We start from the raw sequence: 60,948 nt of genomic DNA, 5'->3' as shown, positions 1-60,948 counted from the left end.
CGACTGTGCAACTGAACAACAATGAGTTGGCAGTCAAGGCCACTAAGAGAGTATCTTATGTGGCCATGTTGCATCTGTGAGCTCATACCCGGCTCAATTGTTTAGAATGATTCAGTATCTGACTACTCTGCCACAAGGTAGATCAAATACTAGGGAATTGGATACAGGCTGAGAGGCTTTTGCAAGCTTTTTCACAGACAAAGTCTTGTTGCTCTGCCATGACCTCCCTGCCACAGTAGAGATAGTAAATAGGGGAGGGATGGTGGCTCAGTGGTAGAGCATCTGCTTGATAAGCAGAAGGTCCCAGGTTCAATCCCTGGCGTCTCCAAAAAAGGGTCCAGGCAAATAGGTGTGAAAAACCTCAGCTTGAGACCCTGGAGAGCCGCTGCCAGTCTGAGTAGACAATACTGACTTTGATGGACCAAGGGTCTGATTCAGTATAAGGCAGCTTCATATGTTCATATGTCCAAATGAACTCAAGGCTCCATTCACATCTTCTGGTCAGGTTCTGGATCGATTCACAACTCAGCCTGGAGGAAGTTGACAGAATACTCTCATCTCAACCTTACACCCAGCCACTTGCAGCCTTGACCCATGCCCATCGTAGCTAATTAAAGCTGGCTGTGATGGGTTACGAGCAGGTGTGGAATTCTAGGAGGAGTTCCTTTGCATATTAGGCCACACCCCCTTGATGTAGCCAATTCTCCAAGAGCTTACAATACTCTTTTTTGTAAGCTCTTGGAGGATTGGCTACATCGGGGTGTGTGACCTAATATGCAGATGAACTCCTCCTAGAATTCCATCCCTGGTTACGAGATCTCCTAAGGAGATTGTCAACAAGTCCCTCTTTGAAGGGACTTTCCCTGGGGCACTTATTTATTTATTTAATCATATTCATATCCCACCCTCTCCTAATGGATTTAGGGTGGCTAACAATTAAAAACAACATATAATTTTAAAACAAAATATACAGTAAAAGGCCATAATATAAAAAAATTTCAGTCAACAGAAAACCCAAGATGTGCATCGACATTACTAGTTGTTGTTTTGGCGTTACATTCATTGTTGTTACTAGATGTTATCTAGCGCTCTACAGATTCGTATACTGGTGTTGGTCAGGCTGTCAGTGCTGTGGAAGGAAGCAGTGGTCTGCCCACTCTTGAAAAAAACATCTTTGGATCCAACTGAATTGGCAAACTACTGGTTGGTATCCAACTTGCCTTTTTTGGGTAAGATAATTGCGAGAATGGTGGCAATTCAGCTGCTGAGCTTTCTGGATGACGCTTTCATATTAGATCCATTCCCTGGCTTTCTCCCAGGCAATGGGACAGAGATGGCACTAGTCACCCTCACAAATGAACTCCAAAGGTACCTGGATCAGGGCTAGTCAGCAGTACTGTTATTGTTAGGCCTTTCGGTGGCATTCAACATGGTCACCCGTCAGTTACTGACCCACTTCCTAGCTGATTCTGGGATTCAGGAATCTGCCTTGCACTGGCTTTCCTCTTTTCTTCAATATCAGGGACAAAGGGAGGTGTTAGGGGAGTACTGTCCAAAAGACACCCACTGGTATGCAGAGTACCACAAGGGGCTGTTCTCTCTCCAATGTTGTTTAATATCTACGTGTGCCTCCTTGCACAGATTGCCCGGAGGTATGGGCTAGGTTGTCACCAGTATGCGGATGACACCCAGCTCTATCTGTTGTTGGGCAGCCAGTCTGGCTCTGAACTGGAAGATCTGGACCTGGCGCTACAAGCCATAGTGGGGTGGCTCAGGTTGAGCCAAATGAAATTGAATCCAATAAAGATGGAGGTACTGTATCTAAGTCATGGCAGCCCAGGGTCAAGGATCTCACTCCCAACCTTTGATGGTGCCAGAGCCAGAGCTTTCAAGTTTGGGAGTGCTCTTGGATGCCTCCTTAACAGCGGAGGCCCAGGTAGCAGCCACTGCCAAGTCAGCTTTTTTACCACCTCTGGCAGATCAGGCAGTTGGTTCTCTTCCTCAAACGCAGCAATTTGGCAGCAGTGATCCATGCAGTGGTCTCCTCGAGACTGGATTACTGCAATGTTCTCTACATGGGGCTGCACTTGACCCAGAAGCTGCAACTGTGGCAGCCAGGCTGTTATTGGGATCTGTCTTCGAGGGAACCCATTCAGCCCGTGCTGAAGGCACTGTACTGGCTGCCTATAGCATACTGGGTTCACTTCAAGGTGCTTGTTCTTACTTATAAAGCCTTATATGGCTTGGGGCCAGCATACCTATGGGATTGCCTTTCCCCACATGTTCCCCAGAGAGTATTATGGTCAGGATCTCAAAAACTTCCCAGCCCCAAAGATGCCAGACCGGCTATGATGAGGGCTAGGGCCTTTTCAGTTGCAGCACTGGTGCTGGTGTAGGGTTGCCAAGTCCAATTCAAGAAATATCTGGGGACTTTGGGGGTGGAGCCAGGAGACATTGGGGATGGAGCCAGGAACAAGGGTGTGACAAGCATAATTGAACTCCAAGGGAGTTCTGGCCATCACATTTAAAGGGACAGCACACCTTTTTAAATGTCTTTCTTCCATAGGAAATAATGAAGGATAGGGGTACCTTCTTTTGGGGCTCATAGAATTGGACCCCCTGGTCCAATCGTTTTGAAACTTGGTGGGTACTTTGGGGAGAGGCACTAAATACTATACTGAAAATTTGGTGCCTCTAACTAAAAAGAAAACAGCTCCCGCAGAGCCCCCAAAACCTCCAGATCAATTCCCCTTTATACCCTATGAGAATTGATCTCCACATAGGGAATAATGAAGTGCTCAGCAGATGTTTCCCTCCTCTCCCCACCCCGTTTCTGGCAACTTTGAAGCGAGGGATTGGCCTCTCTACTCACGAGATGCTGCCAACTTCTCCAAAGTAACACAGACACACGATCCCAAGAGGAAGCCTTTCCAAGCGGAGACTGAAGCCTCCGCAGGGGGAAAGTCACATGATCCTCTGGGGGCGGGGCTTCCCCCCGCCGGCCAGCTGACTGGGGGCAGGAAGGATCCTGGGAAAGTGGAAGAACCCCCGCTGGGACCTGCGGATTGGCAAGCCTATGCTGGTGGAATGAGCTCCCTGAAGACATCAGAGCCTTTTGGGATCTTTTTCAATTTTGCAGGGCTTACAAGACAGCTCTTCCACCAGGCCTCCAACTAAGACACCACACACAACTGTGCTTGGTGCACTGTGCACTGTGCACCAGGGAGCCTACACTTTGGATTTCCATCTAGTATTGATTGGATCTCCTATCTGTATATGGCGATCATGGACTGCTGCATTTCGCCATCACACGTATAGCATTTTATGATGTTTTTACTGTTTTAAATTGTTTTATGGTGAACTATGTCAGTTCAGCTCTTGTAAGTTGCCCTAAGCCCACCTTGGCAGGGAGGGCAGGGTATAAATTGAACAAATAAAATAAAATAAATAAAAGTAAAATAAATTTAAAATTATATACACAGTAGATTTTTTGACTTGTTAATGCTCTCTTTATAATGTCCCCCCACCTTTTCTGCTCTTTGCAGCTTCTAGTATAAATGTGTCTGCCTAATGGACAGGGCTTTTGGGGGGCAGAAGCGTACAGGTGCAGAGCTCCATCTGGGCTGGCCAGGGATCCAAATGGCATGGTGGGGAAAGTGTAGGGAGGCATCTTTAAGCACCTCCCCAATGACTTCAGTCTTCTCCAGCATGCCCACAACTACCCTGCAAAAGATGAGCAACTACCCTGTAAAAGATCCAGACTAAATAATAGTTTAACCTTGAAACTCCCTGGAAAGTCATAAGTAAATGAAAGGATGGTATAAATTTGAAATGAACAATAAAGTGATTTGCAAACCAACAAAAAAAAAATAGAAGTCATTGTAAAGAAGTTTTTATTAAAAGGTAATGGCTAGCCTCTGAAAGAATTTTGGGTGCCATTTGTCTAAACAGTTGCATTCCTGTTAATTGCTTTTCTTAGAGCTCTGTGTACCTCTTTGTTCCTCAGTGTATAGATTAATGGGTTAAGCATGGTGGTGATGAATGTATAGAAGAGGGAGATCATTTTGCCTCGGTCACGGGAGTAGTTGGATGGGGACGGGAGATAACTGAAAATGGCAGTGCCATAGAACAGTGAAACCACAATGAGGTGCGAGGCACAGGTGTTGAAAGCCTTGCGCCTGCCTTCAGCTGAGCGGATCCTCACCACTGCAACTGTAATGTAACCATAAGAGACTATGATGAGGCTCAGTGGAACAAGAAGTAAGACTACAACAGCAAAAGAGAGCACGGCTTCATTCACGGAAGTATCAACACAGGCCATTTTGATAAAAACTGGTACTTCACAGAAAAAATGATCCACCTTGTTCTGTCCACATAATGGGAGCTTAAGAGTCATCACTGTTTGCACCAGTGAGTTGCCAAAGCCGCTCACCCAGGAAACAGCAGCCATTTTAAAACAAAGGGACTGGCTCATAATGACAGTGTAGCGCAGAGGTTGACAGATTGCTGCATAACGGTCATAAGCCATGAATGCTAACAGAATACACTCTGTAGAGCCCAAAGCTAGAGAGATGTACAGCTGTCCCAAACAGGCAGCATAGGTGATGGTCTTCCTTGTTCTCCAAAAATTCACCAGCATCTGCGGTCCAAGGCTGGTGGTGAAACAGAGGTCAAGGAAGGAGAGGTTCCCAAGGAAGAAATACATAGGAGTGTGGAGGTTTGGATCTATCCAAGATAGAACAATGATGGTTGTGTTGCCTAGGAGGGCCATTGTGTAGCAAATCAGGACAAATGCAAAAAGAAACATCTCCAAGTGTGGGCGGTCAGCCACTCCCAACAAGATGAATTCTCCTGGATAGCTTAAGTTGAGGTGTTCCCATATGGCCTCACTGTACTTCATCTGTAGAAACCAGGAATCAAATAGTGAATACCAGACAAGGAAATGGAAGTTGGTGAGAACAGAAACAGTATTAGCAGACTGCTGTGATTTGTATAAGGGACTCTCAAGACCAAATTGGAATTTAGCAGTTCTCCAGAATCCAGGTTTAAGGTCTAGCTAATAAAGTTGTGAAGTCTGTCCTTCACTAGTTTCAATCTGACTTGAACTATATGTGATCTATAGAGGGAGCAAGAGTCTCACTTTTTACACTTCCAAAGATATTAGGGATTACACCACCGCCGCCCTCATACACACACACACTCTTAAGGAAAACTAATCATCTAATGCCAGCATTTTCTTCATTGAATCTCACTAGTTTAATCCAGAGATGATGGCAACATCAGTTCCAGAATGGTTTGGTGTTGGTGCATTGGGTCCAATTAATTTAGGTTAAGAGAAGGGTATTTGAAGATACCACCATGATTCATGAACGACATTTAAAAGAAGACAACACTAAATGGGTTGGATCAGTGTTTTCATAGGGGCCAAAACTTCCATCCAAAGAGCACAATTTTCTTGCCTCTAAATTCCTGGATCAGTTCAACATACCCTGAGTTTCTGTTCCCAGAGTTGGGGGAACAGAATTCCAAAGGGCATTTTCAGCTGCTATGGTGCGGGGTGGGCAAGTTAAGAAAATAGTGTCCAGTAGGTTAAAACCTTTGAACCCATGCTCTGACCTGGATAGCCCAGGCTAGCCTGATTGCGTCTGATCTCAGAAGCTAAGTAGGGTCAGCCTTAGCTAGCATTTGGAAGGGATACCAGAGTCATGACACAGAGCAGGAAATGGCAAACCACTTCTGATATGTTTCTTACCTTTAAATTAAAAAAAAGTCTAGCTCGCCACCTAGTGTTGCATAACACTAAAAGAGTTAGAATTTCTAGCTACCAGACAATCTTTTGATCTCCTTTGTATGGTACACACAATGCCATACAACAACTATCAATTACTAGGAATAAGGCCCATTGTGGAGAAAAATACAACAGGCTTTAAAAAGAGGCTCTGGGCGAGTGCCCCCCCCCACTCTTGCTGTCTTCCCACCCACCCAAGTGAAGGCATTCATTCCCTTCCCACCACGACAACAATAGGAGCTTATCTTCAAACCCTACCCTTTCCAGGCTCCACCCCTCAAATATCCAGGAATTTCCCAACCTGAAGTTATCAGCCATTAAATCACATTGATTGTCATCATTTTCCTGTCCCCCTTTTGATCTGCACAACAACCCTGTGAGGTAGGTTAGGCTGATAGTCTGACTGATCAGAAAACATCCAGCCAGCTTCCACAACAAGAACCTGGGTCTGGCAGACCCTGCTCTAAAGCACTAACTCCTATGCAATGGTAAACCACCCCGAAGGCAATGGTAAACCACCTTGAAGGCAATGGTAAACCACCCCGTAAAAAGTCTGCCATGAAAATGTTGTGAAAGCAAAGTCACCCCAGAGTCGAAAACGACTGGTGCTTGCACAGGGGACTACCTTTACCTTTTTTTTTTTCTTACGGACTGTTTTCATCTGCATTTGGATAGTAGATCTAATTTAATCTCCCTTTTCAAAAGGGTTGAGACTCAAGCAAGGCAGGCCAAAACTAAATCTAATCAACTATATCAAAAATCTTCTCAAAAGTATTAAATAGTTCCAGTCTGAAACTTATTACAGTTCACAAGTGTCTGTTCTCTCTCTCCATCATTTTTCATTCTGAAAATTCCAAGGGTTCTGTGTAAATTTCCCCCTCTTAACCCTCACTTACCTCAGATCCCTTTTCATCTTTCAAACTCCTTCCTCCTTTCATCTTCATACAGCTTGTTCTTAGAATCAATTTTTTTTACATACCTTCCTGTGACATCTTTTTTTCCAGAATAGAAGACAACCAGAAATAAAGTGTTCAAGGAGTTGGCACATCTACATCTCAAGAGTAAATATGAGCCTTATGTCACCTTGAAGACCTGCAAGTTTTGATTCTCACAAAAGGTTTCCTGATATAGATTGGAGCCTATTTCAGCAGATACATGTAGTGGGCAGTGTTCCCTACACCTGAGTGGCCACTCATTAATGCAGAAAGCCCTGCTCATGAGCAATCTGGAGCTGTGCTGGGTCTTGCACTGCCCATTGCCCATTTTAAGATTACTCAATAATACAAGAGGAGTTAGCAGTGCTAGTCTATCACTGCAAAATGGCAAAGAGTCAAACAGAACCTTCAAGACTAACACATTTTATTGTAGCATACTGCAGCATACAATGAAAAGAGCTGTGTTTCTTGAAAGCTTATGCTGCAATAAAATTTGTTAGACTTAAAGGTGCTACTGGACTCTTTACTATTTAATAATACAAGGGGACCATGGTGTCAAACACTGAATACACAAAACACACTGTGCATCTCAATCATATACAACTAACAAACCTCTATTCCTGGATATATACCCTCTCAGCAAAATCATCTCAAAATTCTATATCATGTCTAATAAATACTCTTACATTTATACATACAATTGCACTTTTCCAAAAATTCATTTAAAAAATCATGGGCACAAAAGGATTAAACAAAATTCAGTTTCAGCTTTGAAAGTCTATTTAAACACTTCTGTAGTGACAAATATATAATTCAACTGAGAAATCCTATACAGTTTACAAGGTATTAAAGCAGTTATATTTGGCTCAGGATGTGAACTGCTTCATCAGTAGAGGGGGAAATAAGAGAGAACATGGGTAGTGAGTTCTCATTCAGCTATATGAGGTTATGAAGAAAAACACTTTTTAAAACAGAAGGGCCAAACTGCCATGAAATGCAGGAAAGGCAATTTAAGAGGTGATTAGGTAAAATTCTAATCTGAGAAAGAAGAGTACAGAGATCCAAACTTGTAGTAACTGGGATGACACTATTTTCCTATTTAGCAAACCAAATTAACATCTATAATGATTTACCTTGCAAAGAAAGTCTGAAGAGTTTTACCTGTTTTTAGTTTAGAAAAAAGAAATACAATTGATGACCTAACTACATGTTACGTGTAAATGCACATAATAGAAACCGAAAAAAACATTTTCCCCCTCTTCTTTACACACACAGACACACACAAAGTCAGAATCAGAAGGGGATTATCAAAGACGGTTCTTTGATCCAAATCTCCCAGTGTGGTCCCAAAACCAAGATTATGAGGACTAGAAAGCCCAGAAATAAATACAAAAAGAATTCAGTCTCATCTCTGTCAACTCCAAGCAATTTGGCCTGGGAAATATGCATTGAATGTTACATCTCTGCTTTCTTGATTCATTTCCTATATTTTTCTATAGTTTTTAATATTTCCCCACCTTCTCTGAATGCTTCTGCCTCCCCATCCTCACCTTTGGCTTGCTCAGAAGCAGACACCACTCTTGATTCCTCCAGATCCTTTTTCATGTGCTGTTGAAAAGTAACTTTGAGGAATCTATGCTGGAGAGAGAGAGGTCCATGAGTACACACACAATTTATTCTCTTGCCTACAGGAGACCTGAGTCTTTCTTCAGAGAGTAGGTGGCTTATCTCATGGCCAGTGTTCCTTGGATCACCTCTGGATGGACCTCTGTAAGACTAATACTTAATTTGTTGGGAATGGAGTGAGAACTGGAGATTTGGGTGGAGTTGTGAATGGAAGTGAGAGATGCTTTCTAGGAGGCAGACATACAGAAAGCAAGAGCCAAATGAAGAGAAGCAGACAGTTAAGGAAGACACTCAGACCTTGAGAGATAGAGGGAAAGGGGGAAGAGGAGGAATGGAAAATGGGGGAAAGAAAGGCTGACTGGAGGACACCATGGGAGAAAAGCAGGAGTGAATCTGGTGTGCAGGTGCAGCTCAGCCTTAGGCATCTTTACTTGGCAATGAATTTCATTGCATTCAATAGTAGGTCTGCAGCCTTAGACAGACCCAGAACAGAAGTGAACTATGTTAATTAGATGATGACCTGGATAGCCCAGGCTATCCCAATCTTGTTAGATTTTGAAAGGTAAGCAGGATTGGCCCTGGCAAGTATTTGGATGGGAGTCCCTAAGCAGGATCCCTATGCAAGGTCCCTACGCAGAACCAGGCAATGGTAATCCACCTCTGAACATCTCTTGCCTGCAAACCCTATGTGTGTGTCGTAGGTCAGCTGTGATTTGATGGCAAAAATAGCAATCCTCACAAGCTTGACGCAAGTATATAGAGAAAGGCAAAAACAGAAACAAAAAATTCTAAGCCAGGCCAGCCCTCACTGTTGGGCACTCTAGGCAAGACTAACTTCTGGTGACCCCACCCTCCCTGCACTGATAACATCACTGAGTCACATGGGGGCACCGAATTCAGTGCCCCAGAAGGCCAACACCCTAGACAATCACTTAGTTTGCCTAGTGGCAAGGCTGGCCCTGGTTCTAAGGCACAGTTATGATTAGGGAAAAGTAAAACAAGTAAGGCAGCTGAGGGTTGGGGTTGTGGATAGGAAAAAGAGGAAGAATATGGACATAGAACAGCAGAATATGAGAGAGCTACAGAGGCCTTTTCCACACAGTCTCCTACTCCATATCAGGTCAGGATTGTGCGCCGGATTTAGTGAAGAGTTCCGCACATTTTGGTCGTTTTCGCACTCACCTTAATCAGCAGCGACGACCCTCTTCACCGCGCAGGATCTGCGCGGATTTCGCACTAATTGCCGCGGAGCACCCAGAAGAGCCGGAAAGTCCCGGCGCTTTTGCGGCGCAAATGGAAACTGTTTTTTGGCAGTTTCCGTTTGCGCCGCAAAAGCGCTGGGAATTTCCGGCTCTTCTGGGTGCTCCGCGGCAATTAGTGCGAAATCCGCGCAGATCCTGCGCGGTGAAGAGGGTCGTCACTGCTGATTAAGGTGAGTGCGAAAACGACCTTTGCTTCTGATCAAATTTTTGCTCCTTCTTTTCTGCCTCTAACATGGATTTTCTGGACACCTGATTTTTGCGGTGTCACTTTGTTTGCTCCTTTTTTAAAACCGCGACTATGTGTGCGGAAATCACACATTTGGGGAAAGATTGCCCACCCCTTGGCAGATATTCACGCCCACCATTCTCCCTCCTAATGACGCATATGGTGACACTGCAAATGCTTTTCTAGCTACCACCCGCAATGGCGCCTCGGGCCTCTTTTTTAAAAAACCTGCATACCGTTTGCATTACAAACATTAGCCGCCCTGAGCCCGCCTTGGTGGGGTAGGGCGGGATATAAATCAAGTAAAATGAAAATGAAAAAAATGCAACATAATTTCAGGCCGTTTCTGAAGTATCATTCCTATCAAATGCCATGTTATTAAGAAATTGCTTGCTGCTGAGCCACAATAGTGTCTCACGATTTTTTTTTAAAGACTACAAACGTTTTGTGTTGCAACATAATTTCAGGCCATTGCCCGCCCTTTCTGCAGTATCATTCCGATATATGCTATTTTGAAATCAATTCCTGCTCATAATTGAGCAGGGGAGGGCTGAACAGGAGGAAGTGATACAATGCCTGGACGGGTTGGTGGAGCTCGAGCAGCAGAAAATCAGCATGATGAGGGAAGAGGCAGAGAATGACAGGCAAGACAGGAATGTGATGAATGAGACACTTCAGCAGAATGTTGCTGTGATGAAGGCAGCTGTGGATGGCATGTTGCAGCTGAAGGATGTTTTCTCAGGTATGGTGGACTCAATAGTGCCCCGTCAAGCTCCAAAGCTGCCTTCAATTGCAGCTGGAAATGCAACTGTCCCAGCAAAGGGAAAACGTTGCAAGAAGCAGCAAAACCTCTTTGGAGAGTGCGCAAGGAAGTAATCATCACAGAGATTGTTGAAGACAGAGATATTGCCGTTATTTCAAAAAATGTGTCTACTGCTCCAAGCACCCTCCAACATCTGTTTGTGAGCATGCTTGAGAAAAAAGTTAAATAAAATATGGCGTTCCCTGAGCTTGGTTTCTTCAGAATCCCCTCCCCCCAAAATTCAAGCAGTGGTGGCTAAATACTGATGACCAATCAGAATGCAGACAGAGATCGAAGCACCTATCGGTTATGCTATAACGTAACCACACATGCAAGCAAAAAAAAAAAAAAGGGGTGGAGTCAGATGCCTGGAAAAGGGGGAAAGGAACAAAATTTGAGACGGATTAGTCAATGCGGAACCATTTGCTCTGGACAACACTCCAAAGTTGAGGCAGTAGTGCGGAAACAAAATTTGATCGGGGGAAAATAAACCTGCGGCACACAAGAAGCAAACAGACCAGTGCAGAAAAGGCCATAGTGAGTAACTTCTTTGCTTCCCACCCTGTTCTGCCTGATTACTTCAGCCCAGGGTCTTGGCTATTCTGCCTCTGGATTGCCTCACAGGCAATCTTTGCATGTGTCCAGAAAAATCTCCTGGAAGCTTGGCCAGTTTGGTGTAGTTGTTAAGTGTGTGGACCCTAATCTGGAAGAAAGGGTTTGATTCCCTACTCCTTCACATGCACCTTCTGGTATGACCTTGGGTCAGTCACAATTCTGTCAGAGCTATTCTCTCAAGAGCAGTTCAAAGTGAGCTCTCTCAGCCCCATGTACCTTACAGGGTGTCTGTTGTGAGGAAGGAAAGGGAAAGGAGATTGTAGGCTGCTCTGAGACTCTGAATGAAGGGCAGGCTATAAATCCAATTTCTTCTTCTTCTTCTTTTCTTCTTCTTTCAGAGCACCTTGCAGCAGGCAGGAGACTTCTTTTATCAATGCCATACAGAGGGCTTGCTCGTATCCTGTCTCCAGAGGCAACAGGAAGTTGAAAACAAGTTCTCCAGAAAATGGTCAGTTGTCGAGAAAAATACTTCAGATGCTATGATCAACAAAAAACAGAAGAGACCCTCTCACTACTGCAGGAGTATACTGCATACTCACTAAGCACTAGTTTTCACTCCATTGAGAAGAGATAAAACTGGCTCAAAGCATCAACACTTTTTTGCAACAACACAGCTCCAGGAAGCTTCAGCTGATCATAGGAATGCTACAAAGTTCCTCTCCATTGAAACACATAGACAAAGTTGCAAGAAAAACATGGACTAGATTTTCTGTTCACATCTGCTCTGCCCAGAAGCCTGAAAAGAAAATCCATTCCACATTTTCTTTGCAGCTTTGTTTTCAGCTTTAGCCTCTGCAAAGAGAAGGCAGAAGGAGCTGGGAACATTGTTGGCAGCCTCAGAGCTTCACAGGGTGAGGACAGGAGGGGGAAGAAGAGAGCCCTGTGGGCCTGATTGAAGTCCTGGGTGGGCTGGTTTAGCCTGCAGGCTGCACGTTTGATTCCCCTGCTATAGCGGTTAAGGATCTTAAAACCTTCTGTGACACAATTTATGAATGAAAAAAGCCTCTTTCTGTAAGAAAATCCTGGAGGCATCCACATGATTATATTTATGTCCCTTGAAGACATATATATCCATGCATTCAATTTCTTCGTAAGAATGCCTGAATTCACTATAGTGGGACACAATTGTCGTGTCCTGCACACCGGACTTAACACATGCTTTATGTTCTAAATAGCAGGCTCTAAGGCTGTGCATACTGGATCCTATGTAATATTTGACACAAGGACAGTGGACAATGTAAATAATTCTTTTGGACTCGGATGTGCTGAAATGTGAGAACCTCCAAGTGTAACCATTGATTATGATTCTGTTCAATTCCATTGTTTTTTCACATATAGAACACTGTGACGGCGATGAAAGGTTCGGGGACGTGGGTTCGAATCCCACCGCTGCCACCAATTATGACAGTTTGCCTTGTTCGCTTCTATAGGCAGCATATGGCGACCCCAGCCCCTATTTCAGCCTCGGTTCTTCCTTTTGAATTTTACCTCATGACTACTGAACACAAGGGGTGGGTATAATATGGGTTTCTCAATACTAGTCTCTTCGGGGGTTTTGTTTTGTTTTCAGATGGATGGAGAACTCAATATGTAGGGGACCACAGCAGCTTTGATGGTTATTCCCAATATACAGGCACCAGAGAACTTAAAAGTAAACCACAGACTTTTATTTACACACAGTCTCCAACTGGGGAATGGGAAGTATTTACATGGGCTATATTGTATCTCAGATAAATAACAGTTGCTAAATAGTTCAGGCTTTATAGTACAAATTTTACTTAGGTCTCTCAGGGTTCACAGTTCATATATACTTCACTCTCCAACACTATTTTAGGTTGACCTCTTGGGCTTAATGTGTCTGGTCTTTTGAGCCGACTGGTGTCTCTACTCCCAGCCCTTCTGATTCCTCTAGACCCACATCTTTCCCTCATCAACCTCGTTAGTTCTTAAGAGAAGTGTATATGTTTCTGTGACCTCTCATGTCTTTCACTGTGACTCTCCTTTTGTCACACTCAGCCCCTTGGCTGTCTCTATAGAGCTAGCAGTGAGCTTCACTTCACTCGAAGTCTCTCCTCAGCTCCTGTCTCAGCTCCTTCTCCTCAGCTCTCCGCTGATAATTTCCTGTCGCTTCAACTCTCTGCTGAAAAACCAACTGCTCTCTTCAACTGTCTCCCTCTGACAGTTATTCACTGATGACTCCCCAGCCGTTAACTGTCAATCACTCCTCCTGAGAGTTCCGGGCACTCCGCCCCCCACCCTCAGATCATCTGACTCAGGCTCTATGAGTCCTTAGTTTTTCTATTAACCCTTCCATTACTGTCACAAACACCTTTTACACTTGAAATGGCCTATTGACAAGCCCGATGGATCTTGCCTAGTGCTGTAAACCTTATTAACATATCTCCCGAGGTCCTACATCATTTCCATCCTATAACTGGCATGCTAGAACATCTGGGTAAATTAGCAATGAGTCAATAACATGCCAATGTTTCTGTATAATGGCCTGAATACACTTAGCCCTAACAGAGTATTTAAACGCACATGCACGTACATTCTCATGTCTGCGCTTCTGTTCACTCTGCTCCTGTAACAACTTGCATCTGGACAACTCACTACCTTTTACAATTGCACTCTCAACCACTTCAGTTGGATACCCCCTGCACCTCAGATGTTCCTTTAACCATATGCTTGTGTTGATGTAATCATTCTCCCTGGTGCACCAGGGAGATGTCCAGACACAGATGTCCAGCTCCTGTGAGCTCCTGCTGAATTCAAGATCTGCATATTAGATCCATTCTGCTCTGGCTTTTTCCCAAGCCATGGGATGGCACTAGTTGCCCTCATGGATGAACTCTGAAGGCACCTGGATTGAGGCAGGTTGGCAGTACTGTTGTTGTTAGACCTGTCCGTGGCTATCAACATGGTTGCCCATCATTTACTGATCCACTACCTTGCCGACGCTGGAATTCAGGGGTCTGCCTTTCACTGACTTTCCACTTTCCTTCAAGGTCAGGGACAAAGGGTGACACTAGAGGAGCAGCTGTCCCAGAGGCACCCACTGGTGTGAAGAGTACCACAAGGGGCTGTTCTCTCCTCAAGGTTATTTAACATCTACATGTGCCCCCTTGCCCAGATTGCCCAAAGGTATGGGCTAGGTTGTTACCACTATGCAGATGACACAAGCTCTATCTGTTGTTGGGTGGTCAGTCTGGCTCTGAACTGGAAGATCTGCACCTGGCGGTGCAAGCCATAGTAGGGTGGCTCAGGCTGAGCCAACTGAAATTGAATCTGATGAAGATGGAGGTACTGTATCTAAGTTGCAGAGGCCCAGGGTCAAGGATCTCACTCCTGAGCTTTGATGGGGTGCCACTGGTGCCATAGATTAGGAGTTTGGGAGTGCTCGTGGATGCCTCCTTAATAACGAAGGCCCAAGTAGCAGCCACTGCCAAGTCAGCTTTTTACCACCTTCTGCTGATCAGGCAGTTTGTTCTCCTTGAATGCAGCAATATGGCAACAGTGATCCATGCATTGGTCACCTCGAGACTGGATTACTGTAATGCTGTCTATACTGGGCTGCACTTGACCCAAATCTGGAAGCTGCGTCTGGTGCAGAATGTTGCAGCCAGGCTGTTATTGGGTTTCTCCTCAAAGGAGCACATTCAGCCTGTGCTGAAGGCACTGTACTGGCTGCCTATAGCATACCAGATTCACTTCAAGGTGCTGGTTCTTGCCTATAAAGCTTTATATGGCCAGGGGCCTACATACCTATGGGACTGCCTTTCCTCACATGTTCCCCAGAGAGTACTATGGTCAGGATATCAAAATCTCTGTGTACTCCCCAGCCCCAAAGTTGCCAGACTGGCTATGTCTAGGGCTAGGGCCTTTTCGGTTGCAGCCCGGCACTGGTGGAATGGCCTCCCTGAAGACATCAGAGCCCAATGGGATCTTTTACAATTTGGCAGGGCTTACAAGACTGAATTCTTCCACAAGGTCTTCAACTAAGACGCTGCACACACCAATCTAACAATAGCTGCCTGTGCTTGGTGCACTATATAATACTCCGGTTTTATTTTGCCACCAAAAATCAGGTTTCTCTTCTGGTTTGAATTTATTTATTTATTTTGATGCAGATAGAGACAGAATTTGCATATTATTTAATAGCTGGTTTAATCAACTGAATGATGATGACCTATGTTTGGAAAGAAATGGAAGGGTAACCATGAGGATTTTCCTGGGGGTTTAAGCAGTATTTGTTACCTTTGACCATTACAACCCTCTCAGCTAATGGCTAGTGTGGCAAAAAAAACCCCAGTGCAGTCTTGCAAGCTGATACCATTAGGAAGGGGATGTGCAACTACCCTGTAAAAGATCCAGACTAAATAATAGCTTAATCTTGAAACTCCTTGGAAAATCATTAGTAAATGAAAGGATGGTATAAATGTGAAATGAAGAGTAAAGTGATTTGCAAACCAACAAAAAAAATTATAGAACTGATTGTTGGCAAGTTTTTATTAAAAGGCTAGAGGTTAGCCCCTAAAATAATTTTGGGTGTCATTTGTCTACATTGTTGCATTCCTGTTAATTGCTTTTCTTAGAGCTCTGTGTACCTCTTTGTTCCTCAGTGTATAGATTAATGGGTTAAGCATGGTGGTGACATACGTATAGAAGAGGGAGATCATCTTGCCTCGGTCACGGGAGTAGTTGGACGGGGATTGGAGATAACTGAAAATGGCAGTGCCATAGAAGAGTGAAACCACAATGAGGTGCGAGGCACAGGTGTTGAAAGCCTTGCGCCTGCCTTCAGCTGAGCGGATCCTCACCACTGCAACTGTAATGTAACCATAAGAGACTATGATGAGGCTCAGTGGAACTAGGAGGAAGACTACACTGGCAGAAAAAAGCACAGCTTCATTCACTGAAGTATCCACACAGGCCAGTTTGAGAAAAGCTGGTACTTCACAGAAAAAATGATCCACCTTGTTCTGTCCACACAATGGGAGTTTAAGAGTCATCACTGATTGCACCAGTGAGTTGCCAAAGCCGCTCACCCATGAAACAGCAGCCATTTTAAAACACAGGGACTGGCTCATAATGACTGTGTAGTGCAGAGGTTGACAGACAGCTGCATACCGGTCATAAGCCATGAATGCTAACAGAATACACTCTGTAGAGCCCAAAGCTAGAGAGATGTACAGCTGTCCCACACAGGCAGCATAGGTGATGGTCTTCCTTATTCTCCAAAAATTCACCAGCATCTGCGGTCCAAGGCTGGTGGTGAAACAGAGGTCAAGGAAGGAGAGGTTTGCAAGGAAGAAATACATAGGAGTGTGGAGGTTTGGATCTATCCAAGATAGAACAATGATAGTTGTGTTGCCTAGGAGGGTCATCGTGTAGCAGATCAGGACGAGTGCAAAAAGCAACATCTCCAAGTGTGGACGGTCAGCCACTCCCAACAAGATGAATTCTCCTTGGTGACTTAGATTAAGGTGTTCCCATAAGGCCTCACTGTATTTCATCTATAAAAACCAGGAAACAAATAGTGAATACCAGGCAAGGAAATGGAAGTTCGTGAGAACAGCTGAGAACAGAAAGAGCATTAGCTTAGCTGAATTGCTGTGATTTGTGTAAGAGACTCTCATGACCAAATTAGAATTTAGTACGTTAGGCTTTCCAATCCCCAGGTCCCAGTGAGGGATCCCCTGATTTTACAGGCTTCCCCCCTCCCCACAGCCACCATGTACCTCTAGATCTCTGGCAAGACCTGCAAACAGTTTTAAAATGTGTGTGTGTGTGCCTTTAAATTGGAGCAAGAAGCAGGAAGTACTTCATGGGGAAGGGTCAGCAACAGCAGACCCTCCATTTGTTTTGCTTTCATTTCAGAGCAAGTGAGTGTGTGTGTAAAAGAGAGCAGCGTAGCCCCTGTACTTTCCAGACCTCGTTTTGCAGGCACCAGAGACAGTTAAATGTGTGTGTGAGTGAGAGAGAAAGCGGGGGGAAAGGAGGGAAGGGAACTCTATTATTCCCTATGGAGACTTATTCTCATAGGAAATAATGGAGAATAGATCTGGGGCTCTGGAGTGGGGCTGTTGTTATTTGAGGTAGAGGAACCACCTTTGCAGCATAGCATCCAGTGCCTCTCCCCCAAATACCCCCCAAGTTTCAAAAAGATTGGACCAGGGGATTCAATTCTATGAGCCCCAAAAGAAGGTGCCCCTATCCTTCATTATTTCCTATGAAAGGAAGGCGTTTAAAAAAGTGTGCAATCCCTTTTATATGTGATGGCCAGAACTCCCTTGAAGTTCAGTTATGCTTGTCACACCCTTGCTCCTGGCTCCACCCCCAAAGTCTCCTGGCCCCACCCCCAAAGTCCCCAGATATTTCTTTAATTGGACTTGGCAGCCCTATAGAACATCCAGGACTTTTTTTTGTAGAAAAAGCCCAGCAGGAACTCATTTTCATATTTGGCCATACCCCCTGATGGCACCATTGTTTCACACAAAGGTTTTTTTGTAGAAAATCCCCAGCAGGAATTCATCTGCATATTAGGCCACATCCCATGACACCAAGCCAGTCAGAACTGCGGTCATGTGTGCGCCTGCTCAAAAAAGCCCTGAGTACGTCTCCAAAATCCAGGTTTAAGTTCTAGATCATTACTATAATGTTAGTAGCTCATGAAGTAGAATTTTTGTTCACATGACTTCACCAGTGAGTATTGCTTGGCAGCACCAGCAAAGAGTCTGTGGGTGCTGTGACACCCACAGAGACCACATTGCGACCTTTTCTCCTGTAGCTACCACACTGTCTAGGAGAATTTATTTCTGCAGTCTGCAGATCAGCTGTAAGTCTGGAGGATTTCCAGGCTCCATGTGGAGTTTGGCAGTCCTAGAGCAGAACTCTAGTAAAATGGATTACCCCAGAAGGTGATTTCTATAAGGACCAAACTTTTCCTACGGTGATTATTTTGTTGCCTTAGGATGCAAAGTTTTCATCCCAGCCCCATTGCCTCACTTTGTTTTATTGTCATCTGTGCTTTTAAACTGAATTGTTTTGTCCTGTGTTTTATTACCCTCACTGGTTAGCTGAATAGTCTTTCTCATACCTGACATCTGCTCAGCCCCACTGCATTATCCTCTTTTACAGGAATCTTTACTGTTAGATTTGACTAAGGATGTCAGCCTCTAAGAGAGACCTGGGGACTCCACAAAATTATAGCTCAACTCCACACTACAGAGATCAGTTCCCCTGGAGAAAACAGATGCTTTGGAGTGTGGACTCTATGGTATTGTATCCCACTGAAGTCCCTGTCCTCCCCAGGCTCCACCCCCAAACCGCCAGGAGTTTCCCAACCTGGATCTGGCAGTCCTGCCCCTCCATACCCTGCTGGTGGCCAGAAGAGACCTGGCAACCCTAGATTCAGCTGTTTTTGTCATACATTGCAAGTCTCTTCCTGAATGACTGACTAGTTCTTATCACATTTGTAATCCTTTTGAGTTTTTGTATTTGTAAGCTTTTGAGTCTCAGTAAAAAAGGTGAATTATAAATGAAGCTCCTGATTCCTTTGTAGCTTCTGTAGGAGCTGGTGCCTCTCCTATCATCTTTTCAGTCGCCCCAATGTTTGCGCTACTTGATATATAGCCTTTTTCAGTTTACCAAAATGAAGACCCAGAAGTCTACAGCGGCTTTGAGATGTCTGATCCAGGCATTAACCTTACAAGATGAAACACTGGTAACCTTTCCAAGTCACTGAATGTGACCCCAAATGTGAGAAGACCCCATGAGTGAGTGATAGATACAGTACAACACAGGAGTCACTGACATGCTCTATGGCATGCAAATAAGCTAGCAAGTATATAGAAATGAACCAGTAATGATTTAAAACCCATGCACTAAAAACTCACAATGAAACACCTATTGGTGCTAAGAGAAATCATGAATGAGAACCACTGACTGAGAATCTAAGGTCTTTCAATGTCAGTACATTCATGTAAAAGTGGGTGTGCTTTGCTATAATACAAATTTCACTCACAGCTGCTATAAGCCTCTGTTGGGGAAAATGATATGCAGCCCCTCCATATTCAACTGTGAGGAAAGTACAGGGTTGAGGATTTGTATTTTAAACAAAACCAGCACTTCCTCCCATGCCAATTCACCACTGCTTCCCCCCACTCTAAGTGGGAATTCTAAATGGATACAGAATATGTAAGGTTTTTTCCCTCCTAACCTTCTTGAATTTTGGGAAGGAGGCTCTCTTGAGTGAGGTCAGAAATCCTTGAGAATTTTATACTATTCAGTAGGCAGAGATACTAACACCAAGTAATATGTTTCTCTATGAAATCTAAGGGGACAAATACATTTGAATTGATTTTCAAATAAATTAGTTTTACTGCTGAGATTATGAACCTGTGACACCGCCTCATACATTGAGTCAGACCCTTGGCTGATCTACATCAGTGGTGCCTACTCTGACTGACAGTAAATCTCAAGAGAAATAAATCAGCACAGAGAAATGTCCACTTGAGATCTTTTCAGCAGAAGAGATGTCAAGGATTGAGCCTGGGATTTTCTACATGGGATGCAGGGGCTTTACCCTGCGCCATAGCTTCTAACTTAAGTTTTTAAAGCAACATATGGCACCATTCTACATGTAATTTTTAATAGCACAAATTAACTGCACTGTTCAACAAAGGGCTGCAGTCTGGTCTAAAGAAGAATCAAGAGCCTTTTGCATGAAAAGAGAACACACTTACATTACATGATTTATGACAATTCACCTTTTTACATGACCTGTGAGAAAATAATCCAAGACAGAGTAAGGAGAAGCTTGTGCTGCTGTTGTTACAACTGCTTTAATTTGATTGTGGATAGCAGATCTAATTTAATCCACTTAAAGTTTAGACTGCCCTTTTCAAAAAGGTAGAGACCAACGCAAGACAGGCCAAAATTAAATCTAATCATTATACCAAAAATTTCTCAAAAGTATTAAATAATGCCAGTCTGAGGCATATTACAGTTCACAAGTGTATGTTTTTTCTCTCCATCATTTTCCACATTGAAAATTTTCCCCTCTTGACCTTAACTCACCCTCAGACCCCCTTTCCTCCTCTCTCAAATGCCTTCCTTCTTTCATCTTCACAGCCTGTTCTTAGAATCAATTTTTTAAATCTTTTACATACCTTTCTGTGGCCCTATCTTTTTTCCACCTTATGTTCCTTCCCTTGTCACACTTCAAACACCTTAAATGTGGCTGAAGAAGAATACTGAGATAGCAGGTGGATCAGATACCTGGTGGAACAGAAAATTCAGTTGGAGAGAGAGATTAGTTCCAAGTGGAGGTTTTGTTCTAGTTTGGCATCCAAACTGCAGAAGGTTATTTCTGGAGTATCCACACAACATTTTCAAATAATTATCTGCTTTCTGAGGTTTCCCCTGCTTTACTGCAAACTTTCCTAAATGTGGTTTGATATGAACTTTTTGAAAAGACTGTAGTCAGAGTGCCCTTGCATGCCATGCAGATGGGAAAGACAGACATTTTTTGTTCTGACACCGACATCAATACCATTTTCCTTGCCTCAGTCCCCTGTGGTTGCAGTTCCCCTCATGCTTCCAGAGTGCTTTCAGGCCTTTTTTATTTTTTTAAAAAAAATTAGCAATCACTGAAGGATATTGTTGGATAGTTTTCAAAAAGGAGGGAAGAGGGTAGTGAAATCTGCCAAGAATCTGGAAACCAGTGCAACTTCAAATATCCATATGCCACTTGGGTTTAGGGGAGAGCAAACAGCTTATCAAATTTACTGATGGGAGTAAATTATTCAGGATAAGAACATAAGAGAAGCCATGTTGGATCAGGCCAATGGCTCATCCAGTCCAACACTCTGTGTTACACAGTGGCCAAAAAATCCAGGTGCCATTAGGAGGTCCATCAGTGGGGCCAGGACCCTAGAAGCCCTCACACTGTTGTCCCTCCTACACAACAAGAATACAGAGCATTACTGCCCCAAACAGAGAGTTCCAATAATATGCTGTGGCTAATAGCCACTGATGGACCTCTGCTCCATATGTTTATCCAATTCCTTCTTGAAGCTGGCTATGCTTGTAGCCCCCGCCACCTCCTGTGGCACTGAATTCCATGTGTAAATCACACTTTGGGTGAAGAAGTACTTCCTTTTATCCATTCTAACCCGACTGCTCAGTAATTTCATTGAGTGTCCGCGAGTTCTTTTATTGTTAGAAAGGGAGAAAAGTACTTCTTTCTCTACCTTCTCTATCCCATGCATAATCTTGAAAACCTCTATCATGTCACCCCAGGATTATCAAATAACAAGCCAACTCAGAAGAGCTTCAAGAAGATACCTGTAACTAGAGCCCCTACCAGCAGATACATATAGTGGGTCCTCATTCAGCCATATGAGATTGTTAAGAAAAACAAAGGAGGACCAAACTGCCATGAAATACAGGAAGGACAAGTCATGAGGTCATTAGGTAAAATTCTAATTTGAGAAATAAAAGTACAAAGATCCACACTTGTGGTAACTGGAGTGACACAATTTTCCTAGTTTAGCAAACCAAGTTTACATCTATAATGACTTACACTACAAAGAAAGTCTGAAGAGTTTCATCTGTTTTAGCTCAGAAAAAAGGAATACAACTGATGACCTAACTACATATTGCATTCAAATGCACGTAACAGAAACGTAAAAACATTTTCTCTTCTTTGAGCTTGCACACACGCAAACTCAGCATCAGAAGGGGATCATAAAAGAAGCTTCTTTGATCCCAAACCCACTCTAAACCAAAATTATGAGGGCTAAGAAGCTCAAAAATAAATATAAAAAGAATTCAGTCTAACCTCTGTCAACTCCAAGAAATTTGGTCCGGAAAATATACATTTAATATTACATCTCTGCTTTCTTAATTAATTTCCCATATTTTTCTATACTTTCTAGCCATTTCCCCACCTTCTCTGGATGCTTCCTTCCCCATTCTCACGTCTGGCTTGATCAGAAGCAGGCAGCACTCTTGATTCCTCCAGATCTTTTTTCATGTGCTGATGAAGAGTGACTTTGATGCATCTATGCCAGAGAGAGACAGGTCCATGAATACACAGTGCATTCTCTTGCCTGCTGGAGATCTGAGGCTTTCTTCAGAGAATAGGTGGCTTATCTCAGGACCAGTGTTACTTGGATCACCTCTGGATGGGCCTCTGTAGTCTACGTACGTGGTAGTAAAAATTGGAGTAAGAACTGGAGGTTTGGGTGGAGTTGTGACTGGCAGTGAGAAATGGTTTCTAGAAGGAGGAAGATACACAGAAAGAAACAGCCAAATGAAGAGGAGCAGACAGTTAAGAAAGAGACTCAGACCATGAGAGATGAAGGAAGAGAGAGAGGAGGAGGAAAAGGAATGGAAAATGGGGGAAAGGAAGACTGACTGGAAGACACCATGGGAGAAAAGCAGAAGTGAATCTGGTGTGCAGGTACAGCTCAGCCTTAGGCATCTTTACTTGGCAATGAATTTCGAAGTATTCAATAGCAGGTCTGTAGCCTTAGCTGCACCAAGAACAGATGTGAATTATATTAGCTAGACCAGGGGTGGGGAACAGTGGCTCTCCAGATGTTTTTTGCCTACAACTCCCATCAGTCTTAGCCATTGGCCATGCTGGCTGGGGCTGATGGGAGTTATAGGCTAAAAACATCTGGGGAGCCACTGTTCCCCACCCCTGAGCTGGATGGTGACCTATCCCAATCTTGTTAGACTGTGCAAACTAAGTAGGGTCAGCCCTGACAAGTATTTGGATGAGAGAGAACTAAGAAATACCAGGGTCCCTGCACAGTGCCAGGCAATAGCAAACAACCTCTGAACATCTCTTGCCTTGCACCCCTTTGGGGACTTGATGACAAAAACAACAACAACAATATCTGGGTTTAACACAAATATATCAAAGAGAAAGAAAGACAAAAAAGGATACCAAAAATTCGAAGTCACCATTACAGTTAGAGAAAAGTAAAGCAAGAAGGGCAACTTGGGGACAGGATTGGGGATACAGAAAAGAGGAAGAATATGGATGCAGAACAGCAGAATATGAGAGAGAGAGCTACAAAGTGTAGTTAAGAAAAAGGAGAAAGTTATCCTGGTTCCTGCTTCCCACCGTGTTCTGCCTGATTACTTCAGCCCAGGGTCTTGGCTATTCTGCCTCTGGATTGTCTCACAGGCTATCTTTGCATGTGTCTAGTGAGATCTCCCAAGAAAGCTTGGCCTGGTCCCTTCAGGGACCTTGCAGCAGGCAGAAGAGCTTCTTTTATCGGTGCCATAGTGAGGGCTCCTGGGTAGGCCCAGAAGACTTTGCCGATGGAGCCTATATTAGAAGCATCTTTGTGGCATGCAGAAGGTCCCAGGTTCAATCCTTGTCATCTCCAGTTAAAAGGATCAGGTAGGAGGCTATGTGAAAGACCTTCATCGGAGACCCTGGAAAGCAGCTGTGCATCTGAATAGACAGTGCTGATCTTGATGGACCAAGGGTCTGATTTACAGCACAATTCTAAAGGGGGGGGGGGGCTGAAAGCGCTGTAGAAGCGGACTTACCGCTACGCCAACGGTAGGGAGACGTACGCCAGCGTCTCCTCCTCCTCACTGGTGGAAAGGGGACGTGCGCCACTCTCCAGCCGCCACAGCGTGCCACTGCCACTGGCTGATGGCGGAGCGCTGCAGCACTTGGGGCGTAGCAGAGGCACAGGGCGGCACTTTGGTGCTGGAAGGGGCCGACCAAGGGACGTGGTCACTGCTGGTCGGGTCCCAGGGACCTTTCAATATGGGAACGCCCCCCCCCCTCGCCAGGTGCAAACCTGCACCACGGAAAATGCTGGCATGCCCCATAGGCACTAGTGGAAGCACAAAGCACACACTGACGGCGCGGGCACAGCAGCGCACAAACCCTTTTGGGAGCCACGTTATCGCTTCACCAATCCCCTGCCGCTTCAGGCTGGCCAAGGCCCCCCTCCCACACCCAATCAGTGCCCCCCTTCTTACAAAGGTTCCGACTCCTGCCCCGCACAACTCCCCAGGGAGGGCAGGGCGCATGGCATACCACTCTGCTCCAGAGGGCCATGCCATGCGTGTCAAGTCTGCAGATTCAATAACGAGTCGATGTAGATACAAAGAAACTAGTTTATTGATACTGGATGCTTGCGGCCTAAGCCAGGGCTTGAAGAGACTGAAACCATACAGTAAATACCTTGCATATAAAGAGTACTTCAAAAGCATTCCTACGGGCACGGAAATTGTGCAGGGGACATTCACACATAGATGTTTACTAATACATTCTCATGTTGATTAGGCATTGTGGCCTTGATGTTTTACCAGGCTCCTAGGACTCCCCCGGGCCTGAGCTGAGAAGGTTCAGATAAGACTTTTCACACATCACCATTTCAAAGCAGGGAGAGTTTCTAAGAAAGGGAGGGGGGAACAGCAGAGAGGCACTAGCAGCATTTGGTTCTACTTTGGTTCTACCCAGCATGCTCTTTGGTTGAGCCAGAGTTATATTCAGACTTGACATACTGCCCCCCCTAAGCTGCTTCTACTGCCCTGTTAGAGCATTTCTGATGGAATCTTTTGATCAGGTCTGGGGCTGATATATCATTTTCTGCTACCCATTCATTCTCGCTGGAGGGAAACTGTTTCCATTTTATTAGGTAATGTAGGACCCCTCTTTTGACTTTAGAATCCAGGATTTCTTGGACTTCGTGATGGTTCTGATTCCCAACCAGGATAGGTTGTGGGGCGGGTTCTCAAGGGTGCCAAACCAAAGCCCTGGGGTCCCGATGGAGTAAGCTGCAATGAAATACAGGATGCACTTTACTAAACATTTTTGGCAGCTCTAGTTCTACCGTCACCTGATTAATCACTCTCGAAATTCTGAAGGGTCCCAAGAATTTGTATGCCAGTTTTTTAGAGGGTTGGCTGAGAGGCAAGTTCTTAGTAGACATGAATACCGAGTCCCCAACTTTGAAATCCCATGCGGGGACATGGGACTTGTCATATTGCTTTCTATAGGCTTCTTTGGCCGCCTCTAAGTTTTCCTGAATTATTTTCCAGCTCCCACTCGGCCCTTGCCACCATTGCTCAAAAGGTGTCGATTCAGGGGAAGGGCCCCCCCTGGCAATAGTGGCATCGGCTTCCCTTCATACCCGTGGACGGTTGAAAAGGGGGAAGCCTTGGTGGAACTATGCATGCTGTTGTTATACCCATACTCAGCAAAAGGGAGCAGGTCCACCCAGTCGGACTGTTGGTGGTTAATGAAACAACGTAAATATTGTTCTAGAAGTCCGTTCATGCGTTCCGTCTGTCCGTCCGTCTGCGGGTGGTGGGCGGAACTCAACCCCTGCTCTATTCCAGCCAGTTTGCAAAACTCCCACCAGAAGTTGGCAACGAACTGCGGGCCGCGGTCGCTAATGACCTTATCGGGGAATGAGTGAAGCCGGACCACGTGGTTGAAGAACAGGAGGGCCAGTTTCTTGGCTGTAGGTAATTGGGCACACGGAATGAAATGTGCTTGTTTGGAAAACGTGTCTACTACTACTAAGATCACCGTTTTCCCATGCGAAGGTGGCAGCTCTACAATGAAGTCCATTGACACCACTGACCAGGGGCGTTTAGCCGTTTCTAGGGGTTTGAGCAGCCCCGGGGCTTTACCACCCCTTCTCTTGGCCATTATACAGATGATAGATAGATAGATAGATAGATAGATAGATAGATAGATAGATAGATAGACAGACAGACAGACAGACAGACAGACAGACAGACAGACAGACAGACAGACAGACAGACAGACAGACAGACAGATAGATAGATAGATAGATAGATAGATAGATAGATAGATAGATAGATAGATAGATAGATAGATAAATTTAGATGGGGCATGAGGCTACGAATTCCGACACGTCCTTTTTAAGGGACGGCAACCAAAACTGTCTACTAATCAAATGGAGCGTCTTGACATAGCCAAAGTGCCCGGCTAGTTTGTTCGAGTGACAGAATTGCAGGACTTCCGCCCTTAGGCTTTTGGGAACATAGAGTTTCTCCCCTTTATACCACAGTCCGTCCCCTCTCTTTTGAACGTCCTGGACGGGCATCCCCCTCCCTCTCCGTTTCCACAGCCAGTTTCTCGGCTCCCAGTTCCCCCAAGTCCCTCTTCTTCTGCGACCGCGTAGTTACTATGGCGGCCACCTGTGAGGGGGGAACTAAGGAGTCGACCACTTCCTCCCTCTGGCTCTCATGTTGTGGGAGGTGGGACAATGCGTCCGCCAGGAAGTTCTTTGCCCCTGGGATGTGCCTTAGCGTGAAGTCAAATTTGGAGAAGAATCCCGCCCACCGAATTTGCTTCTCGCTCAGCTTCCTCTTGCCTGTAAGGGCTTCGAGGTTTTTATGGTCGGTCCAGATCTCAAACGGCATTTTGGCTCCTTCTAGCCATGACCGCCACGTTTTTAGAGCGAATGTCACTGCAAAAGCCTCCTTGTCCCACACTGACCAGTTCCTCTGTTCACCTGAGAATTTTCTAGAGATATAGGCGCAAGGCCTCAGGCACCCCTCCCCATCTTTCTGCATTAATATGGCTCCGACGGCCACATCGGAAGCGTCACATTGCACAATGAAGAGCCGTTGTTCATCGGGGTGGCTCAGGACAGGCTCACTAGTGAACAAGCACTTCAGTTTATCGAAGGCCGTCTGGCACTTTGGGGTCCAATTAAGTCAGGGTCCCGGTCTCTTTGCCTCTGGCCCCTTCCCCTTGGTTTTCAGCAACTCGGTCAGGGGGAGAGCGATCTGGGCAAACCCTTCTATGAAGGTCCTGTAGAAATTTGCAAACCCGAGAAATGATTGGCGCTGTCTACGTGTTCTCGGGGGAGCCCATTCCAATACTGCCTGCACTTTGGCCAGGTCCATTGCCAACCCCTTACCCAATACCCGGAAACCCAAATAATCCAATTCGGTCTTATGGAATTCACATTTAGATAATTTGGCATACAACTGATGCTTCAACAGAGTGCTTAGCACCTCTCTCACTAACTTCACATGAGACTGTTCGTCAGGTGAATAAATAATGATGTCATCCAGGTACACCACCACCCCCTTGAATAAAAACTTCCTTAGTACATCGTTTATAAAGTTCATGAACACTCCTGGGCCCCCCTGTAGTCCAAAAGGCATGACTAGGTACTCAAACTGTCCCATGGGAATGTTAAACGCGGTCTTCCATTCGTCCCCCTCCTTAATGCGCACTCGGAAGTATGCGTCTCTCAAGTCCAGCTTGGTGAAGATTTTGCCCTCCGACACCGTGCTTAGCAAGTCCCGGATGAGGGGGATGGGGTGGGTGTTGGTCGTGGAAATCGCGTTAATCTCGCAAAAGTCTGTGCAAAGCCTAAGCGAACCATCCTTCTTCTTCCTAAACAGTACCGGGGCCACATGGGGGGCGTTTGCCAGTCTGATGAATCCTCTCTCCAGATTCTGGTTTAAGAATTTGCGGAGCTCCTTCTTCTCCGCCCAGCCCATGGGGTATAATTTGGCTCTGGGCAGAGTTTCCCCCGGGATTAGTTCTATGGCACAGTCTGTGCTCCGGTGGGGGGGAGGGTAGCTGGCTCGCCCCTTGTTCGCTAAATACCCCCATCAGGTCCCGGTAGGCCTTCGGGATGGTGTGGGTCTCTTCCACCGACATGCAAGCCCTCTCCTTGGCCACCGGAGCCCGCGGGCCCCAAGCAAGATCCCAGAGGTGCGTTTTGCAAAGAGGGTCTATGAACCTAATTGTCTGTGCCCCCCACCTTATTCGGGGTTCGTGCTTCTCTAACCAGCCCACCCCCAAGACTACCGGGTAGGAGCACGAGGGGGCTATGAGGAAGGACTCCTGGTCCCAGTGTTCCTCGATCCCCATCGGCAAGTCCTGAGTCTCTAGTCTGCATGGTTCCCCTCGCATCACCGACCCGTCCATTTGCTCAAACTGCATCGGACAGGGTAGCAGAGAGCTGTCAAGTCCCAGAGCTTCTATTAGGTTGGGGGTGATCAGATCCCGATTACACCCTGAGTCTATTAGGGCCCGGACCTGCATGAACCTTTTCAGTTTAGGGTTCAGCAGTTTCACTACCACAAAATACAACCGTCCCGTCACGCTCACCCTCAGCGGTGCCGGCTTCTCCTTGACCTGCTGGTTGGCACCCTTTAGAGCAGGTCATTCTCGTTTCCCGCCGGCTCAAACGCCCAAGCCAGGTCGCTCAGCTCCGCCGACAGCAGCACGTCCTCCTCTGGTTCCTCGACCACCGCAAGGCTGCTCTTCGCCGCTTCCTTAAGGTGGCTGGTCGGTTTCTTGGGGGCCGGGGTCCTGGTCTTCTGCCCCCCTTGTGGGGCCTTGGGGGGGCGGGCAGTTGGAAGCGATTTGATTTGGGTCGCCGCAGTGGAAGCACTTGCGAGGTCCTGCAGGCGCCCCCCCCACAGCTTTTTTAGGCTTGGCCTTCGGGGGGGGCGTTTTCTGTGGCCCCTTCCCGGATTGGTGTTGACGTTGCATGGCCACTCGCTTCATGTTGGTCTCGACTTCTTCTGCCAGTTGTATCCACCCTACCAGGGTGGTAGGTCTAGCCTGGGTGAAGGCCCGATCCGGGATGCTGGCATTCAGCCCTCTGGTGAAGTGTTTGATCTTCATCAGCTCACTCCACCCCCTTACTTTAGCCGCGTTGGTTCAGAACTCCGCGGCGTACTCACGGATGGTCCTGGAGCCCTGTTGCATGTCCCGCAAGGCAGCTAGGGCTCGCGTCTCCTGAAGCGGGTCCTCATACTGGGCTAACAGAGCCTGGAGGAAAGTTTGTACATAGTCCAGTTCCATGCTCATGACTTCGTAGAGGCTCACGTACCATCTCTTGGCGGCCCCCTTCAGCTTCGACCCCAGATAGTTCACTCGGCTGAATTCATCGGGGAAGGTGTTCCCCCAGTATTACATGTAGCTGTTGTCTCTGTCAAAGGTGGCGTCCAGCTTTCTGCCTCGCCCTCTGTCTCTTGGACCCGCCGGTGCTCCCGGTCGTGGCGCTTGCCCTGCTGCCACCGGCACAGGGGCCTGTATCGGGGCCAGGGGTGGGCGAGCCGGTGGAGGCTGAGAAGGTCTCCATGGCCCTGGTAGTCCTAGGGCGCGGGAGATCTGGGCGGTCATAGCCTGCATCTCGTCCTTCAGGCCCTTGATCGCCCCATCCACTTCTTTTCGGACCATAGCCCGAAACATACGGGCATCGTCCTTGTGCATGTCCTTCGGCAGTGGTTCCTCTCCCCCTTTCTCCTCGCCCTCGGGGTTTTCCTCCTGCTCTTGGACGTCGAGGGCGGCTTCTGCTTCACCCGACTCCAGGGAACCCGGGTTGGTGGATTCCGTCTCGGCTAACCGTACCCTCCTCATGTGGCGGGTCAGGATCGCGTCCCTTCAGGCAGGGACCTCATCCATTGTGGTGGTTGAGGTCTGCGGCTGGTACTGCTGGGGCGTGATCATCAGTTGGAAGTGTGGCGGGGAAACCGCGGCTCGCCTGGCGTTTAGTACATGCCAGGGTGCTGCCGGCTCTTCCTCCAAATAGGGGAGTTCTCCGTCTTCTGGAATCTTTTCGGCCATCAGGTTACAAAGTTGCAGGTTACAAAGTTACAGGGTGGATGAATTCCAAAGGCAGTCTCTTCAAAATGTCAAGTCTGCAGATTCAATAACGAGTCGATGTAGATACAAAGAAACTAGTTTATTGATACTGGATGCTTGCGGCCTAAGCCAGGGCTTGAAGAGACTGAAACCATACAGTAAATACCTTGCATATAAAGAGTACTTCAAAAGCATTCCTACGGGCAGGGAAATTGTGCAGGGGACATTCACACATAGATGTTACTAATACATTCTCATGTTGATTAGGCATTGTGGCCTTGATGTTTTACCAGGCTCCTAGGACTCCCCCAGGCCTGAGCTGAGAAGGTTCAGATAAGACTTTTCACACATCACCATTTCAAAGCAGGGAGAGTTTCTAAGAAAGGGAGGGGGGAACAGCAGAGAGGCACTAGCAGCATTTGGTTCTACTTTGGTTCTACCCAGCATGCTCTTTGGTTGAGCCAGAGTTATATTCAGACGTGACAGTGCGGACTTAGCGCCCGGAGCGGTACACTTGGTGGAGGGAACGGCACAGAGAAGGATGTTAGTAAAGTTTGAGCAGCTGGACTTGGGGGGTGGTGAGCAAGGTTTGGACTGCCTGTTTAACCATGTTTGCTTCCTAGTCCTAACAGGTCTTGCTTCCAGAGCCCCCCTCATGGATGGGTAAGTCCGACTGGGAGTCCCCATGGCCCCCAGCCCCCATGACCAGCCAGCGTGGTTGCGGCTTCAGCCAGAGTGCCGGCCATAGAACGTGTGCATGTAGGGATGCGCCCTGGCCATTCATGGTGCTGGCATCCCCACCCCCTACCCTGTGGCTTGGTCATCCCCATGTCAGGGCGAAGGGGGTGCGATATGTGTCCCGGCTTTCCGTAGCCCAGCCAGCGACTCACCAGCTAGGGGAGGTCCTGCTGCTTGCGCTGGCCCCCGCTGTGGCTACCATGCTTGTGGGTTAGCATGCGAGTCAGCTGGCCTGTTATGCAGGACACCTGAAATTGTGTGGGATGGCCCCACTGGGCAGCCGGGGGAGCTCGCTCTGATCCCTGTAGGCTCGCCCAGGTGGGGATTCCTATGCCTGCAGCCGACAAGGCTCCCCCCCCCCCCATCTCTCTGTCTTTCAGATGCGTGCAGAACACTGCAGCCTCAGCGGTCGCTGGAGCACAGCTGGCCGGTCCCATCAGCCCCACAGCTGTTGGTGCGTCCTCCGTCAATAGCATCTCAGCCCGCAGGAACTACAAACCACCATGTGTGCGCATGCCCTCCCTGCTTGCAGACCAATAAACTTAGCCAAGTGCAGTCACCTTGTCTCCCGTGTCTTTTACTTTTACCACCTCGCCCCAGCCCGCTGTATCCCTCTCACACTCTGCTCAGGGCTGTCCCAAGGGCCTGGCTCTGTGGCCAGGGGGAATCTCAGGGCACCCAGTTGATGCAGTTGTGTGGGAGATGCAGTGGGCGATAGTGGGTGAGGGCAGGCTGATGGGCGGCGAGGCAGACACTTGATTGGACCAGCACTATGACCCCACGCCGCCTGGGCCTGTGATGCTGCAGATGGGGGGTTAGATCGGGGTGGGTGCCTACAGGAAAGGGGGGCAGCCCAGGGAGTAGACTTACCGATCCAAAAATAATGGCGGCTGGATGGCATAAAGAGGGAAGCGGAAGAGGGAATAAAGAGGGAAGCAGAAGCTGACAGTGATGCGGAAGGGTGTGCAGGTGCCTGGGAACCAGGACCCAGGGCTTGGGGACCATGGCCAGCTCAAAGAATCCCCGCCACCCTGTTGTCCATGTGGACAGCTATTGAGAGGGACCGGCTGGAGGGCACCGGGAATGGTGTGAGGCCACGGCCGCAGGCCAACGCTGAATGGCAGGGATGGAGGGGACCGTCTCCATGGCCACTGGCCACCTGTCCAGTCTCCTGGCCATGGCGAGGCAGTCACAGAAGTAGGGTGCAAGGGTGGAGCGGCTGCTCGCCAATATTGACCAGTCCCTGCTGACTGGTGGAAGGGCTGCTCCTGCCGGTCCTGAGGCAGCCTCCCCCCTGGCAAGGTAAGTGGGGGGACGTCGCATGCGGGCGCCATTGGGGACAACATCTGGGATGGCACACCTGCCCCTGACAGTGGACTGCCCACCCCATGGATCCATCCCTCAGGATCAAGGTGGCTTCCTGCGAGGGGGCCAGCCGCAGCCCCTCCGCAGCCTGGTGCTTTAATAAATATTATCCCTGCACAATGTGGTGAGTCCTTATTCAAGGGGGGCAATGGATCTGGGGGTGGGGGGAGGCGGGTCATGCACACAGCTACTTCAAAGCCACCTTGTGCCCTTCATTGGTGTCCTATGCTTAGCAGATGGGAACGAGCAGAAGCCATCATGGCGAAAGTTGCTGGCACCTGTGATGCATGGGTGCCTGCAGCAGGTGGCCTGCTGTGTCCTGTGGCATGGGGGGTGCCATCCGACCATGCAGTCCATGGGAAGGACACTGCCAGGGGCTCAGCTCCACCCTTTTGGCGGGTAGGCTGTTCCATGGAGCTAGTAGTAAGTGCTGCCCCGATGCTTCCCCAAGGATTACACAGCCACACCTTGGGGTTGGGTGTGTCTGTGAGGGGGGGGGGTGAGGCATGCGGGCAGCCAAGGGTCACGTGGGCCGGCACCCCAGCTGGCACCAGCCAATCCCTGGTATCCCTGTGGAAGCGCCCCCTTCCATCCCCGCCCTCGCACTACTCTGGAAGCCCACACTCCAGTGTATTTACCACATCTACAGGTGGTGGCCAGGGCTTGGCTGTGCGGCACTCCGGTGCCCTGAACCCCTTTGGAAGCCAACGAGCGACGCTGTATATCTGCCCATGCCCAAGCAGCCGGCTGTCACGTATGTCTGGATTGGGCTGCCCGTGTGGCCATTTCATGTAGCTCTGCACTGTTTTATTGTCAGCCATACTTGTCATGACTTCTCACAGCTTTTACAATTTGTGGATGTGTTCAGGGTTTGTCAGACCCTGATTCTTCACTAGCAGTCGCTCTGCCCCTGGACTGCTGCTTGCCTCAGATTGAGGAATTGAGTCCCCACTAGTTGTTGTGCAGGTGCATTTTGACCCCGTGGGTCTCTCCAATTCCCCTCATATCTTCTTGATCTTGTTTTTTAGTGATCAAGAGGATGCAACGGTAATTGGAGGGAGCTGTGGGTCAAAATGTAGCCACACAGCAACTAGTGGGATATTGATCCCTTGATCTGAGGAAACCAGAAGCCTGGGGGTGAAGCAACTGCTAGTGAGGAATCCATCTGAGTCACCTTTCCTTCTTAGCCACTAAGCAAACCAGCACCAAGGTGTATCCCTCTTACATACCCACATTACAGAATCCTTAAAGACAGGTCTGAGAAAAACTACCTACTCCCTACAAATGGTATCTCAAGGATCTCATTGATGGTCTCTATTCTGCTTTACTCACACAATTCATACTTACTAAGAATAACTTGCTAGTGCACCAAAAAGTATTAAAGACATAATTCATAAGAAAGGTTTTAAATTAAACATACTGCTTAGCTTTTCTTGCCTTTCTTGACATCCTCATTACCAGGAAAGATGACAGAAAACTCGGCCACACTGTATTCAGGAAACCCACACACACCGACCGCTATCTAAATAAGAATTCCAATCATCATCCTCGCCAAAAACGTACAGTTGTAATAACCCTCATCCACCGTGCATCACGCATCTGTGAACCAAGCCAACTCCAGCAGGAACTACACCACCTCAACCAGTCACTGCAGGCCAATGGATACTCCCAACAAGAAATTAGAAGAGCCCTCCATCCCAGAAGACCATCCACACCAAATCCCGAGCCACACGCAAATGTAGGTACAGCCTTCCTGCCCTACATAAAATCTGTCACCGACCGCATTGGCAGAATTCTCAAACGCCACAATGTTGACACAGTCTTCAAGCCCACACAACAGATCCGCCACATGTTGCGCTCGGCCAAAGATATGAGAGATCCACTTTCAACCCCTGGAGTCTACAAAATACCCTGCTCCTGTGGTGCAGTCTACATTGGCACTACCCAACGCAGTATCAACACCCGTCTCACCGAACACAAGAGACACTGTCGCTTGTTTCAGCCAGAAAAATCAGCTGTAGCTGAACATGCACTTCAAGAAGGAGACCACGTCATCCACTTTGAAAGAAATGAAGTCCTTTCTACGGTCTCACATTATCATACCCGCCTGAACAAAGAAGCTATTGAGATTTACAAACACCAGCACAATTTTAACAGAAAGGAAGAAGGCATTTTCATCCACCGATCTTGGGACCCAGCTCTGCAAAACACCCTACAGATTATAAATTGCAGAAAGTCACAGAACAACCAGCACATTCCACAGAACAATCAGCATAGTCAACAACCGTCTTCCTTATCTTCACACCCCTTCCAACCCTCCCAGCAATTAACACAGAACAATGGTCACATTCAACAGCCAGTTTCCTTATCACTACCCTTCCAGGAAGCCCCACCAACAATGGGCACATCCACAAACCAACTGGCCTTTCACCACACCCCCTCCAGCCTAGAAATAGCAGCTCTCCAGCAGCCCTGGCCCCACTCAATGCACAGCAGCCAAGAAGGTCAGAGCGCCTGCTCCAGCTGCAACGCCACTGAGGATGTTCTCCGCAGCTGAGAACGAAACGTCTGGAAGGAAAACTTTCTCCAGTAGAACACGGCACTTGAGCCCAAAAGATTCTACAAACCCTAATGATGTTACCAGCCGTGAAAACCTGAAATCTTTGATACTGCTTAGCTATTGAATGAATTTGTGGAGACAGTAGACTAAATTATTGTATTTCTGTTTATTATTTTTTTAAGAGTCCGGTGTACTTCTTTGTTTCTCAGCGTATAAATTAATGGATTAAGCATGGTAGTGACAAATGTATAGAACAGGGAAACCATCTTGCCAATGTCACGGGAGTAGTTAGACGGGGGCTGGAGATAGCTGAAAATTATTGTGCCATAGAAAAGTGACACCACAATCAAGTGGGAGGTGCAGGTGCTGAACGCCTTGCGCCTGCCTTCCACTGAGCGGATCTTCAGCACAGCAGCACCAATGTAGGCATACGACACTATGATGAGACTAAGTGGTACTAGAAGGAAGATCACACTGGAAACAAACAGTACAGCTTCATTGACAGATGTGTCCACACAGGCCAATTTCAGCAATGCCGGCACTTCACAGAAAAAATGATCCACCTTGTTATTTCCACAGAAAGGAAGCTTAAGAGTCATCACTGTTTGCAATAGTGATGTACAGAAGCCACTCACCCAGGAGACGACAGCCATTTTGAGACATATGGAATGGCTCATAATAGTAGTGTAATGCAGAGGTTGGCACACTGCAGCATAGCGGTCATAAGCCATGACCGCCAACAGAATACACTCTGCAGAGCCAAGTGCAAGAGAGATGTACAGCTGGACCACGCAGGCCACATAGGTGATGGTCTTTCTTTTCCTCCAGAAATTTACCAACATCTGTGGGCCAAGACTGGTGGTGAAACCTAGATCAAGAAAAGATAGGTTGCTGAGGAAGAAGTACATGGGAGTGTGAAGACTGGGATCCAGCCATGACACCACAATGATGGTTGTGTTGCCCATGAGGGTCATCGTGTAGCAGAGCAGGATGATGGCAAAGAGGAACATCTCCAAGTGGGGGTGGTCAGCCACTCCTAATAAAATGAATTCTTCAGGAAAGCTTTGGTTCAGTTGCTCCCATGATACATCACTGTACTTCATCTGTAAAAGCCAGGAAATAGAATGGATAGCAGACAAGCAACAGGAAATGGAAGATGGTGTGAACAGCTGACTCAGAAGGAACATTTCATTTTCTGAGAGAGTGTGACTTGCCCAAGATCACCTTGATTCCCATAATGGTACAGGAATTTCAGTCAAGACTTCCAAAGGCCAGGTGTAGTAGTTAGATTGTTGAACTAGGATCTGGGAGACTCAGGTTCAAATCCCCACTCTGCCATGGAAGCTTGCTAGCTGAGTTTGGGCTAGTCATTCTCTCACCTTTACTTATCTCACAGGGTTGTTGTGAGGAAAAAATGGAGAAAAGGAGAATGTTATGAGTCATTTTGGGTCCCCACTGGAGAAAAAATAAATCAAAACAAAAACACACACACACTCTAATTGTTATCTATTCTAAGTATGACCCTGCTGACTGAGAGAAGAATATATGGAATACTATATGGTATATATTTTTTTATTTATTATTTTAACAGTTGTAGACATACCTCAGCACAAATGACAACCGTCCTGTTTCCTCCTCAGTTTCCACACTGAAAATCCCCAAGGATCTATATGAATTTCTGCCTTTCCCCCCTCTCTACTCTGTTCTCTTATTGCCTCACCTTTGACCCTCTCTTTCACTATTTTCTGTCAACTCAGATTCTTTCCTTCTCCTTCTCCTGCACCTTCACACCATGACTTAAACCTATCTTCCCCATCCTCTTGATTACCTGTCTTGTGCACTGCTTTTCTCAACTTATGGTCCTTCTCCTCTTACCTGGGTTTTGACCACTGAGTGACAAAGAGTGTTGGACTGGATGGGTCATTGGCCTAATCCAGTATGGTTTATCTTATGTTCTTATGTTTATGTTCTCTTAAGCTCCAAATATCTTGAAGAACTGTATCAATTTTTGAGTCTCTGGCTATTATTTTTGAAAATTCTTGGAGAACAGGAGAGGTGCCGGAAGATTGGAGGCGGACGAATGTTGTCCCCATCTTCAAGAAGGGAAAAAAGAGGATCCGGGTAACTATTGACCCGTCAGCTTGATGTCTATACCTGGAAAAAGTTTTAGAACAAATCATCAAACAATCGGTCCTGGAACATTTAGAAAGAATGGATGTGATTACTAAGAGCCAGCATGGTTTTCTCAAGAACAAGTCATTTCAGACTAACCTGATCTCTTTTTTTGAGAAAGTGACTACCTTTCTGGATCGGGGGAATGCTGTAGATTTCGTTTATCTTGATTTCAATAAGGCTTTTGATAAAGTTCCACATACTATCCTTATTGACAAGTTGGTAAAATGTGGTTGTTACCGTTAGGTGGATCTGTAACTGGTTGACAGATCGCACCCAAAGAGTGCTTGTGAATAGTTCCTCATCCTCTTGGAGAAGAGTGACAAATGGAGTGCCTCAGGGATCTGTCCTGGGACCTGTTTTGTTCAACATCTTTATCAATGATTTGGATGAAGGAATAGAGGGAATGCTTATTAAATTTGCAGATGATACTAAATTGGGAGGGGTTGCAAACACAAAAGAAGACAGAAACAGGATACAGGATGACCTTGACAGGCTGGAAAACTGGGCTAAAACCAATAAAATGAATTTTAACAGGGATAAATGTAAAGTTCTGTATTTAGTTAGGAAAAATCCAATGCATGGTTATAGAATGGGGGAGACTTGTCTTAGCAGTAGTATGTGCAAAAAGGATCCAGGGGTCTTAGTGGATCATATGCTGAACATGAGTCAACAGTGTGATGCAGTGGCTAAAAAGGCAAATGCAATTTTGGGCTGTATCAACAAAAGTATAGTGTCCAGATCACGTGATGTGATGGTATCACTTTACTCTGCTCTGGTAAGACCTCACCTGGCATATTGTGTTCAGTTTTGGGCATCACATTTTAAGAAGGATATAGATAAGCTGGAATGGGTCCAGAGGAGGGCAATGAAGATGGTGAGGGGTCTCTGGAGACCAAGTCCTATGAGGAAAGGTTGAAGGAGCTGGGGATGTTTAGCCTGGAGAGGAGGCGGCTGAGTGGTGATATGATCACCATCAAGGGGAGGGATGGTGGCTCAGTGGTAGAGCATCTGCTTGGGAAGAAGAAGGTCCCAGGTTCAATCCCCGTCATCTCCAACTAAAAAAGGGTCCAGGCAAGTAGGTGTGAAAAACCTCAGCTTGAGAACCTGGAGAGTTGCTGCCAGTCTGAGTAGACAGTACTGACTTTGATGGACCAAGGGTCTGATTCAGTATAAGGCAGCTTCATATGTTCATATGTTCAAGTACTTGAAGGGCTGTCATATAGAGAATGGTGTGGAATTGTTTTCTGTGGCCCCAGAAGGTAAGATCAGAACCAATGGGTTGAAATTAAATCAAAAGAGTTTCCAGCTCAACATTAGGAAGAACTTCTTGTTAGAGCGATTCCTCAGTGGAACAGGCTTTCTCAGGAGATGGTGGGCTCTCCTTCCTTGGAGGTTTTTAAACAAAGGCTAGATGGCCATCTGACAGCAATGAAGAGCCTGTGAATTTAGGGGGAGGTGTTTGTGAGTTTCCTGCATTGTGCAGGGGGTTGGACTAGATGACCTTAGAGGTCCCTTCCAACTTTATGATTCTAACAGACTGAAAGTGAATATTGTTATACCAGGTGAGGAAACCTGCCAGGACAATGAAAATTAAAGTAACTCTGTCTCTCATGTAACACACACTGTGATGATGGCATAATTTCCCATAAAGAAACCTGTTTATCCCAGAATCACTCTGTAGCATAAAACTACAGCAGGTCTGCACTGCAGTATATGTGACCTATTAAGCCAAACACGCCCCACCAGCTATTTATAAGGGCCTACCAGGGGCTTGATCAGTCTCTTGTCTGGGACTGAAAAAGCATCTGGGGTCAAGCACATTCTCAAGAAGCTGGGCAACAGACAGTTTGATGAACACAGAAGTTGTGCTGTGTTACCAGAGACAAAACAATATTTCTCACCAGTACCAACTTAAATGGTGAATGAACAAATACAATCAGGAGGATGCTCAGGGTTATTTAAAAAAAATTATAACATAAATTCTAATACAATATGCACCAGAGATTAGAAAAGGTATGAAGAAACTGAAATGCACTCCAATGTAGCTGCATAGCAAAGGGATGGAGACTATAGTAGATGTAAAGACTCAAATTGGTGGGGGTGGGGAGCACAAAGACTGTAAAGCAATTAAAAGGTAAAAAATAATAAAGAAATGTGAGCTGACAAGAAGAGAACTGCAAGAGGAAAGAACAATTTGAATCGTCCATCTCATGCCTCAACATCTCTCTGTGATGGTCAAAACCCAACTTTATTGTTGGTGGTTTCAGGGGGTAGCCATGTTGGTTTGCAAGAAAACAATTAGATTTGACTCCAGTAGCACCTTACAGACCAACAAGAGTTTCAAGGTATAAGTTTTCAAGAGTCAAAAACTCCCTTCATCTGGCTCTTTCTGTTTGGCTTGAAGACAGTGCTGCAGCTCCCTAGTAAGGGGGATTTCTTTCCCTCTGTTCAGGGTATGAAGGACCCCTCTGGGGGGGTCCATGCCCATTAATCTTAGTTAAAGATTAATCCAAGACGACGCCAAGCACCTTTAGCTGTTGATTTCGATTTGGGGAAGGTGGGGAGCTGCCTTCTTCAGATCTTGAGATCCGGCAATAGAGGGAAAACGTCTGCCATTCGTCTACAGAGGACTAAAAGTCATTAATTTGACTTAAGCCTGTCGGAATCCAAACACTTAAAGACTGTTTTATAATTGCAAGATAAAAGATAAAGCAGCCGAAGTGCCGAAGAATAGCTGTTTAAGGTACTTTGATCTATTCCTATTTCTACTCCGAGAGTTCTTGAATTTTATCTAAACGTTGTGTGGATTATAAACAGATGGAGTTGAAGTGTAATGGAATAAAGATAATTACTTGTCAAGTTTGAACTTTGAAAGTAAAAAGGCTTTAGCAGAATCTGAAAAAAGAGGGAGATGTTTTGACTCTCTGCGGTCTGTGGTCTGTGATGTGTGATACAGTTCGCTTCTCGCTGTGTTTTACACTCCTACAAGTTGCTGGAATTTATAAATAGTCTGAACTAAGGCATAATTGAATGAAAATTCAGCCTGCTAAAACTAGACTTTGCTAATTTAATAGCCTCAAAAGAATTCAGAGAAAAGGAAAAGGTGTTTTGAATATTTGTGGCTTGTGGATTGCGGCTGATGACGAAGACTATTTCCATACCTTCCCACAAGTCTCCAAGGCTGCGATACTAGACACGAGAATGGAGCAACCTGCACCAGGAAGTAAAAGGGACTGACCAATCAAAAAACTCTGTAAGGATTGCAAAAGCTGTGACATTTGAACTAGGAAGGAATTAAGACCAAGATCAAGAAGGAACTCTCTAGGAATTGAATTCAACCATAGAGAAACAACGATTGCCATTTAAAAGGGGGAAAAACTGTTAAATTTGTTAAAAATCAATATCTCTGCCTAGGAAGCTAGGAGGAAAACGAAATTAGTCTTATTTGAAAAAGCATGTTCTAAGCTATTGGACTTGGTGTTGAATTTTAATTGGAAAACTTTTTAAGGTTTGGTTACTTTTTCTATGTCAGAAAGGAGAGTAACCCATGCAAGGGCTCACTCATTTGACAAAATGCAATTGCAATTTGATGCTCTGGAATCTAAAATGTTAAAAGCTATGGACAAAATGCAAATGGCAATGAAAAAAGAATTTAAAAAGGAAGTTGGAGATCTCAGAAAAGATATTGAGGGTTTTAAAGATGAGGTTAAAAACAGAGTTAAGGAGGTAGAGGAAAAAGTGGATACACATGCCTCTATCTTGTTAAAACTTCAAGAGAAGGTTACAATACATGATTGCAAGTTGATGGAAACACAAGTTCGTCTGAGAGGAATACCTGAAAAGGAGGAGGCAGATTTAATGGGATATATGGTGAACACTATCACTGAATATCTAGAGGAAGACCCTGACAAATTTAGAAGTATGTTGTATGATGCCTACAGAGTCAACTCAGCATATGCAAAGGATAAAGGCCTGCCAAGAGACATTGTTATAAGACTAAGATCAAAAGATCTGGCAGGAAAAATTTTGAACAAAGGTTTCCAAAAAGCTTGGATCATAGAAGGGAGCAAAATCAAAATAATGAAAGAGTTACCAAGACAAGTGATCAATGACAGGAAGAAATACAAGAAGTTAACTGACCAGCTGCGTGCAGAGGGTACAAGATATAGATGGATAATACCTGAAGGTCTTGGTTTTGAACAACATGGAAAAAGGATTACAATAAGGAGTGAACAAGAGATGCATAGCTTTTTTGAAGAGAATAAAGAGTCAGCATCATAATGGAGTACAAACTACTATCTTGGAATATAAATGGACTAAATTCACCACAGAAAAGAAGAACAACATTTCATTGGATTAAAAAACAAAAATGTAACATAATTTGTTTACAGGAAGTTCATATACAACAAAAAGATTGCAAATTTTTGTGGAATAGAAATTTGGGGCTGGAATTTTTCTCATTAGTAGAACAAAAGAAAAGAGGGGTAGTCTTCTATATCAAAGAACAACTTGAACCAAAACTAATATTTAAAGACAAAGAAGGAAGATATATTGCTGTAGAAGTGACAATTGAGGCGAAAAAATGTTGTTACTAGGATTATATGCGCCCAATGGAGCGAAAGATACATTTTTTAAAGATATTAATCGGCAATTAGATGAAAAGACATATGATCAGATTTTGATGATGGGCGATTTTAATGGGACAATACAAAATAATATTGACAGATCAAGCCAAAAGAAGAATGACAAAGAAGGAAAATTACCAAATTCTTTCTTTGAGTTGGTCAAACAAGAAAATTTGGAGGATATCTGGAGAAAATTCAATTCTGAAGTAAGAGACTATACCTTCTTCTCAGCGAGACATACCTCTTTCTCTAGAATAGACATGTTATGGGGTTCCAAGAGTTTGGGCCTCATAACAAAAAAAATTAGAGATTCTACCAAAGGTTTGGGCAGACCATAATCCAATATGCTGGTCTACAAAACTGCAAAAGAAAACAAGAAGATGGAGAATCAATGAAGACTTACTACAAGATAAAGACATTGTGACATTTTTAGAAAAGGAGACTGTAGCTTTTTTCCAAATAAATGAAACTGATGATATGGAATTTCAAACAGTATGGGACACTTACAAAGCAGTAATGAGAGGACTATTAATCACATTGAACAATAAAGATAAGAGGGCCAAAGAAGAAAGCATTACAAAATGAAATAAATAAATAAAGAAGAAAGCATTACAAAATGAAATAAATAAAAAAGAAAGAGATTTGAAAAAAAGGCCAGGAAAAAAGAAGTTAATAAAAGAAATTACGATATTACAATCCCAAGTCAAACATTTGCTGAACAAAAAACTAGAATGGAATTTAAAAAGTCTGAAACAGAAATCGTTTGAAAGTGCGAATAAACCTGGAAAATATTTGGCCTGGCAATTGAAGGGAAAAAAAAGAAAATTATGGTAAATGGAAAAGCAATAGTAGATCAAGAAGGAATCAAAAGAGAATTTTTTAAATATTATGCAAATTTATTTAAAGGTGTGAATATTAGGAAAGAAAAAATGGAAGAGTATTTACAGAATATCCAAGTGGCACCTTTAACTGAGTATATGAAAAAGATTTTAAATGACCCAATAGAGAAAATTGAAATTGAAGCGGCAATAAAAGCAATGAAAGAAGGTAAGGCACCTGGGCCAGACGGATTTACATCTAAATTTTAAAGATGAGATAACACCCAAACTGATGAGATTGTTAAATACGATAAGAGAAAAAGGGAAAATTCCAAATACCTGGAGGGAAGCTGTAATTTCTTTGATTCCTAAAGAAGACAAAGATACCACAAATGTAAAGAACTATAGATCAATTTCACTGCTGAATAATGACTATAAGATTTATACAAGAATTTTGGCAGAACGACTGAAGCAATATCTGATTAAAGACCAAGCCGGATTTCTTCCTAAAAGACAAATAAGAGACAATGTAAGAGCTGTTACTAACATTGTGGAATACTATGAGAAGCATCCAGAAAAGGAAGCAGCCTTATTCTTTGTAGATGCAGAAAAAGCCTTTGACAATTTGAGTTGGGACTTTATGTTTGCGGTAATGGAAAAAATAAACTTAGGGGAACATTTTATAAAAATATATATGGAACAACAAGCAAAATTGTGCATAAATGCAGATCTTACCAAAGAATTGAAGGTAAGCAAAGCTACAAGGATGTCCGTTATCACCATTGTTGTTTATAATGACTCTTGAAATTTTATTACAACAAATACAAAATGATAAAGAAATAGAAGGATTAAAAATCAGAGGATTCTCATATAAATATAAAGCTTTTGCTGATGACATTGTGTTCATAATAGAGAATCCGATCCAAGTGTCACCATTGCTGTTAGCCAAGATAAAAGAATATGGAGAGTTAGCAGGACTATATATAAATAAAGAGAAATCGAAATTTTAATGCAAAAATATGCAACCAAATAAAATTAAAGAATTGCAAAATGTGACGGGTTGTGAGGTCACTACTAAAGTTAAATACCTTGGAATAGAGATAACCATGAAGAATATTGATTTATTAAAAAATAATTATGAAAAATTGTGGTGCAAGATGGACAAAGATTTGATGAAATGGAATAGACTTAACTTGTCCTTATTGGGCAGGATAGCTGCGATTAAGATGAATATTTTGCCAAGAATAATGTATTTGTTCCAAACTATCCCGATTGTAAAAGATACCAAACAATTTAACAAATGGCAAAGGAAGATGTCTGATTTTGTATGGGCCGGAAAGAAACCAAGGATTAAGATGAAGATTTTAACGGATGCCAAAGAGAGAGGAGGTCTTCAACTCCCGGATTTAAGGTTGTATCATGATGCGGTATGTTTGACATGGATTAAAGATTGGATAATGCTGTTAGATAAAAAACCTTTATGGTTAGAAGCTCATGGGAATAAATTCAGCTGGCACGCGTATTTGTGTTATGGGAAGAATAAAATGGACGTGGTTTTTTTCTCACCATTATATCAGAAACAGTTTACTAAATACTTGGATAAAATATAAGAAATATGGTGACGAGAGAAAACCGCTGTGGATCGTGCCGGCAGAAGTAATAAAAATAACAGCTGAATCCGATGAAGAAAGAGCGATGTCATATAATCAACTGCTCAAGATTCAAGGAGATAAAATTGAATTAAAATCCTCAGAAGAGTTGAATAATAAGTACGATTGATTTCAAATGCAACAAATTAAAAGCTTGATGGAAAATGATATTAAATCGGAGGGAATTAGATGTGAGCAAACAGAATTGGAAAGGGTCCTGCTTGGAGATAATGAAAAATTAATATCCAATGTATACAAATTATTATTGAAATGGTCTACAGAAGAAGAAGAAGTAGTAAAGTCTCAAATGGTCAAATGGGCAATCAATGTGAATAGAGAAATACAAATGGATACGTGGGAGCACCTTTGGAAGAACTTGATGAAGATCTCAACTTGTCAGAGCATCAAAGAGAACTGTTTTAAGATGATGTACAGGTGGTATATGACTCCGAAAAAGCTGGCTAGGATGGGTAAGAAAATGTTGGATAGGTGTTGGAAATGTAAAAAAAACATGACGGTTCTTTTTTTCACACGTGGTGGACTTGTGAAAAAGTGAAAGAATTCTGGAAGATGATACAACAAGAAATCTCCAAAATTTTGGGTTATGACTTTAAAAAAACTGCAGAGACTTTCCTGCTTGGATTACAATTAGAAAAATTTCCAAAGGAAGACAGGACTTTAATTTGGTACTTGCTCTCAGCTGCTAGGACATTGTATGCGCAGCTGTGGAAACAAGAAAAAATACCAGAGATATTGGACTGGATTGTAAAAGTTTTATCATGGAGTGAGATGGATAAACTAACTAGAACTCTAAGAGACTATGATTTAGATATATTCAAAAAGGAGTGGAAGAAATTTAAAGGATATATGGAGAAAGAGTGGAATGTAAAAAGACATTGGACAATTTTTTAGTATTAATGAGAAAAAAAATATTGAACTTTGATTGGTTAGTGGTACCTTTAGTATTGAACTTAATCTATAACTTCGGGGAAGTCAACATTGGAGGGAGGGGGGGTTGAAATATCATATGGGTTAGTATAGAAAATTTATAATTAAGCTTTGTAACCATATGTTATCAATAAATTGTTAAAACACAAAAACTCCCTTCATCTGACACAAGTAGGAACAAGTAATGACCTACACCTTATACTAGACAATGATACTCCTCTATCACAGGCATTGGAAGAAAGCCCTTTTCTTGTCCACAGACAGCCTCCTAACTTTAAACAACTTCTCGCCCACAACAAATCCCTTCTTAACATGAACACAGACTCTGGGACCAGTGCCTGCAACCAACCAAGATGCCAGCTCTGCCCTCATATCCACAAGAACAACACAATAACTAGAACTAAATACAACAGCCATACCATCTCTACACCAGACAAACAGGCCAAAAATCTTAACTATGAATACAAATTGATGGGGTCCGAACTGGCAAAGACTGACCAAGAAAGAAATCTTGGGATCATGGTAGATAACATTGAAAATTTTGATACAGTGTGCGACTGCAATAAAAAGGCCAACACCATGCTGGGAATTATCAGGAAGGGAATGCCCCTGCATAAATCGATGGTGTGGCCTCATTTGGAATACTATGTACAATTCTGGTCATTACACCTCAAAAAAGATATTATAGCATTAGAAAAAGTGCAGAAAAGGGCAACTAGAATGATTAAAGGGTTGGAACACTTTCCCTATGAAGATAGGTTAAAACGCTTGGGGCTCTTTAGCTTGGAGAAACGTCAACTGAGGGGTGATATGACAGAGGTTTACAAGATTATGCATGGGATAGAGAAGGTAGAGAAAGAAGTACTTTTCTCCCTTTCTCACAATACAAGAACTTGTGCACATTCAATGAAATTGCAGAGCAGTCAGGTTAGAACTGATAGAAGGAAGTACTTCTTCACCCAAAGGGTGATTAACACATGGAATTCACTGCCATAGGAGGTGGTGGTGGCTGCAAGCATAACCAGCTTCAAGAGGGGATTGGATAGACATCTGGAGCAGAAGTCCATCAGTGGATATTAGAAGAAGAAGATATTGGATTTATATCCCACCCTCCACTCAGAATCTCAGAGTCACAGAGCGGCTCACAATCTCCTTTATCTTCTCCCTCACAACAGACACCCTGTGAGGTGGGTGGGGCTGAGAGGACTCTCACAGCAGCTGCCCTTTCAAGGACAACGTCTGCCAGAGCTATGGCTGACTCAAGGCCATTCCAGCAGGTGCAAATGGAGGAATGGGGAATCAAACCCAGTTCTCCCAGACAGAGTCTGCACACTTAACCACTACACCAAACCGGTATATTGTTGGAACTCTCTGTCTGGGGCAGAGATGCTCTGTATTCTTGGTGTTTGAGAGGGGGCACTGTGGGAGGGCTTCAAATGTCCTGGCCCTACTAATAGTACCTCCTGATGGCACCTGTTTTTTTTGGCCACTGTGTGACACACAGTGTTGGACTGGATGGGCCATTGGCCTGATCCAACATAGCTTCTCTTATGTTCTTAAACTGAACAGTTTTATTTGTGGCAACAGCAACCTATATAGGACATCTTGTGATCTGACAGACTCTGAAACATGGCACCCAAACAGCAGCTGAGATCCAGCAATTGGGTGAAATTGTTTTATTTATTTAACTTATATCCCAGTCTCCCCACCAAAGGGGGAGGGGGTGCAGAATCCTCACATATGCAGGTAAGGATACAAATAGCAGTGAATAGCAAAGAGTGTGGGACCTATTTAGAACACTTAGTGGCAATGTAAGTGTGATGCAGAAATTAAAAAGGTGAACATAATATTAAGAACTAGTAGGAAGGAATAGAATATAATGAGGCCAAGCATCATAAGCCCCTATATGTATCCATGGTCACTCATTAAGAATGCTGTATAACATTCTGCTAGATCTGAGAAGAAGGCAACTAGAAACAAAATGTTTAAGGGGCTGGAGTCATCTTCCCTTCAAGGGAAGTCTAAAGGCAATAGGCAGTTCTAAAAAAATAGGGGGGGAAAAAGACTATGGAGTGCCAAAGACCTATTATTTGCAAAGGGGTACAACAAGTCCAAAGGCTAGGGCTTTCTAATAGAAAGGTTTTATATGATTGCTTTTTAAAAAGGAAAAACAGCTTTAGGAGGGGGCAATTGGGACTGAGAAAACACAAGAAAAAAAGAAATTATACACTTCTGCAGCAAGCTAAATACTATTTCATGTAGTCTGAAAAAAGCAAGTTAGTTTTTACTGCTGTCATCATAATAGAATCATAGAGTTGGAAGGGACCTCCAGGGTCATCTAGTCCAGCACCCTGCACAATGCAGGAAAATCACAAATATCTCCCTTTGTGTGTAAGAAAGGACCACAAGAATTACAAATCTTCCATCATTCACCATAGATGGTATGCAAGCAGCAGCATATCCATGGACAAATCCCTGGCATAAATGCATTGAAGATACATAAGAAAAGACCTGGTGAAAGAAAAACTGCCTGCTCCTAACCAAGCCAGAGGTGAGGTTGGGGATTGGGACAACCAGAGAAAACCAAGGGAGCTATGAACTCTAGAACAAAGATGTGTGAAATGATCTGTCCTGGGACCTGTTTTGTTCAACATCTTTATAAAAGATTTGGGTGAAGAAATAGAGGGAATGCTTTTTAAATTTGAAGTTTATACTAATTTGGGAGGGGTAGCAAATACAGCTGAAGACAGAAACAGGATACAGGATTATCTTGGCAGGATGGAAAACTGGGCTAAAACAAAATTGCACTTTAACAGGGATAAATGTAAAAAGTAGGAAAGATCAAATGCATAACTATAGGATGAGGCAGACTTGTCTTCTGTGCAAAAAGGATCTAGGGAACATAGTAGACCATATATTGAACATGGGATAATGTGAACAGGTCTGGAGATCAGAAAAGGACACATGAAAATTCTTCTCTGGCATATTGCAGCATATGGGTGGAAGCCTATTTCTTGCAGTTTAACTAACAGGTATCCCAATAAGAGAAGTACATTTGATGGTAAAATCTGCACTGGAATATTGGGCAATGTCTGGGAAACAATGCATTTCAAACTCTTATCACCATATCCTTCCCTCCTCCACCATGCCCTAAAATGTCTAAGAACATAAAGGAAGACATGTTGGATCAGGCAAATGGCCCATCCAGTCCAACACTCCATTTCACAGTGGCCCTCAAACCAGGTTTCATTAAGAGGTCTGCAACTCCTCCTGCCCTCCCTCACATGATCTGCCTAAGCTCACAGGATCTTTATTGCCGTCAGATGGCCATCTAGCCTCTGTTTGAAAACCTCAAAAGAAGGAGAGCCCACCACCTTCTGAGAAAGACTGTTCCACAGAGGAACCACTCTGTTCTTCCTAAATGTTTAGCCAAAAACTCTTCTGATTTAATTTCAACCTGTTTGTTCTCTTCTGGGGCAACAGAAAACAACTCTGCACTATGCTCTATATGATAGCTCCTCAAGTACTTGAAGATGGTGATCATATAACACCTCTCAGTTGTCTTCTCTCCAGGCGAAACATGCCCAGCTCCTTTAACCTTTCCTCATAGGACTTTGTCTCTAGACCTCTCACTATCTTCGTTGCCCTTCTCTGGACACATTCCAGCTTGTCTCTATCCTTCTTAAATTGTGGTGCCCAAAAGTGAACACAGTTCTCTAGGTGAGGTCTAACCAGAGCAGAGTAAAACATTGCTAACACTTCACATGACCTGGACACTGTACTCTGTTGATACAGCCCAAAATCACATTTGCCTACTCGGAATTGTGGCTGGAGGGAATGAGACTAGCAAAGTGAGATGGTCCCTAGATAGAGAAGAGAGGAAGAATCAGAAAACAAAAGTACCCAGTCAGGAGAAGCATGCAGATGGAGAAAGATACAGACCATGAGAGATGGAAGGAGAGAGGCAGAGGGATGAGGAGCATGTTGCCTGGTCCACAGCAGTTCTTGAGCACTGTCAAAGTCCTAAAGCAGAAAGACCATTTTTGTTGTTGGGGGTGGTGGTAATACTGCCAGAGCCTAAATGCTTGCAGAGCTGGGCCATCTTTCTGATTTGCTTAAGTGCTACAGTTACATTATTCTTGCTGGCTGGTATCCCAATGATGGTAAGCAAATCACACTCACCCCCACATATTGCCTCTCACCACAGACCAAAGAACAGGTGCAGAAGCATACCACACCTTGTGCTTTATGTCCCTTCTCCCAAGTATATATAAGTCATCAATGCTGCAGACATGCCATCAGGCTGCAGACACAGGGTTGCATTTCTCCAGAACATTCCCCCCTCAAACAGGACTCTTGGCACTGAATGGCACCTGTTGGTAGACTCCAGATGCTTTGCCAAATTGCAACATCTATATTGTACCTTAAACCCAAACTTAGCCAAGGAAGTGAACAGGGTGTGCAGCACACCCCTAAGCAGTGTTCTCTCTAAGCTGAGTTAGCATGAGCTAGCTCACAGATGTTTAGCCTCCAGCTCACACATTTTTGTCTTAGCTCATAAAAAATGCCCCCAGAGCACAATAATTTATGCAGTAACTCACAATTTAATGCCAGTAACTCACAAAGTAAAATTTTTGCTCACTCTGCAGCTTAGAGGGAACATGGAGCTCGAGGGAACATTGCCCATGTTTGATCAGAGGTCTCACTGAGCATGAACATGCATACAGTTTCACAAAACGTGAGCTAAAACTCTAGACTTTACATGTTGATATTCTACCCAGAAAGGAAGATGAGACATAGAATGATCCAATGCACCTGAATGGTTAGTGAAAAATTTCAAAAGGGATGGCAAGTGAGAGGCAGCAAGGGAGCGGCTACAGGGAGAAGAAAGACAAGTAGAATTTGGGATTTTGACACATGGGGAAGACCAAGAGAACAGAAGGAGAGAGAACAGAAGAAGAAGAAGATATTGGATTTATATCCTGCCCTCCACTTCGAATCAGAGTCTCAGAGTGGTTTACAATTTCCTTTCCCTTCCTCCCCCACAACAGACACCCTGTGAGATGAGTGGGGCTGAGAGGACTCTCACAGCAGCTACCCTTTCAAAGACAACCTCTGTCAGAGCTATGGCTGACCCAAGGCCATTCCAACAGGTGCAAGTGGAGGAGTGGGGAAGAGTGAGGAAGGAGGTGTGAGCCAGTTCTCCCTTGTTGAGCCTGTTTGGTGTAGTGGTTAAGTGTGTGGACTCTTATTGGGAGAACCAGGTTTGACTTCCCACTTCTCCACATGCAGCTGCTGGAGTGACCTTGGGTCAGTCATAATGCTCTCAGAGATGTTTTCTCATGAGCAGTTTATGACAGAACTCTCTCAGCCCCACCTACCTCACAGGGTGTCTGTTGTGGTGAGGGGAAGGGAAAGGAAATTGTAAGCTGCTTTGAGACTCTGAATGAAAGGCAGAATATAAATCCAATCTCTTCTCTTCTTCTTCAATTCCTTTTTTGGTTGTTCTGTCTGCTTCAGCCCAGCATCTTCATGATTCTTACCCAGAGTTGCATCACAGATTGTGTCCTGCAAGTGACTCTGCAGAGACTGCTGGATAGTTTAACCTCACCACACAACCCCATAGAGCTTTGTGGAGGGTGCGGAGAGACCTGAAGAACTATTTTTATGAGCAAAGTCTTTGATGAAGAGGGAGCTGTTGCTGTCCAGCAGTTTCTGAGTGTTGCAAGGAAATTGCCTGGAGAATTAACGTGGAATCCCATGGACCCAGAACTGAGATGGTTTCATTAGGAGCCAACATTACACCACAAAGCCCCCAAGGCCCTTTCTCCTTTGTAAGGTCAGAAGAGGACAATTTGCAGGAATGATTGTCATTAGGAAAAAAAAAAATGTGGTGAGGGGGAAGCACTTAACCCTGTATAGGGATGGCTGTTCCCTGGCATCCTCCTTTAAGTCTTCAGAGTAGACTTTTCTCCTTAACACTGCAAAAAACTAGCAGAGGTTTTTTTTTCCAACTGAGTGGAACATGAGTAGATATCAGCCAGTTATAACAGCACAAATATTTAGTATCCAATGGTGGTTATGACATACTGAACACATACACACAGAGTCTTCAAGAGATACAAGGTGGGAGGCAAAGGCAGAGGGAAGAGATATGTGGTGGGAAATTTAAATTTAGAAATTCAATTTGGTAGAGGTATTCTCACAGAAAAGGGAGAAGTTGGAAAAACTGACTGGAACAGCGGACTTTTGACCTGGATGTGAGATCACATATTGTGGTATTTATTTATAATTTAAATTTACAGATTGCCCAATCCCTGAGTTCACAGAGCTCTGGATGATGAACAATAGTAGAATAAAACACATCATAGACATTGTTAAAATAATAATAAATAAATCACTCATCTTATTCTTAAAAGCAGTCCCCAGATGCCATGTAAATTTATCTTGAGCCAGTTCCAGACTGTGTTGGCACCTCGCAGGCAGGACAAGGAAGAGTTGAAGAAGAAAGACAGCCCCATCTGCAAATTCCACCTTCAAATACATAATTATAGAAAGGGGGAGCCTTGTCTTTGTAGTATGTGTGAAAAGGATCTAGTGGACCATACACTGAACATGAGTCAGCAGTGTGATGTGGTAGCTAAAAAGGCAAATGCCATTTTGGGCTGTGTGACGGAACCGGCCCGATTCTGCCTTCAGACCCGGTCCCGTCAGCTCCCTATTGAGTCGCCAACTCCTGGAGGGAGCTATTTCTCCTCCTGCCCCTTGGGCTCGCTGCCACCACCTGTTCAGTCTAGGGGTTCAGATTGAGAGGAACAGGACTCCCAATCCCCCTCTCCAGCTATGAGGCCAGGCCTCAAGGTCCTCTGCCACCCTGTACTTGGGTATCACAGAGACCTCAGCACTTCTTTGGGGAACCCCTGGAGGATTGGCACCTTATCCAACTGCATGCCTTCCCCATTCTCCGGGGCCCCCTTCTTAATGCAGCGTGGTCTAAGGCGGTTGGGGATCTATGTGGTACAAAGATGGACTGCCAGCATTTAAAACAGTAAAAATATTTAATTAAAAGAGAAAAAGAAAAGAAAAGAAGAACAAAACAAAAACAGTTGCATATACAAAGTTAGCACAGCACAGCACCCGCACAGCAAACAGCATGACAAAGAAAAGGTGTTTATAAACGCATCCTATTGTCCCTGGTCTAAACTGGTCCTGTCTTGTGGACGACTTACTTGGTCTGACTACCTGGGGGCCTTTTCCTGCGTAAATAGGCCTCTTCCCCAGGCAGGAGCTCCCAGGCTCACATCCTTCTCCGTTGAGCGCTAGCTGAGAACTGACTTCTCTTCCAGCCTAACTCACATGCAGAGAACAAAAGAACTTCCTGCCACTCTAGGAGACTTTCCCCCTAGAGTTGTTGGTTTGGCTCTGGAAGGGAAAGGGGAGTGAGGGGAAGGCTAGGCCAAAGCCTGCTTAGGAGTTTCATGTTTTCCCTCCCAATGAAGCACCAACATTGACTAAAATGGCGTTTCTCCACAGGCTGTATCAACAGAGGAATAGTGTCCAGACACACATGAAGTGATGGTATCACTTTACTCTGCTCTGGTTAAACCTCACCTAGAGTACTGTGTTCGGTTTTGGGCACCACAGTTTAAGAAGGATATAGACAAGCTTTTTATTTTTCAAAAAAGTTTTTTATTTTTCAAAAAATGTTGATCTTTAGTTAGGATATGAGTTTCTTGTAAGCAAATTATGTCCATTTCCATTTTTGCCAAATATCTAAATGTCTTTCTCCTTTTGGCAGGAGAGTTAAGTCCATTCATATTAATTGAAACTATTGACGCCATTGTGGGTTTTGCTTATCGTTATCTTTCTTATCTTTTTTAGAATGCTGTCTTGTATGGTATCTCCGTGGTTCATTCGGATCTTCTTCACCAGAACTTTCTTCCTCCTCCTTCTTTTCTTTGCCTTCTTTTTTCTTCATTCTTTCCAAAAAGTTCTGAGCTTTGAAAGTGGAGTTAATCCTGTATCTGTTCTCCTGGTACATAAAAAGAAGACCCTCTGGCATTAGCCACATGTAGGGTATTTCTCTTCCTCTCAAAAAATCTGTTAACGCTTGATATTCTTGCCTCTTTTGTCTCACAGGCCAAGGAACCTCTCTTAGAATTTTCACCATATTTCCAGCTATCATCATAGGTTTACCTCTTACTTGTTTCAAGATGTCATCTTTAGTCCTCTTTCTTGTGAATCTCAAATGAACTTCACTAGGTAATTTGTTTCATCTTGTATAGCTCGATGGCACCCGTCTAACTTGATCAAACTTTTCTTCCATCCTCTGAGGAGTCACTTGTAAAATTTCAGCCAAGGTTTCACTTAAAATTTTCTGTAAATCTTCAGTTTTCTCTTCTGGTATATTTTGAAACCTCAACATATAGGCAGCTCTGTCTACTTCCAACTGCAAAAGTCTAGAATCATATATATTCTGTTCTTTTTCCAGATGTTCCACCTTTTGGATGTTCTCTGTCACCTGACCATCTAATACTTTTAAGGCTTTGTTAGTCTCAGCTGTCTGTCTACTGTTTTCCAAAAACTCTTGTTTAATCTCTGCCATCTGTTCACCAATATTGTCTACTTTACTAGTCAGTTGTGCTATAGAAGTCATTAAGGTGCTTTGCATATCTCCCTGCATGGTGGTAAATTTCCCTGGCCCAGGTGGAGCACTAGGTGAAGAAATTGGTGGCTTTCCTTGTCGGTTTTCTTTTTTTTTTTTTTACTGTTTCTTTGAAACCAATCCCAGCTTTATTTTCCATTCTTATTAGAATAAGCACGCTCACAGCCACAAGTCCAATAATGCCTCTTCAGAGTTTGTTTTGGAACTCTATGTTCCTGTTTATAACAGATAAGCTAATCTCCACCAAGCAATGCCCTTATTATGCAATAGTTTTAAAAAGAAAACAGCCTTCTAGCTTCTATCAACAATTTGTGGTACCCAAACCAATAGTAAGAATAATAGTAAACAAAACTTTTTAGGCCACCACGCTTAATAGTCAACAGGCAAAACAATTCAGTTCACAGCAACAAAAACAATTCACTATTACAAGTTCTCTAGCAATGATAATTCAGTTAAAATCCAAAACACCACGTCTTTCAACAACTTCAGATTTCAGCAACGTTTGTAATCCAGGGCTGAATGCCCTATTTGTAATCCAAGAGTGTAATCAAGAATTAAAAATTAAACAAATAATAATTGAAAAAAGGAAACCAGGCACTCCCAAAGAGAAAAGAAAAAAAATAATAGAAAATAAGAAAAAGTATCCATATTTGGTAATGCAAAAAAAGAAGAAGGGTGAATTAAAAAAAAGAATCCAGAGCCAAAAATGTTTAAACCATGTCAAAGATATTCCAGCCACAGATAAAAGGAAGGAAATGAAAAAATGAAAAAAAGGTTAAAGGGTTATATCCATAACATCCAACAAGAATAAGTAAAAATCCTCTTTGGAAACTTGAAGAAATGTTCTTCTTCCAACCAAAGATCCTGCTATGTCTTATAAGTCTGTATAAAATACCCACCAGCATTTGAAAGTCAGTTGGGGCTCTTATAAATTCATTCAGAGCACTTCAATTTAAGCTTCAAAGTACTTTTAGCCAGCTATCTTTCACATCCATATAAACTTTCAATCAAGCAACTTTTTCAAAATCCAAAATCCCCCCCCCCCAAAGGGGGTTTAAAGCAAGTCAGTTAAATTCAGCCATCAAATCTCTTGTATAACTAAAGATTGGTGTGATTCTACTCATGCAATTGCTGTAAATGTTACCAGGATAGGCAGAAACTTTTACAAGTCTTGAAAAAGAAGGAGAGAGAGATCCCCCACCCTTTTCAGTCTTTTGCCTCCACTTTAAGTCTGCTTCAGTCCTGGCTCCTCATTTTCCTGCTTGTCAGAGATACTGCCATTCACATCAATAATATGAAAAAGGAACACTTACAGTGATAGCAAGATCGATGCAGCTTGTCTTGGTATTGCAGAGTTTTTAAAGTCCAGAGCGTAGAGGGCAAGAAGAAGAAGAGAAGCCAGAGGTCACCCCTCTTGCCATTTAAAAATGGCGATCAATGCGATGAAGCTAGGAGCAAGCGGGATTGGGGGGCAGCCACCTCCGCTGACACCCCCGTTCTACCACTCAAGCACCCTGCCTTCTGGGACCCTTCCTGGGCCTCAGAGTCGAGTTGTCCTTCGTGGGCGACCCTTCAAACAGTCTGATTTAGAAACGGCTCTGGATGTGCCAGTCCAAGCCGCTTCTAAATGCGTGTTGCCGAAACTGGAAGTCCTGAAATGATCCCCAATGTGCATTACTTTGCACCTGACCACATTGAACCTCATCTGCCATGTTGACGCCCACTCACCCAGTTTAAACAGATTCCTTTGGAGTACCTCACAATCCTCTCTGCTTCTCATCACCCTGAACAATTTAGTGTCATCTGCAAACTTGGCCACTTCACTGCTTACTCCCAACTTCAAATCATTGATGAACACGTTAAAGACCATGGGACCAAGTACTGAGCCCTGCGGCACCCCAGTGCTTACCGTTCTCCACTGCGAAGACTGCCCATTTATACTCACTCTCTGCTTCCTATTAATTAGCCAGTTTTTGATCCACAAGAGGACTTGTCCTTTTACTCTGTGGGCGTTTTTGCACTCACCTTCAGCCGGCGCGACCCCCCTCTTCACCGCGCAGGATCTGCGTGGATTTCGCACTAAATGCCGCGGAGCAGCCAGAAGAGCCGGAAGCTCCCGGTGCAAAAGCCGCTCAAACGTAAACCGCCAAAAAGCAGTTTCTGTTTGCGCGGCTTTTGCGACGGGAGTTTTCGGCTCTTCTGGCTGCTCCACGGCATTTAGTGCGAAATCCGCGCAGATCCTGCGCGGTGAAGAGGGGGGTCGCACCGGCTGAAGGTGAGTGTGAAAACGCCCTATGACTCTCGAGCTTACTAAGGAGCCTTTGATGAGGAACTTTATCAAAAGCTTTCTGGAAGTCAAGGTAAACAACATCTATTGGGTCCGCTTTGTCCACATGTTTGTTCACCCCCTCAAAGAACTGTAATAGGTTAGTGAGGCAAGATTTTCCCTTACAGAACCCATGCTGAGTCTTCCTCAATAACTTGTGTTCATCAGTGTGCCTACTCATTCTGTCCTTGATAATGGTTTCTACCAACTTTCCCAGTACTGAAGTCAGACTGACTGGCCTGTAATTTCCCAGATCTCCTCTGGAACCCTTTTTAAAGATGGGGGTAACAGTTGCTTCCTTCCAGTCCTCAGGAATAGAGGCAGATTTCAATGAAAGATTACATATTTTTGTCAGGAGATCCACAAGTTCGACTTTGAGTTCTTTCAGAACTCTTAAAGGTATGCTATCCAGACCTGGTGACTTATTAGTTTTTAATTCGTCAATCAGTTCATCAATCAGTTGTGTTTTTCTGGGTTCCAGATTTTTGGGGCCATTGTTTTCAATTGACAACAAATTCAAGGTTTGGGGGCAGCAGTTTTTAAAGATAATGGTACCAGATTTGCACAAAACATAGTCCTCCTTCTATTCTCAATGCGCACACGCACATACACCAAGTTACAAGAATATATAACAAAGGGATTCTGATTTACAGACCATTGAAGCAGGCGAATTTCTGTGCACATGAACGCCAGACTCCACTATTTACAATGGACACACCCTTCAATAGTCTGGGGCAGCAGTTTTTGAAGATAACAGCACCAAAGTTGCATGGAACATAGTCCTTCCTGTCCTCTCAAGGCCCCTGAAGTTACAAGCATATGTAACAAAGGGGTAATCTTTTACTGGCCCCTAAAGTAGGTGAGTTTCTATCTGCATGACTTCTCTCAGTGTCCTGTGGTTGGAAAGTGAGGGAGAGTGATGGCTAGGTTGGCATTCAAAATGAAGCCTTCTTCTGTTAATATTATTTTCCTACTTTAACTGAGTGATAATCAAAATTTCTTAACTTTGCACTCTAAACTTTGCTTTTGACATCCTTCCTTGTAGTTGTTGGTGAATGTGCCCATTACCACACTTCTTTTAGTAGTCACCATCATTCTTCTATATTGGGAGCCAGTTTGGTGTATAAGTTAAGAGCATGGACCCCAATCTGGGAGAACCGGGTACAGGAGGGAAGTTCAACAGCTGTCCCTTTGGTGTAAAGTAAATAATCTTATTTTAAATATAAATAAGACGAAGGAAATTATAGTGGATTACAGGAAGAGTAGTTTGGACACCCAGCCGTTGTTTATTGATGGTGTTATGGTAGAACAGGTGACAGAATGGAAGTTTCTGGGAATTACCATGAAACAGGATCTAACATGGGGGGCAAATACTTTAGCTCTAGAGAAAAAGGCCCAGCAACGACTATACTACTTAAGACTCTTAAGATCACTACAACTGTCAGGGAGTCTGCTGGTTGCCTTTTATCGTAGTTCCATTGAGAGCATTTTATCTTACTGCCTCTGTGCGTGGTTTGGGAGCTGCACGGAAGCAGAGAGAAGGGTGCTCCAAAGAGTGACGAGAAGAGCACAAAAGATTTGTGGATGTTCTCTCCCCTCATTGGTGGATCTGTATAATATGGCATGTAAAAGGAAGATACAAATGATCCTAAGGGACCATACACATCTGGGCCATTTGCTTTTTGAGATCTTACCGTCAGGTAGACGATATAGAGTGTTGAAGGCTAGGACAAACAGATTTAAGGACAGTTTCTATCCAAGTGCTGTGGTTAGGTTAAATGCAGGGTTATGAAGGATTATCTGTTTTAGATGTATTTAATGGTTTAAATGGTTTTAATGGTTTTATGAATGTTTAATGGTTTTATGAATGTTTATTTAATGGTTTAAATGGTTTTAATGGTTTTATGAATGTTTATCCGTTTTAGATGTATTTAAATGGTTTTAATGGTTTAAATGGTTTAATGGTTTCAGATGTATTTAAATGGTTTATGAATATGTGTGTTTGATGTGTTGGTATGTTTGTGGAAGAGCACCTCATTTCGTTGCTCTCTTTTTGTTGAGAACAATGACAATAAATTCATCTATCTATCTATCTATCTATCTTGATTCCGCATTTGTCCACATGCAGCTGCTGGGTGACCTTGGATCAGCCATAGTTCCCACAGAGCTGTTCTCTCAAGGGCAGTTCTCTGAGAGCTCTCTCAGCCCCACCTACCTCACAGGGTGTCTGTTGCAAGGAGAGAAATTGTAGGTCGCTCTGAGACTCCGAGAGGAGGGTGGGGTATAAATCCAATTCCTCCTCCTCCTCGAGTTAAAAATGCAAAGGGTTAGTTACAAGGCTGCAGCAGTGTCCATTTTGTAGTTTGCTTTGGTATGATGGTGTGCTGTGACATAACCACAGCACAAGGGAGCCCTAATATCAGAGGCTGACATAACGAGGGCATCTTCCCAGTGTCCCCTATGAAGCATGGATACCAAGGGGGGGTGTTATTGGAACATGTGGGATATATATGTAAACCTCTTTGCACATCCTCAGTTTAATTAGTCACTTGCAGTGACTCTCCCTTTACATTGACCAGTCCAGTTGGCTCTCATAGGCTTCTAGTGCAATGGAGATCAGTCAGACAGTCCATGTTCCCAAAATTTTCTGGCCCCCTTCACAAACTGATAGATTGCATGTTACAGTTGCTAACTTGTCACATTATCAGGTCACTTCACTGGAAAGGGCCCTGATTGTTGTCACTTCCAGTAAAGATACCTTGTTTTCTATCTGTCTACCCTTACCCATTATTATCACCGTATTAGTCTGACTCCTGTCTTGAATTGTATACCCAAAAGGCTAGATAGCCATTGTTGGCAGCCAGCAACAGATTGTAAAGGCTAAACTTTTATGGCCAAGGATCCAATGTGATCTAGGGCCCCACTGACCAATCAGATCTCTGGCTGGTGATGTCAGTTACTGATGTGACCCTGTTACTAGGCATGTGACCCAGGAGGGGGTCAGAGTAGAGTTAAAGCAGAAGTGTCAAACTCATTTGTTATGAGGAACGGATCTGACATAAATGAGACCTTGTCATAAAATGAAATGCCAGGTAGCAGAGATATAAACTTTATATAAATGACACAGACAAACTCAATTAAAGATTTTTTAAAATTCAAAACAGTAACACTCTTGCAACATTTTATTTAACAGATCTTGCTCTGAATTATTACATCAAAATCTGGAGGCAATGTCTGTGCTGTAGCAATCTTGAGTATGTTATGCAGGTGTGTATGTATGAATTGGAAGCCTACTTTTGATTAATTGACATTCATTACAGAAATCAATGCTTTGAACCTAAGACTTAGGGGGGGACATGAAATGGCTGAGCATTGTGAGCTTTTGTACATAAGTTGCTTCATGTGCTGGCCAGGAACATGTGAAGGCACCATGACACAGACTGAGGGCTGTATACAAAACTATAGTCTTTCCCAGAGAAATAATTACAACTCCTATGTGGCAGTGCAAGAAAAGAAAGTACCAGTAGGTACAGTGGTCAGTATCAGCCTACTATCTGGTACTTCTAAAAAGTACCTACTATCTGGTACAGTCTAAAAAGGAAATATGCTGGGTGAACTTGGTCTGGACACACGCTCTCAGCCTAATCCACCTCACTGGCTTGATGTTATCCCTCATCTAAATAGTTCACATTGCTTTCTTACTGAAAAAAACTGAATAATGAAGGCATGAATACAGTAAAAAAGAGGAGGGGAACCCAGTTGAACCCAGGAGAGCCCTGGCATAACAAGCTCAACAAAACTCTGTGTGTGTGTGTGTGTGTGCAGCAAGGCAAAAAGCTCATACCTTGAATAAAACTTCATTGATCTTAAAAGTGCTTTCTTTGTATCTCTCCTATGTGATTGAGAGAACTGGGCAAAGTAAGCTCTCACTCTTTCCCACCCTCCCCCTCTGTTCCTTCCCAGGGGATAAGAGGGGGTGGAGACTCAGCCAATGGAGGGAAGAGAGGCTTGAATCAGTAGCTCTGCTGTGTGATTGAGAGAGCCTAGCAAACAAACACTGGTTCCCTCCCTCCCTCCCGAGAAGCCTCAGCCAATGGAGAGAAGATAGACTTTACTCTGTAGCTCCTGTGTGATTGAGAGAGCCTGCCAAAGTAAGCTGTGATGCAAAAGAAAACAAGAGAAAGGAAGAAGAAAGCAGACCACAGCTGGTTGCTTGTGGGATGCATACAAGCCCTATTGGGGCTGGATCCCTCTCAGAGGCCACATATTTGACACCCTTTGATAGAGCTATTTGCAGTATAACTCTCTCATTTCTACAGGTGTAAATCATGAATCCTAATTGAATGGAATGCAGTTAATTATGGTTACCAAGACACCCTGATTCTGGCCTTAGGAACAAGAAGTGAGTCAGTGATAGTTGCTGGTTTCCTCTCTGCACCTGAGAATGTAATCTAATGTCATCAGATCAGCTTACTGAACCTTCAAGCAACCAGCCCAGATATTTTCCATTTGGACTTTTTAACTTGAATGCAGGCCTAGAAAATAAAATGAAATCTGAATCAATGTTTTAGAGAAAACAAGAAACTTAACTAAACACTCAAGTTTCTTGACACTGCCTATCCAGTTTTAACATAGGATTCCGAATCTTCACAAGAAGAGTTTGGGTTTTTCTCAAGGTCTTGTGGTTTGAATAATAGGTGGATTCTCCCCAGTAGGCAGCCGTGTTGGTCTGAAGCAATAGAACAAAGCAGTAGACAAATGCACCTTTAAGACTGACTAAGTTTTATTTAGAATGCAAGCTTTTGTATGCTCTTAAGCAGACTTCATCAGACAAAATGAGAATGGCAAGCAGCAATTCTTAATATAAGTAGGCAGTGTGGAATCATGGGAATGTTTTTTAGCAAATTAAAAGAATCACAAATAGGGATCTGTGCTTGTTAGTGTAGGACAAAACAGGGCTGAAAAAACACTAGAGGGTGGATTCTTGGTCACATATGGCCAAAATATGCCCAAATGAGATGCTTCTCAGCTCCTGTTGGCTCTAGGGTTGCCAAGTCCAACTCAAAAAATATCTGGGGACTTTGGGGGTGGAGCCAGGAGACTTTGGGGTGGAGCTGGGAACAAGGGTTTGACAAGCACAATTGAATTCTGAAGGGAGATCTGGAAATCACATTTAAAGGGATTGTAA

The 60,948-nt window shown here is 44.2% G+C and overlaps 3 protein-coding genes and 1 non-coding gene across 4 annotated transcripts; 1 reads left to right on the top strand and 3 right to left on the bottom strand.

Moving 5' to 3' along the window:
* Positions 1 to 256: 256 nt before the first annotated feature.
* TRNAI-GAU (transfer RNA isoleucine (anticodon GAU)) lies at positions 257 to 328 on the top strand. Its single transcript has one exon. It is a non-coding gene; the product is annotated as a tRNA-Ile (tRNA).
* A 3,615-nt stretch (positions 329 to 3,943) lies between these two features.
* LOC132571457 (olfactory receptor 2G3-like) lies at positions 3,944 to 4,900 on the bottom strand. Its single transcript, XM_060238252.1, has one exon. It carries the CDS (start codon positions 4,898 to 4,900, stop codon positions 3,944 to 3,946), a length of 957 nt encoding a protein of 318 aa, XP_060094235.1.
* A 10,913-nt stretch (positions 4,901 to 15,813) lies between these two features.
* Positions 15,814 to 16,770, bottom strand: LOC132571971 (olfactory receptor 2G3-like). Its single transcript, XM_060238764.1, has one exon. The coding sequence runs from the start codon at positions 16,768 to 16,770 to the stop codon at positions 15,814 to 15,816; it is 957 nt and encodes a 318-aa protein (XP_060094747.1).
* A 16,314-nt stretch (positions 16,771 to 33,084) lies between these two features.
* LOC132571970 (olfactory receptor 2G3-like) lies at positions 33,085 to 41,616 on the bottom strand. The gene is made up of 3 exons (XM_060238763.1): positions 41,596 to 41,616; positions 34,749 to 35,657; positions 33,085 to 33,108 (listed from the first exon to the last, which is right to left on the bottom strand). The coding sequence occupies exons 1-3, from the start codon at positions 41,614 to 41,616 to the stop codon at positions 33,085 to 33,087; spliced, it is 954 nt and encodes a 317-aa protein (XP_060094746.1).
* Positions 41,617 to 60,948: the final 19,332 nt, after the last annotated feature.

The sequence above is a fragment of the Heteronotia binoei genome, chromosome 5 (genome assembly GCF_032191835.1).
Source record: "Heteronotia binoei isolate CCM8104 ecotype False Entrance Well chromosome 5, APGP_CSIRO_Hbin_v1, whole genome shotgun sequence".
Taxonomy (NCBI): Eukaryota; Metazoa; Chordata; class Lepidosauria; order Squamata; family Gekkonidae; genus Heteronotia; species Heteronotia binoei.
Note: the sequence above shows the minus strand (reverse complement) of the source record. Positions and strands in the feature narration are given on the sequence as shown.

Bases quoted from the DNA above. Each gene is read 5' to 3' on its own strand.
- LOC132571457 (XM_060238252.1), bottom strand. From the start codon at position 4,900: ATGAAGTACAGTGAGGCCATATGGGAACACCTCAACTTAAGCTATCCA.
- LOC132571971 (XM_060238764.1), bottom strand. From the start codon at position 16,770: ATGAAATACAGTGAGGCCTTATGGGAACACCTTAATCTAAGTCACCAA.
- LOC132571970 (XM_060238763.1), bottom strand. From the start codon at position 41,616: ATGTCTATTCTAGAGAAAGAG. The intron at 35,658-41,595 runs GTATGTCTCGCT...TGGCTTTTACAG, and splicing joins TGTCTATTCTAGAGAAAGAG to ATGAAGTACAGTGATGTATC. The intron at 33,109-34,748 runs GTACACCGGACT...TGGTTTCCTCAG, and splicing joins ATACGCTGAGAAACAAAGAA to ATCAAGGGATCAATATCCCA.